Here is a 72,089-nt window from a genome sequence, read left to right as displayed (position 1 = left end):
CAAACTCACTTCCTGTTCTAGAACAACTAGAACTTGTATTTCACACCAATTTGGTCCAACGTCTGTCTTCCTACTTAAATATTTGGATCCATGCTACAAACAACTCCTTTTACCACAATTTTTATAGAATCAAATACTTTTTATTGAGACAGTACATCCAATCTGACAATGCAAAAAGAGAAGGTTTTGATGAAAACAAATGTGGCATACCATCAGCAACAACAATTATACTAAATAAGATTATACATTATCACTCAATCTAACTAAATTCTCAACTTCTTGAACAATGCTTTGAAACACTAAAAATTATTCATTCGAACTATATAATTAAAGGGAAGAAATAGAACTTGTGGAGGAACACCCATTTCAATAAATAAGGTCCTAATATGAATCCCCATCCAAGCCTAAGAAGTCCTCCAATAATCCTAGCTATTATTCCATAGAAACAATAAAAGGCAAGGTGGTGGCATCTTCTATTCATATCTTGTTTAGATGTGAGATAGATGGCTTCATGAAGTGTCAATGAAACAGCAATGGGCACCTTCACATTAAAATAGTTAAGCATCAAAACCTCCAATAAATGCCTTGGTTGATGTACCTCCAGGTAGAACAACGCGAGATTAGTAAATATTAGACTTGAAGAGAATGAAAATTCAAGGATTATGAACTACAAACATCTCTATGAAGTATAAGATCTATCACTGAATATCAAAAGAAAATGAACACTCAGGGATTATTAAAGAGAAAAGTTTAATAAAAGATAGAAACAAAATGTACCAAAAAGATAAGGTTTACTCTGCAGTTTGAATGCTACTTTTAGGGGTATTATAGTTTATGTGTTCATCTTAATATGGTTGGTGCATGTATTGTTATACTTAGGAAAGCTATGCTGCACATAGATGAGATAGGATAACTACCAAAGAAGTTATGCAAGTAAATTTTTCACTTGTACATGCCAACATACACATATCTGAGGCACATGAAGATAGTAACAAGGGGAAGATAGTTACTTCTAGCATGAATGTTTAACCCCTTGTTAACATTTGTTAAGGGAGAGGGTTTCTTCTTTTCATTTTGTCACTTTTTATCAGGTCAATTGGATTAGAGTATATGGATTTTGAATGGAAAGAAGCAAGCATTCCCCTGTAAAAGCAATTTTAGAGGTTCAAAGGATCCATCCCATAAATTTTGTAGCCTTCATGTTTACTAACTAATGTCTTCTTATAAATATCACTAGTAAGTAGTAACAAAGAAATCAAGTCAAGGAAAGCAGAGACAACAGAGGTAGATAGACTGAAATCGACCTTAAAACTTCCTTTAAACTGAAACAAAATCAATAACATATCAAAGCAAGATGGTTGTGTGGCGGAGAACAGTGGTTTCCTAGAAATCAATAGAAAGCATATGAAATCAACAAGAAATCAACCTCTTTACCACCTGAAATCACAGAAATCAACAAGAAAATCTTCAAAAAAAATAAAAAATAAAAATAGAGCGTACAAAAACTTGCAACCTAGGGTTTTGGATCATGAGGCGGTGGAAGAGGAAAGAATAAGAACCTCAGAGTGGCAAACGACGGAGCTGACAGTGAGGCAGACGATGGGGAAGACGGAGGGGTAGACGGTGGGGCAGATGGAGGGGCAGTCGGTGGGGCACACGGCGACGCAGATGGCACAGGTGGGAGACGGTGAAAAAGTATGTTGAGGGTTGGGCAGGTATGATCGACGAGAATTGTTGAGGGAGAAATGAAAAATTAGGGATTTAGGAGCGGGGGGAGTGATTTTATTAGAGGGAGCGAGGAAAAAATTTGCCGCGGTTGGAAAATTTATTGATTTTTTAATGACATTAGTTAAAAATGTCATAATAATATACCTAATTAAAATTTTATTTTATTAATTTTTTTATTTTTATTTAATGTCATGATAGGTATAAATGAATGACACTTTTAAACCAATGTCATTACGAAAGTGTCAGGAAAGCTATTTTTTCTTGTAGTGTAGTGACTCTCTCTTGATCATCCAACTTGTTTCTAAAAACTCATTTTGTTATAACAATTGTACTATCATTAGGTCTTGGAACCAACTCTCATACATCACTTCTTTCAAATTGATTCAATTCTTCTTGCATTGCTAGAATCCAATCCGTATCAAGTAAAGCGTCATCAATTGTTTTTGGTTCAAGTTGTGATATTAGAGCAATTTGACTAGTGTGATCTCTAAAGTATGATTTAGTCCTTATCCCTTGTGCAACATCTCCAACTACTTGATTAATAGGATGATCTTGATGATGCTTTAAGGTCCTCGAAGTTATGGAATCATCATCTTTGGGAGGATCATTGTTTACATTGTTTCTTTTATCATCCGAACCATCTCTTCCTCCCCCTTGATCAATACCCCTTAAATGTAGATTATGTATTCCTTGAGTAACGTCTTGATTTGGTTCACTTATATCCTTATCAATGGGGGATTTCCTAGTGTAAGTACTAGTGGATTCATCAAATTCAACATTGGACGATTCCTCAATCATTTAAGTCATTTTGTTGTATACTCTATATCCTCTACTAGTAGATGAGTATCCAACTAAAATTCCCTCATTCGACTTGGCCTCAAATTTTCCTAAGTCATCTTTAGTATTAAAAATATAAACCTTACAACCAAAGACTTTAAAATAGTGAATTGTAGGGATTTTGCCATTCCATAATTAAAAAGGTATTTTACCTAAAAACTTATGAATCAAGACACGATTTTGGATATAACATGTGGTATTAACCGCTTCGGCCCATAAATAGCTAGGTAATGAATATGCATTAAGCATGGTTCTAGCCGCCTCTTGTAAGACCCTATTTTTCCTCTCCACTACACCATTTTGTTGAGGTGTTCTTGGACAAGAAAATTCATGTTTATAGCCATTTTCCAAACAAAATTTAGAAAAGTTCAAATTTTCAAATTCTCCACCATGATCACTTCGAATTCTATCAACTTTGAGGTTCTTTTCGTTTTCTACCCTCTTGGTAAACCCTATAATTGTTTCTAAAGTTTCCCCCTTATGTTTCAAGAAATAAACCTAAGTATATCTAGAGTAATCATCTACTATCACCAAACAATATTTGTTACCTACCAAAGAAGGTGTTCTATGATAATAAAAAAGATCCAAATGCAATAACTCTAATGGTAATGAAGTGCTAGTTAAAGTTTTACCTTTGTGTGATGACCTTGATTGCTTACCCTCTTGACATGCATTACACAATTTGTCCTTGATGTACTTGATCTTTGGTAGTCCCTTTACTAGCTCCATCTTGGCTACCTTGGCTATGTTTCTCATGTTGATATGTCCAAGTCTTCTATGCCATAACCATCCTTCCTCTTCTTTTGATATCAAATACTTAATAGGAGGATTAGAAGCATATGAAAGATCAATATAATAAAGATTTACTTTTCTAAATCCTTTTAGCACAACATTTTCAAGATTTTTGTGCTTAACTAAACATTTATCGGGATGAAACTCTACATTATATCCGACATCACATAATTGGCTAACACTAAGCAAATTAAACCCCATATTTTTAACCAATAGGACTTTATGAATGGTAATTTTAGATGATACCTCAATTGTACCTTTACCTATAATCTTGAGCTTTCCACTATTCCCAAATGATACCGTTCCCTTCTTTATATAATTTATTGTGGAGAACTTACTCACATCACCGACCATATGTCTTGAGCAACCGCTATCCACAATCCACATACTTGCATCCTTCTTCTCCTCTACCTAAGAAACATAAAACACACAACTCTTTGGTACCCATGCACTTGATTCGGAAATATCATTCAAATATTTCTTAGGCACCCAAGCTTGTTTTACCTTCTCTTTAAAATTTTTCGTAACTTTGTTCCTAAGTGCATCATTTCTAGTACCATTGATTAGAGACATATATGTAATTTCCTTTTCCTTAGGTCTATATCCTATTCCGGCTTTGTTGTAAATGGCTCTTTGATCTCTAATGATCATATCTAGATACTTGGATCCATTTGTGAATTTTTCTAAACATGCTCTTAATTCAATCACGTCATTCTTCAATTTCTCATTTTCTTCCTTGAGCATATTTGACTCACTAGACATGCATGCATCAACTTTAATGGTCCTAAGCTTTCCCTTCAAGGTCTTCACCTTAGATTGTGATTTGACAAAAGCATTTATGAGGTGAGCAATAGTTTTATAAAGAAATTCTACTTTTGGGAGATTCTTTTACCTCATCATCATCACTTGATGATGATTCCTCACTTGATTCCTCTTCATTTGATGAATCCTCTTCACTTGACACTTCCTCTTGACTTGACTCTTCTTTGTCATCTTCAAAAGCCATAAATGGCATATGTCGAGTAACATGGCATAGCTCATCTTCATCCGATGAGTCAATGCTTGGTGTACCCCATGTAGCTTGGGCCACCATGGCTTCCTTCTTCTTTTTCTCCTTCTTCTTCTTCTCCTTTTCTTCTTTCTTCTTTAGTTCCGGGCAATTCGGCTTGATGTGTCCTTTCTTGTTACATCTATAACAAGTGACATTAGTGTTAAAACTTGAACTTTGACTACTTTTACCTTTTGAGGGTTGAAACATTTTCTTCACATCCCTTCTTGTGAATTTCTTTGATCTTCCCATCATCTTTTTGACATAGTGAGTCACTTCACTCGCTGACATTTCATCATCACTATCCGATGATTCTTGCTCGGATTCGGATGATGAGGATTCTATCTTCTTTTATTTCTTCCTTTTCTTTTCCTTCTTTTCTACAATAAGAGTCATACCTTTCTCTTTTGAAACCACATTAGTTTGTTCATGAAGTTCAAATTCACAAAATAATTCATCAAGCTTAACTAAGGAAAGATCTCTAGAAACCTTATACACATCAACCATTGATGCCCATAAGGTAGTTATAGGAAAAGATTGAAGAACATACCTTACTAGGTCTCGATTGTCAATTTTCTCACCTATTACATGAAGACCATTTACTATCTCCTTGAATCTACCGTGCATTTGACTCACGGTCTCATTGGTCTTCATAGTGAAAGTTTGAATATTCCCCAACAAGAGATCTCTCTTGGCCCTCCTTGATTTGCTTGATCCTTCATTTAACTCAATGAGTTTCTCCCAAAGCTCATTGGCGGAATCGAATGGTCCTACTTTGCTTAATTGCTCCTTTGAGAGTCCACATTGTAGGGTTGTTGTGGCCTTTGCATTTGCTTGGGCCTTCTTTGCCATCTCCTTTGTCCACTCCTTGGTTGGAAGAGGTGCTCCCGACCCATCTTTTGGCTTCTCAAATCCATTTACAACACTAAACCAATTTTCAATATCATTTATTAAGTAGTATTCCATCCTACCTTTCCAATATGCAAAGTCATTGCCATTAAAGAAGGGTGGTCTAGCGGTGCTATATCCCTCTTGAAACGCCATCTTGATGCTTCGGTTGACGATGAGTTCTTCTGATGCGTTCCTTGCTCTTATACCAATTGATAGGACCTTTGCGTATGGCTAGAGGGGGGGGGGGGTGAATAGCTTTTCTTCGATTTGTTACCTACAATTTGTTAGCGGAAGCACAAAAATAAATGAAATTGAAGAACAATAAGAGAACAAGGCTAACTCCTCGATTTACTTGGTCTCCACCTCCTTGAGGTGACTAATCCAAGGCACGCACACACCCAATCAAGCTTTACTATGATCTTCTCCTTTTCAATCCAAGAATGAAGGTGGAGAAACCTTTACAAGATGATATCTCCCTTTCACAAGATTAGTAATGAGCTTAGGGAGGAGAGAATAAGAGTAGTAAGGCTTGGAGGTCACTTAGAGAGCTTAAACAGTAATTTCGAATCAGTTAAGTTGTTCTCTCTAAGCTTCCAACTTTATATACAAGATGCTGGAATTCCCGATACCAGTCGACTGCTGAAACATGCAGTCGACTGGTAGTACACAACGACTACTATTTTGTTCAAATATGTGGAGATCCTGTGCATCATCATCCCAACGGTATTATACCAGTCGACTGCTAAAACATGCAGTCGACTGGTGTCTGTGAACTGAGCGAATAAAAATATTCTGTTCACTCCCAGTTGACTCTACCAGTCAACTGGTGTCCGGAGTTTCCCTAGAAGTCTTCCTCCTCAGCCTTTGTCACTCAGATGCACTCAAGCCTGCAACTCTTCTTCGTGTCATCTTTCACGTTGCCTTGAGGTTCACTTCCCTTCACTCCGTTGCTTCTTGTCCGTGGTCCCTCGGATGCACCATCCTTCACCAATCTTCAAGAACCTGAGCCATGAAACTTTCCAAGCTTGTACAATTTACCAAGTCCTGCACAACTTAAGTACATATTAGAACCAATATAAATCCTAACTTAAACTCTTTGACACACATATCAAAAACAAAGATCGTCCCATTGAATCCTAGGTCGATTGTATCAACACGGTTGAATAAGCAGTGACACAAGAAAAGCTGGATGCCAAGGATGCTGCGTTGGCTTTCATGAAAGCCAAACTGAAGGCCTCTCGAATGACTTTGGAGGTTTATCAATGCGTCGAGTCAAGCCGGTTCAAGCTTATGAAGCGGGACTACCTCCGCTCGGACCCTTTCAATGACTAGCTCACCAACCGGGCGCTTCGCCTCTTCAACCTCGCCATTGATGGGACGCTCGATCAGTTGAAGGGCGGCGGCTATATTCCATCCACATTAACCAACAAGATCATTAGTCGGGACAAGCTGACCGAGTCATTACCCGATGATATGCTGGACTACCTCGAGTGAACCCGCCTCTTGCGAAGTTTGCCTCTTTTTGTACTGCCCCTGATATATTGTAAAAATTTTCTAAGTGGTAATGAAAGATCACCCGTTCAGCGTACCTTTATTTATTTGAATATGTTTATTCAAGCATCACCATGCGTCGTTCGGCGTTTCTTTATTTTGTTGGCTGTCACGCTTACTCATGTATGCTTCGCCACTCAGTTCGAGTAGTACTACAAACCACTTACCATTTTACGAAAAATTTCCAAGTGTAGTGTCATGTCCTCCCGGTCGTCGATGTAGCCCGTCGCTGGGATATTCGAGCGATCAATTCAACGCTGCCGCATGACCTCATTTTAGTGAAAACTGTTATTTCTTAGAGAAGCATGTTTCCTGGTCAACCTTATTTTCGGCTTATATATTCGTCGATCATCTTCATTCGTAGTAGGCTCAGCTTTGGAGCAGTTGATCAGCCATTTTTTGTTGTAGTCTCAGGTTTATAGCCGTCACTCGGTTGTTGAAGGTGCAGACTTGGGTTTAAAGTCGTCGTTCGACTGTTGACGAAGATTGGGGTTAAGGTCGCCGCTCGACCGCTGATGAAGACATGAGTTTAAGGTCGCCGCTCGACCGTTTACGAAGATATGATTTTAATGTCATTGCTCGATGATTGGTGAAGACCAGGGTTTAACGTCACCGCTCGACAGTTGGCGAAGACCAGAGTTTAACGTCGTCGCTCGATGGTTGGAGAAGACCAGAGTTTAACTTCGTCGCTCGACGGTTGGCGAAGACCAGGGTTTAACGTCGTCGCTTGACGGTTGGCGAAGACCAGGGTTTAACGTCGCCGCTCGATGATTAGTTTGCGTAGACAAGAGTTTATAGTCGTTGCTTGACTTTTAACTTGACCGATCGACACAAGAGTCTAGAACACTTGGAATTTTTATTCATTCTCTTCCTGCATCCATAAGGCATATACTTACACAAGTACATATGTATTTACTCACGCACCTCTCACTCGACCCTATAGGGTTGGAGATGGTTCGCACTCCAAGACCGCTCGAGCTATCTTCCGTCTTTATCCTGCAAGTAGTAGGCTCTCGAGCGGAGCTGCTGCACAACCTTGTAAGGTCTCACCCACAGGGATTCATGCTTGGTGACGCCGTCGACCAACTTTATCCTTTTCTACACCAGATTGTCGACGCAGAAGGACATCGGGATCATCCTCCGGTTGTAGTTTTGCTTCATTCGTTGCCTGTATGCCATGAGCCGGACGATGACCTTATCCCGAGCTTCATCCACCAAATCAGGCTCCTTCAGTCTCCACTCGGTGTTCCCCTCATCGTAGAGTTGCACTCGGTCGGATTCTACTCCGACTTTCACGAGGACCACTGCTTCGTTGCCGTATACCAAATGGAACAGTGTAACACCGGTCGCCTCTATGGGTGTTGTGCGAAGAGCCCACAAGACACTAGATCGATCATCGACCCAGCTGCCTCCTATGTGGCCGAGCCGAGCTCGTAAGTCTCTCAGGATCTTTCGGTTGGTGACGATCTCCTAGCCATTGCTCTGGGGGTAGGATACTGAGGTGAAGGCTTTTTGAATGACATAGATTTCGCACCACTCCCTGAGCCTTCGCCCGATGAACTGCCTCCTATTGTCTCAGACGCACCAATGTAGATGCTGAACCGGCATAAGATGTTTTGTTAGATAAACTTGATGACAATATGTTCGGTTATCTTTGTTAGCGACTCAACCTCTACCCATTTTGGAAAATAATCCACTACGACAAGTAGGAATCTTCGTTGAGCGGTCACCATTGGAAATGGTCCAATGATGTCCATTTTCTCATTGGTCGAATGGGCAAGACACCGTGGATGCCTTCATCTCTTTGGTCAGTCGGTGCGGGATATTGTGATATTTTTTATAAAACAGACAAGTGGCTACTATCCGGATGACGTCTTCTTGAAGCGTGGGCCAAAAATATCTAGCCAAAAGGATCTTCCAGCCTAGTGATCGGCTGTCCAGATGACTTCCGCAAGAGCCTTGATGTACTTCTTGGAGGATGTACTCTATGCCTTCTAATCCAACACACTTGAGCAGTGGCCTCGAGAAAGATCGCTTATAAAGTTGGCCCCCGATTAGCGTAAATCATCCGACCCTCTTTTTCAATAGACGAGTTGCTTCCTGATTGGACAGGGTGCTGCCTGATCGGAGGAATTCAATCAACAGTGTCCTCCAGTCGCTTGGAAAGGAGATTTCCTCTATCCGATTGATGTGCACCACCAGTGAGACCTACTTGATCGGTTGGCTTATCACTTCTGGGGATAATAAACTAGCTAACTTAGCCAGTTCATCCGCTGCCTGGTTGTCTGCTCAGGGGATCTTTTGTATAATGACTTCTTAAAAATTTACTTTCAGCTTCTTGAAGGCTTCTGCATATAGCTTGAGTCGGGAGCTGCTTATTTCGAACGTCCCTGATAGCTATTGAGTGGCTAACTGAGAGTCTGAGTGTACGAGGATTTTGTAGCTCCGACATGTCGAGCTACCTGTAAGCTGACTATCAAGGCAATATATTCGGCTTCATTATTGGTGGCCCAATAATTCAGATGAACGGACAATTGCATTTTGTCCTCTCGTGGTGAAATCAATAGAATGTCGATCCCGCTACCTTGCCGAGTGGACGAGCCGCCGATGTATATTTTCTTGGTTTCATCTAGTTCAGTATTCTGAACTTCAGTGACAAAGTCAACTAAGGTCTGGGCTTTAATCGTCGTTTGGGCTGATATTGAATGTCGAACTCACTTAGCTCGGTTGTCCACTTGATTAGCCGCCCGGACACCTCTGGGTTAAGAAGGACCCTTCCCAGAGCACTGTTGGTCATCACGACGATCAGATGCACCAAGAATAGAGCTGTCAGACGGGTCAACCCATGACGGGGCGGGTCGGCCCGTGGTAGGCCAACCATTTGGCGGGGCGGGGCAGGGCGGGCCGTCAACTTGGTGGGTTAGGAAATTTCCAACCCAACCCAATACAAGGCGGGTCGCGGGTTTGGCAGGCCAACCCGCGAGCCTATCAAATTTTTTAAAAAAATTTAAAAAATAGTTCATATCTTTAATGTTTTACTTCGAAAATATTTTATCAATCAAATGTATTCATAAACAAGTATTTTAAATATAAATGGACATAAACAAATACTTATGTTGGGTCAAAAGTACTATTTTTATTTTTAAATTATAACAAAAATAGATAATAAACTGACATAAAATTGTGCAACGAAGAGGAATAGTAATTAGGACTCCTGGCTGTGCGTCGAGCAGTTTAGATCAGTGGTACCCTGGCTGTGCGTGCGTAAACGAATCAAATAAGAAGGTCATCTAGTTTGGGTACACACACCAAGCTCTTCATTGTGCATAATGTATGTGTCAGATTTATCTCATAAATGAATCAAATAAGAAGGTCATCTACTTTTAAGATTAATCGACTTTGTGTGCATATATATTTTTGTAACTTTTGTCTATCACACTCAACTTCACAAGTATGAGCTTTTCCTAATTAGTATTCCTCTCAACGAAGAAGATAATGAAATGCTACAATTTAACCCTTGGTACTCTCGTAGTTGTAACATTGACTACTGATATAAACTGCTTACATGTGTTTCTCAACCCGCGGGCCAACCCAAGCCCATCGCGGGCCGACCCGCGCAGGTCGCGGGCCTAGGCGGGTCAGCCCGCGACAGACTTGGGTTGATAAAATTCCAACCCAGCCTGCTTAAATTGTTTGGCGGGGTGGGCCAACCCGACGGGCCTAACCCAAATTGACGGCTCTAACCAAGAAGTACGGGTGGAGTCTTCGAGCGGATAGCACCGATGCGTATGCTAATTTTTCAAGATAGGTGTAACAACATTCTGCATCTTTCAATATATGACTAAAAAAAATACACGGATTGTTGTTTGTGGTCGTTCTACTTTACCAATGCCGAGCCAACCACATACTCGGTGGATGACAGGTAGATCCAGAGCAACTCACCAACGCTTGGCTTGGCCAATACATGCAAGGAGTTAAGATACTCCTTAAGCTCTTTCAGCACCTTGTTGCACTTTGCGACCCATTGGAATTTTGTCACTCAGCGTAGCACCTTGAAGAATGGATGACTTCGATCGAATGACTTGGAAATGAACCTTGATAGTGCGGTGATTTGTCCGGTCAACCGTTGGGCCTCCTTCAAGTTGCGGGGCGGGGTCATATCCTGTTGCGCCTTCATTTTGCTCGGATTCTCTTCGATGCCCCATTCGGTGACGATGTATACGAGGAAGCGGTCACTCTTTGCGCCAAACAGGCATTTGTTCGACTTAAGCTTTATCTCGTATGCTCTTAAAGTTCGGCATGTCTCCTCGATGTCTTCACAAAGGTCAACGGCTCGGAGGTATTTAATTAATATATCATCGACATATACCTCCATATTGCGACCGATCTACCGTTAGAACACCGTGTTCATTAGCCTCTGGTAGGTGATGCCGACGTTCTTCAATCCGAATGGCATGACATTGTAGCAATATGTTCCATCGGTCGTGATGAAGTTGACCTTTTGTTGATCCTCCCAGATGAGCGACACTTGGTGGTATCCTTAGTATGCCTCGAGCATGTAGATCAGCTCGTGCCCGCCGTAGAGTTCATCATTTGATATATCCTGGGCAGCGGATAGAAATCCTTCGGACACACCTTATTCAGATTGCGAAAGTCGTTGCAGACCCGTCACTTGTTGCATGACTTAGAGACCAGCACGACATTGGCGAGCCAGCTTGGGAATTGGATTTCCCTGATGTGGCCGACCTCTAGCAGTTTTTCTATCTCCGCATGGATGATCAAGTTTTGTTCTGCACTGAAGTCCCCCTTCTTATGCTTCACCAACCGAGCGTCTGGTTGAACATGAAACTCATGCTGGGTCATGCTCAGCAAGATGCCCGGGGGCTCGTGTGTTGATCAGGTAAACACATCGTGGTTTTGTCTAGGGCAGACAACCAGCTCTGCCTTCTTCTCGCTTTCCAGGTTGGCGGCGACAAAGGTAGTTACCTCTGACTGACTAGGGTGGATATGAACCTCCTCCTTTTCTTCATAGACTAGCATAGGAGGCTTATCCGTGATAGCGTGCACCTCCAAGCGTGGGTTCTTCTGAGTGGCCCTTGCTTCGAATTTGACCATCTCAATGTAACATCGTCGAGCGGCCAACTGGTCGCTTTTGACTTCACCTACATTGTCGTCCACTAAAAATTTAATCTTCTAATAGAAGGTGGACACCATTGCTCGGAACTCATAGAGTGCTAGTCAGCCTAGTATGACGTTGTAGGTCGACGACGCATCCACCATAATGAAGTTTGTGATCTTTGTCCTCTTTAGCGGCTCCTCCCTGATCGACATGGCTTGGCGGGCTTGGCCGATCAGCAACACTTTGTTGCTTGTGAATCCGTAGAGTGGGGTCGTCATGGGCAGCAACTCACTCCGGTCGATTTGTAATTGATCGAATGCCTTCTTGAATATGATATTCACCGAGCTCCCTGTATCAACAAAGGTTCGGTGAATAACGTAGTTAGTGATTACCGCTCAGATGATCAACGCGTCATCGTGAGAGATCTCCACTCCTTCTAAGTCTTTCGGGTCGAAACTGATCTTGGGTCCTTCGACCTTTTCCTTTCTACAGCTAACAACGTGGATCTCGAGTCGCCGAACATGCAACTTCCTCGTTTGATTGGAATCACTGCTAGTCGACCCACTAGCGATCATTCCTATTTCTCCCCGAGCGGTGTTGCTCCTGTTCTCCTCCTCTCGAGCCAAAGGTCTGTTCTGCTCGGCAGAGGCTCGAGCGGGACTTTGGTTGATCCTCCTCTAAGATTGATGAGGGCGTGGTTTGGCCGTTGTCCTTTCTTCCTCCCTTCTCCCGGCTGATTGACGCTTGTGTCGTTGATCAAGAGATGGTGATTGACAGTGATATCCTCGTGGAGCCGGCCTGCTAGCTATCGGTGTCAGATTATAGCAGTCTCGTGTGTTGTGCATCACTGACTGGTGGAAGATGCAAAATAGTGGCATCCACACCTTGCCTTTTGCAGTCTTTGGGCGGCTGGCTACCACATGTTACATGGCATGCGTCCTGGGCTCGTGGTGTGACATGTGATGGCTGCTCGACGGACGCCACTCCGATGCTGTTGCGAGTTCAGTCGACACCTCCCTTCTTCTGGCCGCTTGGACTTCCTCCACATTTATGTATTCTGTTGCCTTCCTTTAGAAGTGGTCGAAGTCCCTCGGCAGCTTCCGAATGAGTGATCAAAAGAACTCTCCCTCGGTGAGCCTCTGGGTGAAGGCGTTCACCAATACATCTGAGTAGACTACTGGAATGTCCATGATCACCTGGTTTAAGCGTTGTATGTAGGTCCTCAATGCTTCCCTGGGCCCTTGCTTCAAGGAGAATAAGTTGACACTTGTCTTTTGATGGCGGCGGCTACTGGCGAAGTGGTGCAAGAACGCCGCTCGGAAGTCCTTGAAACTATGAATTGTCCCGTGCGGCAGTCTCTTGAACCAACGTTGTGCTGTGTTGGTTGCTACTCGGAAAACCTAGAGGTTCCACTGTACAAAAATTTTGTACAAAGGTCTGAACCTTTTTCTAGCTACCATGTGTTCTTTTAAATTAAATTTTGGATCGCCTACGGAACTTAACACGTTTGATCCAAAACTTAATCTATTCGTTCTTTTAGGTTTTGACTTGGGTCTCCTGCGGAACTTAACACGTTCGACCCAAATCACCTTAAGTTATTAATTCCATTAAATATTAATTTCCATAATTGGTTCCCAGTACTGACGTGGCGAGGCACATGGCCTTCTTGGATATGGGAGCAACCACCACCGACTAGACAAAACTTTTTATGGAAAGCTAATATTTAATTTCCTAAAATAACTTTAGGTTAACCGAAAAGAACAATCAAATCACAAGGGAAAGAAAAACAAAAGAACACTATATCGAAAACAAATTCAAAACTCTAGAATCGTATGCCTCTTGTATTTAGTATTATTTCCAAAAATAATTAGTATGATGCGGAAAGAAAAATACTAGTTATACCTTTTAGAAAAACCTCTTGATCTTCTACCGTATTCCTCTTCTAACCTCGGATGTTGTGTGGGCAACGATCTTCCGAGATGAGAACCACCAAGCACCTTCTTCTTCCTTGCAAGTTTCGGCCATCAAAACTTCTTCTCGGATGAAGAGGTTCGGCCACCACCACTATGCTCCAAGGGATGCTAGAAAAGAGACTTCTTTTCTCTCCTTCTTCTCCTTCTTAGATCCGGCCACCAAAGCTATCTCCACCATGAGAAAGTTTCGGCCACACAAAGGAGAGGAGAGAAAAGAAAGGGCTGGCCACACACAAAGAAGAAAAGAGGGAGAAAAATAATAGAGTTGTTCACACATGAAAGCACCTCTACCCCCTCTTTTATAATCCTTGGTCTTGGCAAATAAGGAAATTTAAATAAAAACTTCCTTAATTCTTTTGCCATGAAAAGGAAAATTTATTTAATTAAAAATAATTTTTCTCTTCTCAATTTACAATGGCCGGCCATTATACAAATCTCCAAGCAAATACAATTTTAAACACAAATTAAAACTTCCTTATTTGCTTCCGGAAATTTATAAAATTTTTCCAATAATTTTTATCCCTTCATGATTGGTTTATAAAAAGGAAATTTAATAAATTAAAATCTTTCTTTTAAACATGTGGATAAAAAGAAAGTTATCTCTATAAATTAAAATCTCTTTTAATCTACAAATAAGGAAAGATATCAAATCTTTTCTTAATCTTTTGTAGAAACTTATAAAAGAGAATATTTAATTTTAAACTCTCTTTTAAATCATGAACATGATGTTGGTGCGGGAAGCATCCGACGATCGAACCTAAGTTTTGATAATGGCAAAGGATTCAAAGTTAAGGTGCGTTGTTATCTGACAGCTTTTGCTGAGTGTTTCAGGAAAGTCCTAACTGTTGTTAGGCAAGGTAAAACCCTAGGGGGTGGTAACCCTAGGTCATAGGGGGTGGTAACCCTAGGAGAAAGTCTCAGTCGATGGCTTCAGGCAAAAGTCCTAGGGGTGGTAACCCTAGGTGGAAAGTCCCGGTGTCGCGAACTAGGTGGGAAGCGGATGTTCAGCAGAAGTCCGGAAGCATCGAAAGTCGAGCAAAGTCCAACGATCCGGAGGATCGACCGGCAACAGTAAATCTCCGAGTGGAGTAGGGAGGCGCTCCCGTAGAGGAACAGAGGGCGTCAAGTCGACCTAGGGTTTCCGGAACAGTAGGCGTCGGGTCGAAAACAGTTCTATTTATTATTATGTACTATGCTAACTTTGTTTTAGGGTATGTGTTTTGGGACTAACACATTTTGCGGGAACAAAGGAGCAAGTTACAACTCGGATGAAAAGTGTCCGAGGCGCCCCATGGAGCTTGGAGGCGCCTCGGGTGAAAAGGCTGGAGTGTGCGCGCTGGGGAGTTCAAGGCGCCTTGGACCGGAGGTTGGAGGCGCCTTGGATAGGATGAAGGTGCCTTGAACCAGATAGAGTTCGACCAGGTCAGTGCTGATCCACGCGGGTGACTCGGCTCGTTCAAGGCGCCTTGATGAACAGTGTAAGGCGCCTTGAACCCTCTTTATAAGAGGTCTCGACCAGCAGCTCTTAACAACAATTCACAAGCTTCCATTCTGCTGTGGTCTGCTCTAGTGCTGCTTCCGAAGTGCTGTTGCAATATTCCGACGACCCGGAGCTCAGATTTCCTTTCTACTACTGTTGTCGGTATAATTTTAATTATAGTTACATTTTGTAATTCATCTGTAATATCCATACGAAATTATAGTTGTTGCCCACGGAAAGCGATCAAGGATCGCGGGCCTTCGAGTAGGAGTCGACCTAGGCTCCGAACGAAGTAAACGACTGTGTTCTTGTGTTTGTTTCTTTTATTCCGCTGCTTTAATTACTCTACGAACGTTTTACAATTCCGATAGTCGAACAAAATAGCCGCGAGCGCTATTCACCCCCCCTCTAGCGCGATCTCGATCCAACAATTGGTATCAGAGCGGGGTCGTTTTGAATTGGTGCAACCACCTTTCAAAACAAATTTTTCGCAGTTTTTTTTTCCGTTTTCGGAGTCGAATTAGAATTTAGCCTTATAGCTATATTCTAATTTTTGTTTCCCTCGACTTTTGCTCAAGTAGGTGCAACACCACTCGAGTTCGTCTTTATTATTCCTTATTCCAGCACTACTAATCCAAGACTTAGTCTTGGAACATATTCTGTCTTTCTTTGTTGTTACATATTATAAATGGCCCAACAAGAGGGTTTCAGCACTGTACGCCCCCCGCTATTCTCCGGAGAGGATTTTGGCTACTGGAAGGGAAGAATGGAAACGTATCTAAAGATACAATTTGAAACATGGATGATCATAAAGACAGGACTGAAACTGCCAGTCGATGACGACGGCAAAACCACACCCTGCGAGAAGTGGGACGCTCCTATAATAAAAAAAGTAGAAGCCGACGCCAAAGCTACCTGCACCCTTCAGTGTGGTCTTACCAAGGAAGAACTCAACAGAGTTGGCCCGTTTTCCTCTGCAAAGGAGCTCTGGGAAAAGCTCATCGAACTCCACGAAGGCACTGATGACACCAAGGTAAGTAAAAGAGATCTTTTACTTAATAAATTATATAATCTAAAAATGCAGGAAGGCGAAACGGCGAGTTCTCTTCACGCAAGAATACAAGACATCCTTAACTCTCTTCACGGAATTGGCCAGAAGATAGAAAATCGGGACGTAATAAGGTATGCCCTAAACTCGTTTCCAAGGAATACATTGTGGGCATCAATGGTAGATGCCTACAAAGTTTCCAAGGATCTATCCTCTTTAAAACTAGATGAACTTTTTAGTGAATTTGAACTTCATGAGCAGACTAATGCACAGCCAACCGAGAAAGGTATTGCGTTGGTTGCAGGTACAAGCCGAACCCGGGAACCAAAACCACGACGGAGATCCGAACCAGCATCGGAAACTGAACCAGACTCTGAGGATGAAGAAGGTGACATTACAACCGAGCTGGTAAACCTCGTGAAGAAGCTCTACAAGACGAAAGGATTCGACAAAAGAGATCTGAAGAAGGCAGTAAAATCAAAGGAAGGCCCACAAAATACAAAGATGAAGTTTGAAGTTACATGCTACGGGTGTAACCAAAAAGGGCACATCAAAACCAACTGCCCTAACTTGAAGGAGGTCAAAAAGCAAAGAAGGAAAAAGGTCCTTAAGGCAACATGGGACGAATCTTCATCGGAGGACGACGACGAGCTCGAACAAACGAGTCTACTTGCATTAATGGCCCGGGACCAAGTCGTCGAATCCGGATGCGAGAGCGAGTCTGAGGCAGAGTCCGAGCAAAGCCACGGATCCGAATCCGTTTCCGAAGGTCCAGACCCCGCTGTAAGTATCTCCCGGTTGAACATTTTAGTTAGCTATTTATTGCGCAAATTAGCTAAGTCAAACCTGAAGGTTAAGTCACTTCTAAAGGAAGTAAGTGTCCTTAAAGAAGTGGCTAACACCAAACCCTTACCTGACCAGAGTCAGACTGAATTTCCAACTCAAGTTCAAAAACTTGAGGAAGAAAATTCAAGTCTAACAAATCGGGTTAAAGATTTAGAAAATACCTTAGAACGGTTTACTTTGGGCTCCAAGAATTTGGACTTGATTCTTGGGACACAAAGAGCCATCTACAACAGAACTGGGCTGGGTTACAAAAGTAAATATAAATCTTATATATCATTAATAAACAAACAAAGTAATAAAACAGTCCAAGCATGAGTCTCCAAGTCTAACTTGGTTAATCAAGTTGGACTTGGACAATACTGGGTTCCAAAGGATCAAATATACTACCTCGATAGACCATATCGAGGCCATGATTCAGGGGGAGCAAAAAGAAAAACAATCCTAAGAATTTAAAATTTAAATTCAAAATTAAAATTAAATTAAATTAAAATTTGAAATTAAAATTAAATTAAATTAAAATTTGAAATTAAATTAAATTTAAAATTTGAAATTAAAATTAAATTAAATTAAAATTTGAAATTAAAATTAAATTTAAAAACTCGAAATTAAAATTAAATTCAAAATTAAATTAAATTAAATTAAATTCAAAATTCGAAAGTAAAACTCAAAATAAAGATGAGGGATCCAGACTCGCTGGCACCCCCAACTAAACTACCCGGCAGGGTAACTGAACCTAATCTACCCGAAATGGGTAAAACAAGAGTAGATTACCCGGCAGGGTAATTAAGGTTAGATTAAAACGGACTAAGGTTAACTTGAACCACAGTACTGGTGAAATTTTTGGATGATAGTACGTTAGGGAAGCTTGGACATCGCATGTCTAGGAAGATATGGCTTCGACCTGGTGCATTTGGCCAAGTGGAACTGACCGAAGCTACCCCTAAATGGATCCTGACTAGTTAGACCAAGGATTGGTATTAAGTTCAATGGGTAGGACTATTTGGAAAACCTCGAAGGCATGGTTACTTTAATGAGCTCCTTGTGACTCACCATAGCCCAGAAGTTTATCCAAAGAATGCTTACTTGTTGAACCCAAAGCTAAACCTGAATCTAACACAAGTTAAACCAAAATCCTGAATTCAACAATAAATCATCTCACATCAATCATAGGATTCCCTGATTGAAAATTTAGATCGGGTGAGATGACTAAGTAATAACATTCATTAGTAAATTATTTTAAAACTTAATTTTAAAACTTAATTTTTAATTTCAAAATTATTTTAAATCTTAATTTTAAAACTCAATTTCAAAATTATTTTAAAACTTAATTTTTAATTTCAAAATTATTTCAAAACTTAAATTTAAAACTCAATTTCAAAATTATTTTAAAACTTAATTTTAAAACTCAAATTCAAAATTATTTTTAAACTCAAAATTATTTCAAAATTCAAAACTCTTGCAAATCTATCTTTAACAAGTTTACTTCAATCCATTAAAACAATTCAACCACTTCCTATGTAGGAATTGGATCAATGGATGTTGGATAGTGGCTGCTCCAGACACATGACTGGAGATAAGTCGAAGTTTACTAAACTCACGTACAAGAACTTAGGATCAGTTGCATTCGGTAACGAAGGTCAACTTAAGGTAATCGGAAGAGGTAATATCGAACTCAACTCCGATTTTATTATTCGAAAAGTCCTTTTAGTTGAAAATTTCAAGTTTAATTTACTAAGTATAAGTCAATTGTGTGATAGCGGATACTTAGTAACTTTTGACAAAACCAGGTGTTTAGTTAAAAATATTGAAAATCCTGAAATCTTACTTAAGGGACCTAGGACAAATAATATGTATTCAATTAATCTACCGACATCCTCAACAAAGTGCTTTCTAACACAAGAAGAGGAAACTGATTTGTGGCACAGAAGATTATGTCACACACACACTAGACTCATTTCAAAAATGAGTCATAATGGTCTAGTTAGAGGTTTACCAAAACTAAAATTCATTGAAAATTCAATCTGTAATGCTTGTCAACAGGGAAAACAAACTAAGTCAACACACAAACCAACAAATCTCGAAAGAACCAGTTCCTTACTTGAGCTCCTTCACCTTGACTTATTTGATTCACATGGAGCTAAGTCACTAAGCAAGAACCAGTATTGCTTAGTAATAATTGATGACTATTCTAGATTTTCATGGGTAAAATTCCTAAAGACCAAAGATGAAACCTATGAAATATTTAGTAACTTTTGTAAATTAATAGAAAATGAAAAAGATACTAAAATTAAAAGAATAAGAAGTGATCACGGAGGGGAATTTGAAAATCATAAATTTACCCAATTTTGTAAAATAAATGGATACCAACATGAATTTTCATGTCCTAGAACCCCTCAACAAAATGGTCTGGTGGAACGTAAAAATAGAACTCTACAAGAAGCCGCTAGAACCATGTTAAATGAATATAATTTGAATCACCAATTTTGGGCAGAAGCAATAAATACTGCAAATCATATTCAAAACCGAATTTTGATCAACAAATTTCACAAGAAAACCCCTTATGAACTATATTATCATAAAATTCCTAACTTAAATTATTTAAAAATATTTGGATGTAAAGTTCACATTTTAAATACTAAAGATTATTTAAGAAAATTCACACCCAAATCTAACAAAGGAATATTTTTAGGATACTCCTCAAATAGTCGAGCCTATAGAGTCTACAATCAGAACACCCTAAAAGTTGAAGAAACAACTAATATAATATTTGATGAAGAAAATAAGCTACCAAATATAAATGAGAATGTTGATATTGATCCAAGAAATATAGAAGATGATGAAACTCAACCAAATCTTAATAAACCAGAGGAACCAGCCCCTGACCCATCTATAAGACCAACTAGGGCCAGTACCTCTCACCCATCTGATCAAATTTTGGGTAATCCAAATCTAGGAGTCAGAACTAGATCCTCCTATAGAATCCACAGTCAGATTGCCCTGATCTCTAAAATCGAACCAAAAACAATAGAAGAAGCACTACCTGGACTGGATCATAGCTATGCAGGAAGAGTTAGCCCAATTTGAGAGAAATCAAGTCTGGGAACTTGTATCTAAACCCTCAAATAAATCAATAATCGATACAAAATGGGTATTTAGAAACAAGCTAGATGATCAAGGCGAAATAATTAGAAATAAGGCTAGGCTTGTAGCTAAAGGATTTAGCCAAGTTGAAGGTTTGGATTATGATGAAACCTATGCCCCAGTAGCTAGACTCGAATCCATTAGAATGTTGTTAGCCTATGCAGCAAACAAAGGATTTAAACTATACCAAATGGATGTCAAATCAGCATTCTTAAATGGATTTATTAAGGAGGAAATATATGTAAGCCAACCCCCAGGATTTGAGGACTTAGGATATCCTAATCATGTGTTTAAGTTAAAAAAGGCCTTGTACGGACTTAAACAAGCCCCTAGGGCATGGTATGAACGATTATCAAATCACTTAATATCCAAAGGTTTCAAACAAGGTCAAATAGATCCAACTCTATTTGTAAAAACTGTAGAAAAAGACATCTTCATAGCTCAAATCTATGTAGATGATATAATTTTTGGATCAAATAACTCTAAATTTTTAAAAGAATTTATTAGATTAATGGAAAATGAATTCGAAATGAGTATGGTTGGTGAACTTAATTTTTTCTTAGGTTTACAAATCAAACAAACTAGAGATGGAATATACATTTATCAAACTAAATATGCAAAGGAATTAATTAAAAAATTCTGCATGGAAAATTCAAAAATAATAAATACTCCAATGACAACCAACAGTAACATAGACTCTGACCCTGAGGGAAAACCAGTAGATCCAAAGTACTATAGGAGTGCCATAGGAAGCCTGCTTTATCTAACTGCAAGCCGACCCGACATATTATTTGCAGTTGGTATGTGCGCAAGATACCAATCTTGTGCAAAAGAGTCACATTTAACCTATGTTAAAAGAATACTTAGGTATATTAAAGGTACTCTAAACATAGGACTCTGGTACCCTAGAACTTGCACCTTTGACCTTCTTGGCTATTCTGACTCGGATTACGCCGGATGCAAGTTAGATAGAAAAAGCACAAGTGGTAGTTGTCAATTTCTAGGACAATGCCTAGTAAGTTGGTCAAGTAGAAAGCAACATTGTGTTGCTTTATCTACCACTGAAGCTGAATATATAGCCTTAGGTGAATGCACATCTCAATTACTTTGGATGATGCACACTCTTAAAGACTATCAACTGAACTATCATAACACAAAAATCTCGATTGATAATATAAGTTCCATAAATTTAACGAAAAATCCAATTCATCACTCAAGGACTAAACATATAGAAGTGAAGCACCATTTTGTAAGGGATCATGTAGCTAAGGGTGATATTACACTCAACTATGTTGAGTCAAAATCCAATCTAGCTGACATCTTCACAAAGCCCTTACCTGAACTTGAGTTCAGCTCACTTAGAAGACAAATAGGAATGTGTTGGATAGAATAGACAATGTTCAGTTATCATTTGCTTTTCAAATTCTAGGAGAAACAGTTTTCAAAACTCCAATTTTGTTAGATTTTTTCAATTTGGATTTAGCTTAGGTATTCCCCCTAGACATCATGTACCCCTAGATTAAAACCAGAGCATCTCACAAACACCTAGGTCTACCTTGCTTGTGTTTGAAAAACTTAGAAAGGCGTGAGATGCATAGGGTACAGCCTAGACTCAGGAATGCTTATATTTGTGCATCAATATGAGTCTGGGCGTTAAACACATCATAAAGAGTAATCAAGTCAAGTCTTCCAGCTCTAGCCAATTCTAACTGGAACAAAAGGACTTAACTTGACTAACCATGTGAAAGCTACTGCCCTCTAGGCAATCAGCTAGTAGCTAAAGGTTAGACAATTGGGAAAAGTATGTTTCAATTTTTGGTCAAGCATGATAGTACTTAAGGTTCTAATCAACTTACGTTACCTGATTATTTTAAAGGCTCTGATACTTAATCAAATTAAACTCAATAATTTAATTTGACTCATGCTTGGATTAGAAAACAAACTACTGCTACTCCCTTTGTCCTAAAACTAAATATTTCCTTAGTATCAAATTTTCTTCAAAATGGGTATTCAAAACTTAATTACAGTTTTTAAGAAAACTTATCTATGTAGTGAATATTCAATTATTTTCAAATCTAGTCAACTTCTTGTAACCGTTTAAAAGTTTTTATTAAGTGACTTCCTATTTTATAACTTCTAAACAAATCCTTTTATTGAAAATTCAAATACTCCTATTTTTTTAAAGACTATTTTAACTAGACTTAGTTATATTGTACTCTAAACTTAGCTATTTGGCAAAACATTTTCTCAAGACAAATCATTTCAAAGCTAAAATTATAGCTAACTATTTTCAAATTTGGCGAAATCCAAAATTCAAAAGGCTAAGTAGTTTTGCTAAGAAGAAAACTTATCTTTTTCCCTCTTTGAATATTTTCCCTGTCTACTCTCAAACTAGTTTATTTTTGATATATGGCAAAGGGGGAGAGTAGGTAATTAAAGTTAAAGGAAAATTCAAAGTATTTAATAAAAGGAGGGCTTTTATTAAGGGGGAGTCTAATATTACAAAATTAAAAGTTTCCAGCTTAACTGTTATTACATTTGAAGTTTATTTAAGCTTGGTTAACTTTATGCAGTTATTACATATCTTATTTTTCTTAACTTTGAATTACGTGTTGCCATAATCAAAAAGGGGGAGATTGTTGGTGCGGGAAGCATCCGACGATCGAACCTAAGTTTTGATAATGGCAAAGGATTCAAAGTTAAGGTGCGTTGTTATCTGACAGCTTTTGCTGAGTGTTTCAGGAAAGTCCTAACTGTTGTTAGGCAAGGTAAAACCCTAGGGGGTGGTAACCCTAGGTCATAGGGGGTGGTAACCCTATGCGGAAAGTCTTGGCAGGTCGATGGCTTCAGGCAAAAGTCCTAGGGGGTGGTAACCCTAGGTGGAAAGTCCTGGTGTCGCGAACCAGGTGAAAGTCTGAACTGGCCGGTGAAGCGGATGTTCAAAGAAAGTCCCAAGCATCAGTGAGCAAAGTCCTGGAGGATCGTCTGGCACAGATAAATCTCCCGAGTGGAGTAGGTGAGGACGCGTTCCCGTAGAGGGAACAGTGGCGTCGGGTCGACCTAGGGTTTCCGGAAAATCGAAAAGGTCAGACAGTTCTATTTATTATTATGTACTATGCTAACTTTGTTTTGCAGGTATGTGTTTTGGGACTAACACATTTTGCGAGAACAAAGGAGCAAGTTACAACTCGGATGAAAAGTGTCGAGGCGCCTCCATGGAGCTTGGAGGCGCCTCAGAGGAAAAGGCAGCAGCAGATGGAGGCGCCTTGGATGGAGTTCAAGGCGCCTTGACCGAGGTTGGAGGCGCCTTGGATAGGATGAAGGTGCCTTGAACCAGATAGAGTTCGACCAGTCGGGCTTGATCCACGCGGGTGACTCGGCTCGTTCAAGGCGCCTTGATGAACAGTGTAAGGCGCCTTGAACCCTCTTTATAAGAGGTCTCGACCAGCAGCTCTTAACAACAATTCACAAGCTTCCATTCTGCTGTGGTCTGCTCTAGTGCTGCTTCCGAAGTGCTGTTGCAATATTCCGACGACCTGGAGCTCAGATTTCCTTTCTACTACTGTTGTCGGTATAATTTTAATTATAGTTACATTTTGTAATTCATCTGTAATATCCATACGAAATTATAGTTGTTGCCCACGGAAAGCGATCAAGGATCGCGGGCCTTCGAGTAGGAGTCGACCTAGGCTCCGAACGAAGTAAACGACTGTGTTCTTGTGTTTGTTTCTTTTATTCCGCTGCTTTAATTACTCTACGAACGTTTTACAATTCCGATAGTCGAACAAAATAGCCGCGAGCGCTATTCACCCCCCCTCTAGCGCGATCTCGATCCAACACATGATTAAAAAGGAAAGTTTTCTTAAAATTTAAAATCCTCCTTTAATCAACAAATAAGGAAAGATTTCAAATTTTAAACTCTCTTTTAAACATGTAGATGATTTACAAATAAGGAAAGTTTTTACCAAAAATTAAAATCATCCTTTTAAAGTACAAATAAGGAAAGAGATTAATCTCTTCTCTTAATCTTTTGTAGAAAGCTATAAAAGGAAATTTTTAATTTTTAAACTTTCTTTTAAAATCATGATATCTACATAAGAAATAATTTTAATAAAAATCCTTTTTAATATTCTAGTGGCCGGCCACCTAAGCTTGGGACCCAAGCTTTGGCCGGCCACCAACTTGGCCGGCCCTAGCTTGGGTTCCAAGCTAGCTTGGCCGGCCCCATTGGATGGGTAAGAAGGTGGGTATGCGGTGGGTATAAATCTCTATATACTAGAGGCTACGATAGGGACCGAGAGGAGGAATTGATTTTGGTCTCCCGATGAAATTAAGCATCCCGTGTTCGCCCCGAACACACAACTTCATTTCATCAATAATAATTCATTCCACTAAAGAACTATTATTGAACTACCACACCAATCCCAAATTATATTTTGGGCTCCTTCTTATTATGAGTGTGTTAGTCTCCCTGTGTTTAAGATAACAAATGTCCACTAATTAAGTAAGTTACTGACAACTCACTTAATTAATATCTAGCTCCAAGAGTAGTACCACTCAACTTCATCGTCATGTTGGACTAAGTCCACCTGCCGGGTTTAACATGACAATCCTTATGAGCTCCTCTTGGGGACATTCTCAACCTAGATCACTAGGACACAGTTTCCTTCTATAATCAACAACACACACTATAAGTGATATCATTTCCTAACTTATCGGGCTTATTGATTTATCGAACTAAATCTCACCCATTGATAAATTAAAGAAATAAATATCAGATATATGTGGTTGTTATTATATTAGGATTAAGAGCACACACTTCCATAATAACTGAGGTTTTTGTTCCTTCATAAAGTCAGTATAAAAGGAATGACCTCAAATGGTCCTACTCATTATACTCTAAGTGTATTAGTGTAATTATATAGTTAAGATAAACTAATACCTAATTACACTACGACTTTCCAATGGTTTGTTCCTTTCCATCTTAGTCGTGAGCTACTATTTATAATTTATAAGGAAACCGATAACATGATCTTCTGTGTGTGACACCACACACCATGTTATCTACAATATAAATTAATTGAGCAACTACATTTATCATAAATGTAGACATTTGACCAATGTGATTTTTATTTCTAGATAAATGTTTATACCAAAAGCTAGGCTTTTATCTGGAGAGGGTGGTGAGAAAGACCTGACACATTATCCCGTCAGTGTACTGATGTAGTGTGGCTGCGTTGTCAAATTTGGCCAAGTGGTCGTCCGGATCAGTAGTTCTGTTGTATTCTCCGATCGCCAATCGGGTGTAGTGTCTCAACCGAGGGTCGCCCAAAATCCCCTGTGAAAATTGTTGATTGATCCGCTTGGGCGAATTGTTGTCCCTGGTGCCTTTCCTTTCCGTGCGTCCCGAACGGGCGCGCCATCTGAGAAAGACCCTTGATCCTTGTCCTCTCGACTCCATTCATCTGATGGAGTCCTGAACAACACTCGATGGAAGGGGATCAGTGCATTGGACCCCTCCCCATATGTGCGGGTCGGCTTCTTGTTCTTTCCTCGAGTTGATATTTGATCTGCTCGGTCTCCGGGTTCAGCCTGACGACCCGTAGTTGATGCTGCTGGCTCCTACACTTGGCGCTCAGCAAACACCTATTGTTGTTGTTGTTACTCCATTATTTTTGCCGCTCGGGCTTTTATCAGCATGTCGAGCTCCTCTTGCGTCAGTGCCACCGTGGTGAATCGTCCAGCGTCCTCCATCTTCTCGTTCGGATGTAGGCTATATTCCCTCAGACGGCGCCAAAATGATCTTGTCCGAAAGCGGGAAGGTGGAAAGCTGGGGATGTAGCGGCTTCACTGACCGGCTGTAGACCTCGCCCCATTTTGTAAAATAAGTAACGTCAGTGCCGAGCCAAGAAAGGGGTCCCTGGCGTTGGCCCTCCGACACTCAAGTCAGTCACCGGAATAGTGGAAGAAAGTGGAGCAACAGTAACCCTAGCGTAAATAGTAAATAATGCGTACCTCCGCCGGTGATGGACCCCTCTTTATTTAGAGCCCTGGTGGGCGACATGCACGCTCCTCGAGGTTTGAGCACATTCTCCAATATGTCCTATGAAAGGACATGTCAGGAAAGTATCTCTGACATCATACCTTAACAGGAGATGTGTATCCCTGACAAGACAATAGAAGTTTCCGCCGTACAAACTACCCGACATGTGGAAGTCGTTAAAGTCCTCATCCACTTGGACTCTCAGTTGGCCACTCAGTAGCTATCCGGGACGTTCGAAATAAGCAATGCCCAACTCAGGCTCTATGAGGAGGCATTTGAGAAGCTGAAGACAAACTTTCAAGAGGTCATTATACAAAAGATCCCTCGATCGGAGAACCCGGCGGTAGATGAATTGACAAAATTAGCTAGTTCGTTATCACCGATCATCATAGGGCAGTCGATCAAACATGTCTCGCTCGTGGTACACATTGACCAAATGGAAGGAATGACCTTCCCGAACGACTGGAGGATGACTTTGACAAAGTTTCTACGGACGGGAGTTACACCTGCCGATCAGGAAGAAGCTCACTTACTGAAGAAGAGGGTCGAATGATTCACTCTGGTGGGGGACCAACTTTTTAAGAGTGTCTTCTCCAGGCCCCTACTCAAGTGTGTCAAATCGGAAGATGTCAAATATATTTTGTGGAAGGTGCACCAAGGTTCCTGCGGAGGCCATCCGGGCGGTCGTGCGTTAGCTCAAAAGATACTCCTGGCCGGATATTTTTGACCGACCCTCCAAGAAGATGTCGCTCGGATGGTGGCCACCTGTTTGTCCTGCTAGAAGTATCACAACCTTCCGCATCGAACGACCGAGGAAATGAAGACGTCCACAGTATCTTGCCCATTCGACCAATGGGGCATGTATATCGTTGGGTTATTCCCCATGGCGACCGGTCAGCGGAAATTTCTACTCATAGCGGTTGGCTACTTCTCGAAGTGGGTGGAAGCCGAGCCGCTTGCAAGAATAACCGAGCATATGGTTATTAAGTTTGTGGCAGAACATCATATGTCGATTCGACATCCCACGCAAACTCATATCAGACAATGAGAGACAATTCACCGGTCAGAGGCTCAGAGAGTGGTGTGAGGGTTATGACATCCAATAGGCCTTCACCTCTGTGGTCTACCCCCAAGGCAACAGACAAGCCGAAGTCGTCAATCGGGAGATTCTCAGAGTTTTACATGCTCGGCTCGACCACGTTAGAGGCAGCTGGGTCGACGAGCTCCCCAATGTGTTGTGGGCCCTTCACACTACCCCGAAGGAGGCGACCGGCATAACCCCCTTCCACTTGGTATACGACGGCGAAGCAGTCGTCCCCGTGGAGGTCGGAGTAGAATCCGATCGGGTGTAGCACTACGATGAAGGAAATGCCGAATGAAGGCTCATGAAGCTCGACTTGGTGGACGAAACGCAGGCGAAAGTAGCTGTTCAGCTAACGACGTACCGACAACGGATGAAGCAGAACTATAATCGAAGGGTGATCCTGAGGTCCTTTCAGGTCGGAGATCTCGTGTCGAAGAAAGTGAAGCTGGTCGGCGACATCACCAAGCTCAGAGGCTCATGGAGCGAGACCTTTCAAGATCGTGCAAAAGCTCCGTTCGGGCGCCTACTACTTGGAAGGGGAGGGGGGAAGGTAGCTCGAGAGGCCGTGAAGCACAAACCATCTCCAACCCTGCAGGGCTAGATGAGAGGTGCACGAGTGAATACATGTATTTTTGTATGTTTCCTGAACGCATGACAAATATGAATAAAAGTGAAGAATGCCACTCTTGAGACTCGTCTTCCCCAACGGTCAAGCGGCGACCTTAAACCCTTGTCTACATCAACGGTCAAGTGGCGACCTTAAACCCTAGTCTTCGCCTAGTCTGCATCAATGGTCGAGCGACGACCTTAAACCCTAGTCTACGTCAATGGACGAGCGACGACCTTAAACCCAAGTCTTCGCCTATTTTCCATCAAGGGTCGAGCGGCGACCTTAAACCCTAGTATACGTCAATGGTCGAGCGACAACCTTAAACCCAAGTCTTCACCTATTCTTCATCAACGTCGAGCGACGACCTTAAACCCTTGTCTACATCAACGGTCGAGCGGCGATCTTAAACCCTAGTCTTCGCCTAGTCTGTATCAACAGTTGAGCGACGACCTTAAACCCTAGTCTACGTCAACGGTCGAGCGACGACCTTAAACTCAAGTCTTCGCCTATTCTTCATCAACGGTTGAGCGACGACTTTAAATCCTAGTCTACGTCAACGGTCGAGCGACGACCTTAAACTCTAGTCTACGTCAACAGTCGAGCGGCGACCATAAACCCTGGTCTATATCAACGGTCGAGTGACGACCTTAAAACCTCGTCTTCTCCAATGATTGAGCGGCGACCTTAAACCCTAGTCTACATTAACGGTCGAGCAGCGACCTTAAACCCTAATCTACATCAAAGGTCGAGCGACGATCTTAAATCCTATTCTATACCAACGGTCGAGCGGTGACCTTAAATCCTAGTTTACACCAACGGTCAAGGGACGACCTTAAACCCTAGTCTACGTCAATGGTCGAGCGGCGACCTTAGGCTCTAGTCTATGTCAACGGTCGAGCGACGACCTTAAACCTTAGTCTACGTCAACGGTCGAGCGGCGACCTTAAATCCAAGTCTTCGCCTATTCTTCATCAAGGGTAGAGCGATGACCTTAAACCTTGGTCTACACCAACAATCGAGCGACGACCTTAAACCCTAGACTACACCAACAGTCAAGCGGTGACCTTAAACCCTAGTCTACACCAACGGTCGAGCGACGACCTTAAATCCTAGTCTATACTAACGGTCGAGCGGCAACCTTAAACCCTAGTCTACGTCAACGGTCGAGGAGCAACCTTAAACTCTAGTCTACACCAACGGTCGAGCGGCGACCTTAAACCCTACTCTACGTCAACGGTCGAGCGACGACCTTAAACCCTAGTCTACGTCACCGGTCAAGCGGCGACCTTAAACCTTTGTCTGCATCAATGGTCGAGCGACGACCTTAAACCTAGTCTTCACCTGGTCTACACCAACGGTCGAGCGACGACCTTAAACCCTATGTTCCCCAACTGTCGAGTGGCGACATTAAACCCTATGTTCCCCAACGGTCGAGCGGCGACCTTAAATCCTTGGCTTGATGAGCGGGCAAGTGTCGGTCTTATAATATGAGAGCGATGAACGACCGACCATGAATACGAGCTACTTAAAAGGCTCAAGTCTTCGAAGTACAGCGACCATTTGGGACTATTCTTCAAAATACGCGTCGCCAATCGGAAGGTCATAGAACCATAATGAGCAACTCTGAAAACAAAACGGATCGATCGGCTGGATAAGAGTAGTCGTTGCCGACCGGAGGAGCCACTATGCCACGAGTACAATGTTTGAAAGATGAGTTAAGGAAACAAATACTAGGAGAATATAGAGCTTAGCCGAACGGGTCAACATTCATTGAAACTTCAAAATTTTACAGAAGAACTCTCAACCTCACTCAAGGTAATCTAAGGCATCGTCGGGCAACAATTCAGTCAGCTTGTCCCAACTGATGACCTTACTCGATAAAGCAGCGAAGATGTAGCCACCCGCCTAGAGTTGGCCAAACGCCCCTTCGATTGCCAGATCGAACAGGCGAAGGGCTCGGTCAACGACCTTATCGTTGAAAGCATCTAAGCGGATGTAGTTCCTCCTCATAGCCTCAAACCGGCTAGACTCGGCATCTTGATAAGTTTTCAAGGCTGCTTGGGTGGCCTCCAACTCATCTTTCATGGTGGCCAGCTCATTATTTTTTTATAGAAAGTTGGCCTTGAAGGGCAGTTTCTTCGGCCAACCGGCTCTGTAGTTCGGCAACCAGGAATTCTTCAGCCTCTTTGAACTACTTAGCGAGAGTCTGAGCCTCTTTATTCTTCAGGTCGAGATCTTCAATGGCCCGAAGTTTTCTTGTATTGGCCGATTCAACCTTGGCATCAAAGGTGGTGACTTGCTTATTGAGCCGAGCTAACAGAGAGGCCTGCTCTGCGCTTTTTCCCCGCTCGTCCTCGAGCAGCGCAGTGTTCTTCGCCAGATCGACCTTCAATTTTGCCACCTCAGCATTTGTATACTCTTGAGAGGCGGAGGATTGGCCGCTCGACGCCTTCAACTTCTTGACTTCCTCCTCCAAAAATGTGAGCTTTTGGCACATGGTCAGACTCTCTACCAAATACTGTGAACCAGGAAAATATAAGTGTCGAGCGGAGATAGATTAAGAAGAATATACCACTTACCCCAGTCGACATCTGGGTACGGCTGTCTGCCAACGTCCCCGGAGGCATCATCGTTGCACGAGCTCGAGCGTCAGCCCATATCTGTGCGAGCGGCCCCTGGATGATTATTTGGTGCTCGGGGGTTTGGGACTCAATGCTGGTCGACTCACACCATTCTTCAGTTGGCAGGTGAAGAATCGCCGTTATATGACGTTGGCCGCTCGGTGCTGATTGGGCAGAGGTCGCTCGTCCAGACGACCGGGATGAGGACGTCGGGCGGATGCCTGATTTCTTGACCTTCGATGGTAGCGACATGAAGGCCGCCGACGGCGCACAGAAAGTCCCTTGCGGAAGACCGGACAATGATGACGTCCGATCAAACGACGTGGGGGTAGCAATCTCTTGAGTGGGAGCGGGGGTCGAAGTTTCAACCTGCTCGATAGACCACACCACCGAGGATGCAGAGTGTGATGAAGGCTCCGCCCGATGCCTCTTGCGCCTAATTAGTAGCTCTCCTGAAGAGGCCGAGCCCAACACCCCCTCAACTTGAATGACCGGATGCTATTTGGATGTAGGTTGTGATCCACCAACCGCTCCACCACTAGACGTCCGGCTGGCCGCCCCCACGCTCGCCAAGGCTGGAGCCGCCTCGCTCTTGTCTTGGGGATCTTCTTGAGAGCCGATCGATTGCAGGCCGCAGCTCTCCAACTCCTCCACAACCGCTGCGTTGATCGCAGCATCTGCAAGCTTAGCCTTGTCGGCCAGACACGCACGTAGCATGACTTCGGTTGCAAAAGAGGAAGAAAAATCAGTTTGAATCAAAGGAAAGAGTGAAGAAGTTGCATGCCTAGGCTGGACGGAAGCCAGGTGTGGATCGGACTCAGGCCGAAAATGTAGAGGACACCCTCCAACAACAACTTGTGGATGTCATACTTCTGACCGGCATTGAAATTTCGTTGAGGTAGTCCGATCGGCTCTTGTACTATTTCAAGGGAGGCTAATTCGCCACTTCGAGTTGCTAGTGGATCGGGAAGTCTGGCCACTCTCCAATGCTTGTTGGAGGTCGACATTTTGTCAAAGAAAACTAAGCCTACTCGGCCTTGGAAAAGAAAAGTCCCTGGCTCAGACAATTTTGGATAATAAAAATAATAGAAGATCCGGGGAGTGAGAGAAATGACATGCAGGCGGAATAGAATAACTACCTCGCACAGCAGTCGAAAGGAGTTCAACACTAATTGGTGAAGGGAGATGCGGAAGTATTTATAAACTGCGAGAAAGAATGGTTGAATAGCGAACCATAGACTGACGGTAAACTGATCCCTAAAGAAGGTAAGACAGCTAGGCGGCGGAGAGTTTGGTCGATCGGAAGAAGAAGGAAGAATAATTTTGTATCCAGAAGGAAACTCAAAGGCGGCGATCATACAATCAGGAAAAAGGGTTGCCAGAGGAGCAGGAAAGGAGGAATGTCACCGGAGCATAGACTGAGTTATCGCCGAAGAAGCTTGAAGACGAAGATGCGAAGGAGGCGGCGATGCGCACGGGCTTATAAGCCTCGGGGCCGACCGACCAAAGCTGTCCGATCTAGGTCGCGGAAACCCAGGCAGAGATCAGACTGTTGAATTTAAAGGGCCAAAGGTCACATCGCCAGCGGATATCCGCCTATCACGTCAGGCGTGCGGTGGCAGTGGGCGTGACACGTGGCGCCTCACCACAAGTTGACATTTAATGAAGACAATTAAAAGGCATGGGGGCGCGCTCAGCCATAATGTGCAGGGATTTGCACGATTTCCTAGAAATATGGGTGACGTAAGCCCAGATCGCGCTCACCCAAGACATCCCAAGAAAAGATTTCACAAGTATAAATGTTCGTTGTACCGATCGGCTTAAGGTAGCAAACCTACGGCCGAACGACAAGCTTCAACAGGCCGACCGGCAAAGAGCGGACACATAGCCCACCGTGGCGCCACGTTAGTCCGATCATAAATCAAGGAGTGCCAAAGCCGATCGGGTAGAAAACTTCATAGACAATTTTGTCCAGTCAGTTGGACTTGCAGCCTCTTTCGACTAGACTTGAGGGGGAGGCATGTGATGCGGTGATAAGGAGGGGCCCCACCCGCGGAGGATAGTTGCCACGGTGGAGGTCAAAGTCAAGGTGGTCAATGTTGAGATAACATCGACCGTTCAAGCGATTAAGTCAACGTCAAGACATCATCGGCAGGTCGAGCGGTCGTGCCCCGACTGGAGGGAGAAGGGTCCGATCCGACCCTGCCGTTGACCCGGCCGATCGGACGCGACACAAACACATTGGAGTTTCGACCGAGCAGACGGGACACAGGAACAGCGAAGTTCCGGCCAAGCGACTAACCCGCTCGGCCTAGCAGCATACTCTCTCTAGTATCCATTAACATTCATTTGGGAGTTAGTGTCGCCGACACTGAGCATGAACAACTAGAAGATCGTACGGCGGAAGCTTCCACTATCACTTCAGAGATATACTCGGCCCGTTGAGGTACTGTGTCAGGGACACTTTATTGATAAGTCTTTTCAGGGAAAACTTTGGGAAACGTGCTCGCCTTGGGAAGCGTGCACGTGCGCTACATGAACTCTATATAAAGGGGGTGTGTTGGTTGCTACTCGGAAAACCAAGAGGTTCCACTGTACAAAAATTTTGTACAAAGGTCTGAACCTTTTCCTAGCTACCATGTGTTCTTTTAAATTAAATTTTGGATCGCCTGCGGAACTTAACACGTTTGATCCAAAACTTAATTTATTCGTTCTTTTAGGTTTTGACTTGGGTCTCCTGCGGAACTTAACACGTTCGACCCAAATCGCCTTAAGTTATTAATTCCATTAAATATTAATTTTCATAATTGGTTCCCAGTACTGACGTGGCGAGACATATGGCCTTCTTGGATATGGGAGCAACCACCACCGACTAGATAAAACCTTTTATAGAAAGCTAATATTTAATTTCCTAAAATAACTTTAGGTTAACCGAAAAGAACAATCAAATCACAAGGATAAAAAAAAATAAAAGAACACAACATCGAAAAACATATTCGAAATACTAGAATCGTAAGCCTCTTGTATTTGGTATTATTTTCAAAAATAACTAGTATGATGCGGAAAGGAAAAATACTAGTTATACATTTTAGAAAGACCTCTTGATCTTCTACCGTATTCCTCTTCTAACCTCGGACGTTGTGTGGGCAACGATCTTCCGAGATGAGAACCACCAAGCACCTTCTTCTTCCTTCTAGGTTTCGGCCACCAAAATTCTCCAAGAGAAGTAGAGGTCCGGCCACCACCACCAAGCTCCAAGGGATGCAAGAAACAAAACTTCCTTTCTCTCTTTCTTCTCCTAGCTAGAGCCGGCCACCATCAAGAGCTCCAAGAGGAATTGCCGCCGGCCACAAGAAGAAGAGAAGAGGAAGAAGCTAGGGCCGGCCACCAAGGAGGAAAAGAGAGGAAGAATAGAATAGAGTTGTTCACAATGAAGGCACCTCTACCCCCTCTTTTATAATCCTTGGTCTTGGCAAATAAGGAAATTTAAATAAAAACTTCCTTAATTCTTTTGCCATAAAAAATTTAATTAATTAAAATTAAATTCCTTTTTTCAATGGCCGGCCACATTAAAATCTCCAAGCAAATAAAATTTTAAACACAAATTAAAACTTCCTTATTTACTTCCGGAAATAAAATTTCCCCTTTTAATCCCTTCATGGTTGGATAGTTATAAAAAGAATTTAAAAAATTAAAATTAAACTCCTTTTAATTCCATGTGATCAGCCTTACCAATTTCTCACATGAATCATATCAACGTTGGCTGGTTGGATAGTTATAAAAAGAATTTAAAAATTAAAATTAAACTCCTTTTAATTCCATGGGATCAGCCTCACCAATTTCTCACGTTGACACATCATCTTTTGGTAAGTTTCTCAAAGATTTTCATGTTGATATCTCAAAGCTTCTCAAGCTTTTCACGTTGACAACTCAAAGCTTCTCACGGTAAAAACAGTTGGCAAGAAAAATGTTGAAGCAATTGAACACCAATAAACGGCATCTCACAGCAAACAAACATGAACTTGCTGATCATGTTAATCACAACAACATGAGCATCCTTGGATAGCAACACCAACAACATGGATTAGAAGATGGGCTTGGATGGATACAAGACTTTATATATAGAGGCTACGATAGGGACCGAGAGGAGGAATTGGTTTTGGTCTCCCGATGAAATTAAGCATCCCGTGTTCGCCCCGAACACACAACTTCATTTCATCAATAATAATTCATTCCACTAAAGAATTATTATTGAACTACCGCACCAATCCCAAATTATATTTTGGGCTCCTTCTTATTATGAGTGTGTTAGTCTCCCTGTGTTTAAGATAACAAATGTCCACTAATTAAGTAAGTTACTGACAACTCACTTAATTAATATCTAGCTCCAAGAGTAGTACCACTCAACTTCATTGTCATGTCGGACTAAGTCCACCTGCAGGGTTTAACATGACAATCCTTATGAGCTCCTCTTGGGGACATTCTCAACCTAGATCACTAGGACACAGTTTCCTTCTATAATCAACAACACACACTATAAGTGATACCATTTCCCAACTTATCGGGCTTATTGATTCATCGAACTAAATCTCACCCATTGATAAATTAAAGAAATAAATATCAAATATATGTGCTTGTTATTATATCAGGATTAAGAGCACACACTTCCATAATAACCGAGGTCTTTGTTTCTTTATAAAATCAGTATAAAAGAAACGACCTCAAATGATCCTACTCAATACACTCTAAGTGTACTAGTGTAATTATCAATCAAGATAAACCGATACCTAATTACACTACGACCTTCAATGGTTTGTTCCTTTCCATTTTGGTCGTGAGCTACTGTTTATAATTTATAAGAGCCGATAACATGATCCTCTGTGTGACACCACACCATGTTATCTACAATATAATTAATTGAACAACTACATTTATCACAAATGTAGACATTTGACCAATGTGATTCTTATTTCTAAATAAATGTTTATACCAAAAGCTAGGCTTTTAGTATATACTCTAACAATCTCCCACTTATACTAAAAGATCTGCTGCCATACATCTGATTCCTATCCCTTCAACATGCCCATCAAAAGCTCTTGCCTTAAGGACCTTAGTGAAAGGATCTATAGGTCATCACCTAATGCAATCTAGGCGACAACTTCTCCTCGTTATACGATTCCTCGTATTGGGTGGTACTTGCTCTATTGTGTTTACTTGCCTTATAGACTTATGGTTTCTTGAAGTTTGCTATCGCACCAACATTATTACAATAAATTGTAATAATTTTTGAACAAACCAGAAATCATATCTAAGTCTATCTTGAGGTTATTGAGTCATTCGACTTTTATGGCTACCTCGAGGCTTGCCATATACTAAGCTTCATGGTGGAGTCCAGAAAAACACCTATGCTTATCACTCTTCCATAGTTATGACTTTACCTCCTAAAGTAAACACAAAACCACGAGGTTGACTTATTATTGTCCCTATCTGATTGGAAGTCAAAATCCATGCAACCCACAAGGATTAAATTAACTGCCTTGTAAGCTAGCATATATTCTCTAGTGCCTCTAAGGTACTTCAATATATGCTTTACTGCAATCCACTGTCCTTGTCCAGAGTTACTTTGATATCTGCTAACTATGCCCTTGGCAAAACAGATTTCTTCATCTCTTGCATAGCATACATTAGGCTTCCGACAGCCGAAGCATAAAGAACTGCCTTTATTTCCTTTATCTCCTTTGATGTCTACAGAGACATATCTTTAGATAAAGTTACTCCATCCTGAAAAGTTAAGAAACCTTTCTTGGAGTTTTGCATGCTTAAAACGAGCAAGGATTTTTCTGATATATGAAGCTTGGGATAAGTAAAATATTCTTTTCTTGTGATCACTTATTACTTTGATCTCAAGAATATATATACATTCTTCCAAGTCCTTTATATCGAATTGTTTGGACAACCATACCCTTACTTCTGACAACATTTTGATATTGTTTCCAACTACCAAAAATGTTATCTACGTATAGTACAAGAAATACCACCACGCTTCCATCACACCTTTTGTATACACAAGACTTATCCAGTTACTAAATCCATAGACTTTGATAAACCGGATGTTCTAAGATCTTGAAGCTTTGCCTCAGTCCATAGACTGATTGAGCTTGCACACAAGATGTTCTTAGCCCTTTGCAATAAACCCTTCTGGTTGCTTTATATGGATGCTTTCTTCAAGACTTCCATTAAGGAATGCTATCTTGACATCCACTTGCCAAATAGATAAAAGAATCCGGATAGACTTAAGCATGGCTACCGGTGAAAAAGTTTCCTTTTTCATCAAGCCTTGCTTTGAAAGTTACTATCTTCCTGTCTATCCCTCTTTTCCTATTATAGACCTTTTAACACCCAACGGCTTTTACACCATTTGGTGATTCTACAAGCTTTCAGATTTTATTAGAATACATATATTCTAATTCTGTTATTCATTACTCTTTGTCAAGATGCTGCATCTTTATCTTGGAGTGTTTCATTATATGACCGGAGATCAGGTTCATGTCTTCCAGGGATCGAGTCCAAAAACTCTCCCAAAACATGAACCTATTTAGGTTGCCTAACAACCCTCCCACTACAACAAGGCACTTTCTGTAATTGTGTATCATTTGTGATACGTGTTGCAGTTTCCTTGTGGTATCTCATCTTGTACAGTTGGTACTAGATTAGACATATCTTTTATTATTTCCTTAAGAACAAATTTTCTTATGCGCACATGGTTTATTACATAGTCCTTTTCTAAAAATCTGTCATTGATGCTAACAATGACCTTCTGATTTTTAAGACTATAAACCTACTTTCATTTCTCTAGGATAACCCACAAACAAGTGAATTCCTGTCCAACTTATCATTGTCTCTCTTCTGCATATGTGCTGGACTACCCGAATCCGAATATGCTTCGAAATAGGCTTACGCCTATTCAGCAATTCTATATGAGTAGATAGTTCTGTCTTTGGAAGGTACTATATTCACTTCCGTTTCCAGAGTATATCCTTAAAATGATTTTGCTAATATTCTAAATAACTCATCAATCTACTTATTTCCATAAGAGTCCTATACCTTCCTTTTTCTACACCATTCTGTTGGGGTGCACCAGGTGCAGTTAGTTGGGATTGAATCCCTACTTTTGATAAGTGACTCCTAAATTCTCCCAAGAGGTACTTGCCACTATGATCTTACCATAGTGACTTTTACTTTAACATTTCTCCCATCGACCTTGTACTCTTTGAACTAATCAAGTACTTAGTCTTGCGGTACATTAAATAAATTTATTTGTATCTTGAATAGTCATCCATAAAATAGGCGAAATATTCAATACTACCTCTTGTCTGGATGATCATAGGATCACACTAATCGAATGAATCAATTCGAATATATCTGACTTATACCCTTAGACTTAAAAGCTTCTTGGTTATTTTCCTTCCAAGTAAGACTCATAGGTTAGAAAGATTTCCACTACTAATGAACCCAAAAGTTCATCAGCTACCAATGAATTCTACTCAAGTTAATATAACATAGCCTTAGATGCCAAAGATATAATTGGTTCATTTCCGAAGGTTACTTTCTCTTAAAGTTAGAAGATGTCTTACTAATTTCCATTTGTTGCATCGTGAGAGTTATTGGATTTATAAATTGTCAACCAACGTACCAGAACAGATAACTTCCCTTTTTTTCTTAATAACAACTTTGTTATTAAAAGGGGCAGAATATCAAGTTCTTTGAATAGTTTAGAAACTGAAAACTAGTTCTTTCTAAACTTGGTGCGTAAAGACAATTACTCAAAAATCCATGTTTTATTCTTATCAAAAGATAAACATCTCCCACTGCAACAACTACCACTTTTACAGTAGTGCCCCGACTGGAGGGAGAAGGGTCCGATCCGACCCTGCCGTTGACCCGGCCGATCGGACGCGACACAAACACATTGGAGTTTCGACCGAGCAGACGGGACACAGGAACAACGAAGTTCCGGCCAAGCGACTAACCCGCTCGGCCTAGCAGCATACTCTCTCTAGTATCCATTAATATTCTTTTGGGAGTTAGTGTCGCCGACACTGAGCATGAACAACTAGAAGATCGTACGGCGGAAGCTTCCACTATCACTTCAGAGATATACTCGGCCCGTTGAGGTACTGTGTCAGGGACACTTTATTGATAAGTCTTTTCAGGGAAAACTTTGGGAAACGTGCTCGCCTTGGGAAGCGTGCACGTGCGCTACAGGAACTCTATATAAAGGGGGTGGTCCAAGCATTGGCAGAGGAGGCAATACATGATGGACACTGTTCTCGCGACTATTCATTCTTATTTGCTCTGCCTTCTACTTCATCGTCGGTGATTGACTTGAGCGTCGGAGGGCCAACGCCGGGGACCTCTTCCTTGGTTCGGCACTGACATCATTTGTGTTGCAGGTCTGAGTGGAGTTTACATGTGGTTAGTGGGAGCGCCACATCCTCAGCTTTCCATCTCATCGACTTTCTAAACCCTTGGCTCGATGATTGGTCGAATGACGATCTTAATGATGAACGGCCGACCACGAACACGAGCTACTCAAAATCCTCAAGTTTTCAAAATATAGTGACCGCTCGGGACTATTCTTCAAAATACTTCCACCAATCGGAAGGTCGCCGAATCTTAATGAGCACTCTAAAAGCAAAACGGGTCGATCGACTAGATAGGCTAGTTGATGCCGATCGGAGGAATCACGGGGCCATGAGTTTGTGCAATGCTTGAAAGACGTTGAAAAAAAACAAAAACTAGAAGAAGATAAAAGATCACCGAATAGACGATCATTCATTAATACTTCAAAAAGATTACAAATATCTTGCAGGGGGATTACACACTCACTCAAGGCTCACTCTAGATAATCCAAGGCATCATCGGGCAGAGATTCGGCCAGCTTGTCCCGACTGATGACCTTACTTGATAAAGAAGCAGAAATGTAGCCGCCTGCCTGGAATTGGCCGAACGTCCCTTCAATCGCAAGATCAAATAGGCGAAGGGCTCGATTGACAACCTTTTCGTTGATAGCATCCAAGCGGATGTAGTTCTTTTTCATAGCCTCAAACCGGCTAGACTCGGCATTTTGATAGGTCTTCAAAGCCGTTCGGGAGGCCTCCAGCTCATCCTTTGTGGTGGCTAGCTCATCATATTTTGCAGAGAGCTGGCCTCGGAGGGCAGTTTCTTCGGCAGACCGGCTTTTCCGTTCGGCGATCAAAAAATCTTTAGCTTCTTTGAGCTTCTTAGCGAGGGTCTGTGCCTCTTTATTCTTCAGGTCCAGGTCTTCGATGACCCAAAGCTTCCTCGCATTAGCTGACACGATATTGGCGTCAAAAGTAGTGACCTGCTTGTTAAGCCGAACTAGCAAAGAGGTCTGCTCTGCGCTCTTTTCCCGCTCGATCTCGAGTAGCGCAGTGCTCTTCACCATATCGGCCTTCAGCTTCGCCACCTCAGTATTTGTCTGCTCCTGAGAGGCGGAGGATTGGCCGCTCGACGTCTTCAACTTCTTGACTTCCTCCTCCAAAAATATGAGCCTCGGGCACATGACCAGGCTTTCTACCCAATACTGTAAACCAGGAAAATATAAGTGTCGAGCGAAGATAGATTAAGAAGAATATAACACTTACCCCAGTCGACATCTGTGTATGGTTGTCCGCCAGCGCCCCCGGAGGGATCATCCCTGCACGGACTCGGGCGTCAGCCTATATCTGTACGAGCGGATCTTGGATGATTATTTGGTGCTCGGGGGCTCGGGATTCAACGCTCGCCGACTCGTGCCATTCTTCAGTCGGCAGATGAAGAATCACTGTTATATGGCGTTGACTGCTCGGAGCTAATTGGCCAGATGTTGCTCGTCCGGACGCCCGAGACGAGGACGCCGGACATATATTGGACTTTTTGACTTTGGATGGCGGTGGCATGAAGGCCACTGATGATGCGCAGAGAGTTCCTTCTGGCAGGCCAGACAATGATGGCGTCTGATCGGACGAGTTAGGGGGAGCGGTCTCTTGGAGGGGAGCGGGGGTTGATGTTTCAACCCGTTCGATGGACCGCACCACCGAGGAGGCGGAACGGGATGAGGGCTCTGCCCGACGCCTCTTACGCCTGATTAGCGGCTCTCTCGAGGAGGCTGAGCACGATGCCCCCTCAACTTGAACGATCGGATGCCATTCGGAGGGAGGGTGTGATCCACCAGCCGCTCCACCACTCAAGACTAGAGCCGCTTCGCTCTCATCTTGGGGGTCTTCTTGAGAGCCGAGAGGATGCAGGCCACGACTCTCTAACTCCTTTACAGTTGCCGCATTGATCGTGGCGTCCGCAAGTTTAGCCTTGCCGATCAGACGCTCATGTAGCATGACTTCGGTTGCAAAAAAGAAGGAAAAATCAGTTAGAATCAAAGGAAGGAGTGAAGAAGTTGTATACCTAGGCTAGACGGAAGCCGGGTGCGGATCGGACTCAGGCCGAAAATTTAGATGACACCCTCCAACAACAACTTGTGAATGTCATACTTCTGACCGGCCAACATCGAAGCTGCGTTGAGGTAGTCCGATCGGCTCTTGTACTATTTCAAGGGAGGCTGATTCGCTACTTCGAGCTGCCAGTGGGTCGGGAAGTCTGGCCGCTTGGGAAGGCGTACAAAAAAGAAGTATTCCCTCCAATGCTTGTTGGAGGTCAATATTTTGTCAAAGAAAACTAAGCTCACTCGGGGTTGGAAAAGAAAAGTCTCCGACTCGGACAATTTCAGGTAATAAAAATAGTGGAAGATCTGGGGAGTGAGAGGAATGTCGTGCAGGCGGAACATAACAACTACCCCGCACAGCATCCGAAAGGAGTTCGACACTAATTGGTGAAGGGAGATGTCAAAGTATTTACAAACGGAGGAAAAAAGGGATGAATAGGAAACCGCAGACTTGCGATAAACTGATCCCTAAAGAAGGTAAGACAGCCAAGTGATGGAGAGTTTGACTGATCGAAAGAAGAAGGAAGAACAATTTTATATCCAGAAGGAAACTCAAAGGCGGCGGCCAAACTCTCAACGTCGCTAGCGTCAAACATGGACTCAGTAGAAGTATACTAAAGCCTAGGATGCCGACAGGCGGCTGCGAGGGACTCACAATTGCAAAAAACACAGGCAGTGAAAGGATGCAAAGGAGAAGGAAGATTACCGGAATTTCGTCGGAACACAAAGAAACACCGAAAACTTGAAGACAGGTGTGATTGGAAGGAAGCATATTGGAAAAAGGGTCGCCGGAGCAGGAAAGGAGAAATGTCGCCGAAGCACAAACTGAGTTATTGCCGGAGAAGCTCGAAGATGAAGATGTAAAAGAGGTGGCGACGCGTACGGGCTTATAAGCCTCGGGGTCGCCTGACCAGAGCTATTCGATCTAGGTTGCTGAAACCCAGGCAGAGATCGGGCCGTTGAATTTGAAGCGCCAAAGGTCACATCGCCAGCGAATATCTGCTTATCACATCAGGTGTGCGGCGGCAATAGGCGTGACATGTGGCGCCTCATCACGAGTCGACATTTAATGAAGGCAATTAAAAGGCATTTGGGGGGGGGGGGGGGCGCTCAGCCATAATGCGTAGGGATTTGCACGATTTCCCAAAAATATGGGTGACGTAAGCCCGGATTGCGCTCGCTCAAGACAACCCAAGAAAAGATTTCACAAGTATAAATGTTCGTTGTGCTGATCGACTTAAGGTAGCAGACCTACGACCGAACGACAAGCTTCAACAGGCCGACTGACAGAGAGCGGACATATAGCCCACCGTGGCACCACGTTAGTCCGATTAAAAATCAAGGAGTGTCAAAGTCGATCGGGTGGAAAGCTTCACATACAATTTTGTCTAGTCAGTTGGACTTGTAGCCTCCTTCGACTAGACTTAAGGGGGAGACATATGATGCGGTGATAATGAGGGGCCCCACCCAGCGGAGGATAGTTGCCACGGTGGAGGTCAAAGTCAAGGCAGTCAATGCTGAGATAACATCGGTCGTTCGGGCAATCAAGTCAACGTTAAGACATCATCGACCAATCGGGCGGTCATGCCTCGACCGGAGAGAGAAGGGTCCGATCCGACCTCGCCGTCAATACGGGGAGGTGTCAAATAACCGACGCTTAATGGAGTATTGAACGCCGAACGGAGGAAGAAACGGTGTGCAGAGGCCAGGCCGAGCAGCTACCCCGCTTAACTAGGCAGCAGGACTCGGTAGGCAGAGTAGAACTTCGACCGAGTGAACGTGACACAAACACAGTGGAATTTTGACCGAGTGGATGCGACACAAACACAGTGGAGTTCCGGCCGAGTGGACGGGACACAGGAACAACAAAGTTCCGGCCGAGCGGCCAACCCGCTCAGCCTAGCAGCATACTCTCTCTGGTATCCATCAACATCCTTTTGGGAGTTAGTGCCGTCGACACCGAGCATGGACAACCAGAAGATCGTACGACAAAAGTTTCTATTGTTACTTCAGAAATATGCTCGACTCGTTGAGATACTGTATCAGGGATACTTTATTGACAAGTCTTTTCAGGGAAAACTCTGGGAAGCATGCTCGTCTTGGGGAGCATGCACACGCGCTACAGAAGCTCTATATAAAGGGAGGATTCAAACATGGGCGGAAGAGGCAATACGCGATAAAGACTGTTCTCGCTACTGTTCATTCTTGTTTGCTCCACCTTCTACTTTATCTCCGGTGACTGACTTGAGCGTCGGAGGGCCAACACCGAGACCCCTTTCCTGGCTCGGCACTGACGTAATTTGTGTTGTAGGTCCGAACGGAGTCTATAGACGATCAATGAAAGTGCCACATTCTTAACTTTTCATCTCATCGACTTTCGGACAGCATCAGCCTCTATACTAATAGTACAACCTTTGGCATAATTTGCAGTGACTTCAAAGTGTTAACTTGATTTAGAACAACACAACTTGAATTACATCAGTCATAAGCAGGAATTCCTGAGCTCCTTCTCACCTTAAGTGAATATAGACGATGAACAATTTTTTTTTTTTAATAAGATTATTATCGTAACATACCAACAGCAAAAAGTTTGCTGTCGACGAGAAAAGTGTTTCAAAATAGTCCAACTCCTGACCCACTCAGTTACATGAAGAAAAAAAAAAATTGGGCTAGCAAACATTTTTTTTTCTTTAAAATATACAGAAGACCTTTCTGGTGCTAGCATAACTTCATAAGTTCTCCTTTTTCAGATAATGAACTTAAGACATATCATGGTGGATAAAATCTAACAACGTACAAAAACTAGAAAACAACTAATAAATGTGCAATTTTGTGGATGCATTCATTAAGCGTCTCATTGGACTGATCATCAATGACAAAGAAAATCATCTCTTTTATAACAGTAATTTATAGTTTGCAGGGAATTTTTTCCCATCAAGATAAAAGACAAATCCAATTAATACAGAAATGGCAACACCATCAATCGAGATTCTAAAAATTTAGCCAACAATGAAACGGATAATTTGAAACGAAAACATCAACGGCACTAAAATCTACTTGGAAATCCGAACAAGATATTGAAGTGGCCTTCACTGAAGGAAAACAACAAGAAACTAAATCAACATAAGGAACAAATGATAAAGATACAAAAAATTAATAACGGAGAAATTAGGGGGAAATGCTTAAAAGACATTTAATCTTCCCACGTTCTGAGGAAACAGTTCGAACGGCGAATGCGCCACAGAAAACTCATCAACGCACGAAGAAAGACCTCGATCGGCAGAAAAGGGCGATCAATCGCCAAAATCGAAAGAATAGAAGCTCGATCTGACCTGAAAATATCGAGATCCGTTGACAAGTAACCGCATGGGGCGTGCAATCGTCGCTCTCCGACTCCGATTCAGTTGGCGCAAGGCAGGAAGCAGCTCGTCCGCCGAAGGATCGAGAGGTTCCCGACCTGCACCAAGCGAACCAGTGGCGGCCGCGACTCCAATCCCAGATCACATCCGTCGCCGGAAAAAGCTGGGGGCGGCGGCGGCGGCAACTTGGCCATCGAGAAAGTGAACGCGACGACAACTAAGCAAACGCAACTCGAGATCTGGACTCGAACGGGTGGTGCAATTTATGCACAAAATGAATGAACAAGATCACGACACGTGGGAACAAAGGAAATCATATCCCGAACCCGTCGCTCCAGATCACTGATAAAATTAACCGTAGATCCTTGCGTCTCTATTAGACTATTACCAAAGAAAGGGAGCCCTTCTAACCGGAAAAAACAAAATAACTTTGTAAAGAAAATAAAACTATTTTATTTTATATAAAATAATTTTAAGATGAAACACAAAAAAATATTTTAAAAATAAAATTAGGAATGAAAATTTGTTCTAATAAATAAAAAAAGTCACATTTTTTATTTTCTACCAATATTTTTATATGAATAATTTAATATTACAAGGAATTATTTTGCAGCCATATGAAACTGAATCATCTATTTTATTCTATAAACTAAGATTTTCTTTTTAAAAAAAAAAAAAACAAAATACCACTAATTTTGACTCAAATCTCGATCTCTTCACATGGGATTATTAATAAACAGAAAGCCTGCCAAATATCTACAACAGCCACGTGAGATAAAATAAATAAAGGTGCCACAGATGGAAACGTCTTCTTAATTGTTTAGACATATAAAATTCAAATCTTAATTTTAATAAATTAATATTTTTTAATAAAGGGTTGATTTAAGAACATTAAATTGATAAATTATTTATTGTAAGTATTTCCTAATTTATTCAGATAATTAATAATTTTTTTTATAAAATTAAATTAATCATCTTAAAATTAATCAATAATATCTAACACTAATTTAAAAACTAAAATAAATGAAGACAATAAATATATGAAACATCAGTAGTAGTAGACAACAAACTCTTTTCTTCTCTCTCCCTCTTTCCTTTCAAACTTGGCAGTGTGTCAAACTTACGAAAGTTATGATCAGCCTGTGAATTGTGAGGCAAAGATACCTTTGAAGACGGTTTGTGATAGGAATAAGGCACAGTGATGAATCCAATGCACATGCCATCATTTCAAAGCAGTGAACTTGGACAAGAATCTAACAAACAAAGTCATTCCACTTGTTCCACAAGGATTGCTTGCAGTTGGAATAATTAATTGACATGCTAAAATGCTATTGCATCTCACATGACTGGAGTAGTGGACAAAAAGGACTTTGACAAAAGTATGCAAGCAAGAGGTGCACCATGTTTTTGAAAAAAAATTTAAAAAATTAAAAAAACAATGAGCAAGGTACCTCTGACCAGCGTGGCAGAAGTGAGTATGAAACTTATACCATTTTGGTTTCTTGTTATTCAAAATTTAGTGCAACATCTTGAAATGCCAGTGTCCTCTTCATCTCGCAACACCAAGCTCTTGAATTTAAATGTAAAAATCTGTGTGAAAGGATCAGTATAGATGAAAAAATTTATACAGTAGTATGTCCAGTAGGCCATAGGTTTTTTTTTTCCTTCCTCGTTTTCATGCATTCATGGTTCCTACAGTAGTTTTAAACTAACCTCATTTTCATGACTCAGCCTAACGGATAGCTTACTTCTACATGTATAAACTTGCCAATAATCTATCTATAAACTAATCTTCTCCAAGATGAGATTATAACTGCATCTAACTACTATTCGTTTGTTTGTAAAGATACAAACTACCAGAATGTGTTTCCAATGGCTAATTTTGTAGCTAAATGCAACAGGAAAAAAAATAAAACATCTTTTACTCTTGAGACACTTCGACTCAAAATGGTTAGTTCAAGTATAATTCATTCTTAAACAGATAAAGATAGTAAATCAACGAATAAATATTATGACATGAACTCTTCTTTTCAGGCTTCAAGGCACAAGTTTGTGAAGTACTCTACAATAGATGAGATTGGAAGAATCTAACTCAAAGCCTCCTCCAGACAAACAAAAGAATGACTCACAGAGTGGTGCAAATGAATTAATTAGTATCTTATTGCACAGAGTGGGGGACAATGAAGTAATTAGAACTTAACACTATTAGTTAAGAATTACAGGGGAGAAGGAATAACCAATTTATTCTCTTCAAAAGTAGCCAAAGAACTTGTTCAGAAACTATTTTGTAGTCATAATGTTCATATCATTGGTCAGTTTTGCAATCTCATGATGGTCTTTCAAAAATAACAAGATTTGTTTAAAACTGATCAAACAGATACTCGAAATAGATTATCACACACTCAAATACGAGAACAAACTATTTTCCAAAAACAAGATAAGCATCATTTAGTGTCAAAATTATGCCATAATTAACCTACACGATACCAATACACTAACGTCTTATTGTATATTATACATGTGCAACAATCTCAACCTGCTAAAATGTTTTGACATAGAAATTGGTATAGCCAAGTTTGCTATGGATCTAGAAGGCTAAAATTTGGTAGTGCAGCAGCTATAAAACACAAACAAATGGAGTGAACATAAGGCCTTGTCGAGTATTAAAGACAACAATTAAACAAATAAAATCATGGGATTTTTTTTAATCACTGCCATCAAAACCTTAAATGCAAATCGATAGCCATATTTCGATACCTAGACAATATTAAACATGCTCGAGTCCCAATATCTGAGTTGGATCTATAAACTGTTCTTTGATTTTATTTCTTTAGCGTCATTCAATCAGAAAATTTTAACTTATACAAAAGCTCACAATTTCTTTTCCCAGTAACAGCAAGAATCTGAGGAGTTACTTCCTTGTAAGGCAATAATATGACTTACACAATGACAAACAAAAGAAACTAATATGCAAGTTCGCATAGGCTTAAATTCCTAATACAATATTTGTTTTAATATCAAGAGAATTCTCAATCTTTTCCTCACTTGCTACAAATGGCTCCTCGGCCTCCAAAATTTTAATTGCTATATATCTAAATTTATTAAAAGAAGGGGGAAAACACAGTTACATTCTCATCAAATCTCTATTTCAAAGCTTATGTAGGGAAATTTTAGAGGCTGTTGGCTTTGACATGATTGGCACTCCTATAGTTCCACTCCTATATGCATACGCTTCTACCTGTGTTCTCCATTTTGAATAATGGCTTTATAAGCTAGCTAATCCACATACACAACATAATAGTCTACCAAGATTCAAGACACTCTAGATACCAGTTCTACCACTAGATTATTGTCCGCATTCAACCCCCTAGCATTGTAATTTCTAACGGAACTAGACCTGTTCACTGAGATTCCTAAAGCACTTTCTTCACTTTGTATTGAGACTGGTCTAACATCTGCCTTACTAACACTAGTTGCTATTTCAAATAATTTGGGGGAAAGAAAATCTTAACAAGCATCAACAACAGAGATGGAATCTAGAATGAGACACACAAAACAAATTCAAAAATCTGGCACAACCAAATTTCAGGCAAAAGCATAGCAAAAAGAGCAAAAATAGAAGATACAAATAACCAAAGTAGGAATAGCATAGGCATTAATAAAGTTCAATATCCAATACTTCGACAACTTATTCACATGTCCTTAACCTCTCAACACCAGATACGGTAAACGTATGGTCACACCATAACTGATTGCTTAAGCGCGTGTAAGAGTACAAGAACAAATGTTTCAAGGAAGACCAACATGTAGATCAACGACGATGACGGAGGTACTACTATAACAAGTAGAAGTATAGGCGAGAATTGCGGTACAAACATAGAGCAAAATTACTTCTTGTGGCTTCCACGGACGCCAGGACGGGGCTTGGAGGCATCAACGGCGACGGTAGCGTGGAGGTTGACAAGCTTGGACTCATCGAAAGGGACCTTCGGGTGGCGGGCGTCGTGGTGGATCTGCATGGACTTTATATCGGGAGCGGTGGTCTTGCAAAGAGGGCATTCCAGCTTGGCGTGGCCGCCCTTTTCCTGTCCGGTGCGATCCGACTGCCCCGCCTTGCCGCCGCCCCGATTGGTCGTCGCGGCGTCGACTTTCGCAGCGATCTCCTTCGCTGTGTGCTTCTTCGGCTTCGCCTTCCCCGTCATGGTTGATTCGATCGCCTTCACGCAGCCTCCTCCTCCGATGTTCGTCGCAAAGCCGTAAGTCGAACCCTAACCCTAATCCTTATCGCGGACCAATCATTTATGCGCTATCCCTGTCGACTGTCGGCTTCGATTATATCGGATTCGGGGAAATCTACCAGGGCCTACCACTGGGTCCACGAGTTAAATTACGAGACATTTGACCGGGGCCGTTTGGAAGTTTTGCATATTCGAAAGAGTTAAATTTCATTATGGATTTTGTTGTAGGGAATTTCTATTCTTTTTAATCAAAATGATAAGTGCATTTGAGAAAAATACTTTAATTTGTTTTTTGTTACTATATAATTTTTTTCCATTTGTAAAGAAGTATTTTTATATTATTACTTATCACTAAACTTTTAAGAAGCCTTTTTTTCTTCTTTTTTTTAAAGTAAAGTTATCATAGTGACTTGGACTGTTGGAGACGCACACTTTCGGCAAAAAAAAATATAAAAAATAAAAAATAAAAAGCAAATATAAAAATCATAAATGTTTAACAGCATTTAGTTCACCCTTTTAAGTTGATTTCATCATTTGTTGTGTGTGTTACTTTACTCAAAAAATTATAAGTTGGACTGTCAAAAAATTAAGTTCACCCTCGGGCCCAGTAGGCCCGTAAAAGTCACTAGGATAAGCGGTATTATTAAACCAGACAAAACAACAAGCGGTGAAACCAAAGATAGATAAAGCACTTAAACTATAAGACAAGTAAGCCTCTCCAGACCATACAAATGCACGGCGAGCCCATGCAAAGGGTTTGGTTAAGATATGTCAAATTCCACCAAGTATACAAATGGCACCTAACCATACATGTCCCCCAATTATATCTTCTAAATCATCTACACTAACAATCCACCCTTCTCCTCCAAAAGGAGATTTCAGTAAAAAACTAAATATGACACTTGGACTAAGGGTCAAGTTCGTAATTTTTCTTACATCTCCCCCAGGGGCCCATTCCCTTTATTGCTCCCCAAATTGCCACTACCATTTGTTCGAGCTGTTTTAATTTTTTTGTTTTGAACCATGCTACTATGAATCCGTCAAATGCTTTACCATTTTACCATGCCTGACGGCTTGGTTGGAGCTATGTTATAAATAATAACAATAATAATAATAATAGCTCTCACCTCAAGGGTATAGATGGTAATGGATCTAGTTAAGCCAAATTTTATATCTCCCATCCTCATATTTATAATTATAAAAGATTACATATTCATTCTCGTACTCATACTCATACTCATACTCATACACATACACATACTCATACTCAGTTAAGGAATGAATATTTTTTTATACAAATATTTTTTCTTCTTTCCATCCAAGCATCATCATTCAACAAAATATATATATATATATATATATATATATATATATATATATATATATATATATATATATATATATATATATATATATCCCCCTTTAGATAGTGCACTAGTAGGCAATGTGCACACTTCTCGAGGTATATACACGTTCTCCAATTTATTATATGAAAGGGCTTGTCAGAAAAATACCTCTAACATCATACCTTAACAGGTCATGCATATCCCTGATAAGACAGTAGAAACTTTCGTCGTACGATCCGCTTGTTGACTATGCCTCATGTCAGCGACACTATCTTCTAAAAGGATATTTAAAGATACGTCAGTGATCCATCTGCTCAGCTGAGCGGGATAGCCCCTCGGCTAAATACACCTCCGCTCGAGCGGCCTTGGCTACTCTTCCACTCGGTGACGAGTCTTGATAGTTTGTTTTCGCTCGATCGAACTAACGCTTTGGTCGCCCCAACGCACCTCTACTCCGTGGCGAACGTCTGATGATCTTGGCTGCACAAGCGCTTCGCTCGAACTAGTCTCTTGCCGATCGACCATTGCTTGCACTGATCGACCAGTGTAGTCGACCTCCGCTCGGCCCACCTTCGGTGAGCCCGTTGATTCGCTGACGTTGACCTCCTTAACTTTGATCTTCACGTTGGCTGCTATCCCCGTCCTTTGACCCGCACTTAGTAGGCCCCCTTTATTACCGTATCACAAGTCTTCCCCTCAAGTATAGTCAAAGAAGATTGCATGTCCGACTGACCAGACAAGTAGTGCCCCGATTGGATTCCGCCGATCGGACACTCTCTGTGCTCTAGCTGCCGATCGACTCATATCTTCTAATGGTTGTTTAACTTTAGTGATCCTGTCCGAACGCTGAATCAATGGACGCTGGGCACGTGATGCTATCTGAATCGATGACGCGGCTCTCTGACCGGCCGTATGGAGCTCCGGTGAACCTGCAAAGAAGTCGGGCCGAGAAGGGGTTCCCGGCGACGACCCTCCGACGCTCAAGTCAGGCAAGAGGAAACTAGAAAGTGGCTTCGAATATATGAGATTGCGTACCTCAAGCGAAGTGTGAGGCTCCTTATATAGAGCTGTGAAGAGGCCCACACACACATACCGAGGCGAATACGTGTCCTCTAACCATACCTCAATATGGGCTTGTCAGAAGAGCTTACCTGACACCCTACTGCTATAGTCCAAGCACATCTCTGATGGGACAGCAGAACCCTCTGTCGTAAGATCCTGCGTATGACCTGGTCGTTGAACATACCCGCTGTCAGAAGACGTTCCCTTGTCCTTTTGTCTCCTCTTACCCCATGCCGAGCGTCCGGCCGGTCGGCAGTCCCCTCACGTCCGGCCGGTCGTATATGCTGGTCCTCTCGGGAGATTCCCGGTCGTGTGCTCTGTGGAGTCTGTTCGCAGTATTGCTACTTTATGCCTTCGGCCGAGCGGGCTACCCGCTCAGCCATACGACCCTGTTCAACCTGAGCGTCGGAACCCCGACTCCTCGCCGGGGTGTCTTTGCTTCCGTTCGGAACATTCGGCGGGTCGCCCCAATCTTTATCCGCTCGGCCAAACCTCTGGTTGACCTTCTACCTTTCAGCCTCCACGTGGCGTTGACTCTCTTAAAAGGGGGGTCCCCCCTCCTTACTGCCGGATCACTTGCCTCCCCTTCAAGTCTAGTCGAAGGAGGCGATTAGTCCGACTGACTGGACCATCAGTTGTGCCGAACGGCGTCCATATGCATCTTTGATTCCGCTTGGACACAAGGGGGCAGCTAAAACGCCAGTTAACGCCAACATTCCTCGGTATCTTTTCGAAGTTTTCGCCAATCTCCATCATTAAGGTCGAGCACGCACTCATTAAATGCGCTCCAGTGGCTGAATGCCACGTGGCGATGCTGTCGTCATTGTACGGCGACGACGTGGTGTTCTGACGGGATCGAGGCGGTTCGAAATAAACGGTGCGATGCGTGCTCCGGTTCTCGCAACCTGAATCTGACGGTGGAGGCCGCTCGGGCTCCACCCTATAAAGGCTTCGCTTTCTTCCTTCGCCGCATTTCTGCTCTCGCGTGCTCCATAGCTTCTCGCTCTTAGCATTCCGGTGACCCTGTTCTTCTGTTCTCCGACGATCTCCGGCATTCTTCCTTCAATCCTCCTTCTCTGTAAGGTTCTCCTTCTTTCTCTCTTTGGTTCTTGTGTTTTCTTTGCATTTTTTTCCCGAGTTTTGGTTCTCGGGGCACTGTTCGTTTGCCATCTTCTTTCTTTTATCCTCTGCCTTTCATCTTTTTTGGTTTCGTCCGCTCGGACAATGGCCCATTCCTCTCAATCCCCAGACCAAACTCTCGGCCCGTGGTATGTTACCATGGAGTCACGCTTCGATCGGCGTGACGCCGATATTCTGATAAATAACTTTGACATCCCTTCCGACCTCGAAATCATCTTACCCACTCCCTCCGCTCGGCCACACAAACTGCCGCGCGGAGCCTTTTGTGTTTTCCGCGACCAGTTCACTACCGGTCTGCGACTTCCAATTCATCCTTTTATCATTGACGTTTGCAATTTTTTCGGCGTTCCGCTCGGAAGCCTAGTTCCCAACACTTTCCGCCTTCTATGCGGCGTTGTCGTCCTATTGAAAATCCATAACATTCCCCTCCGACCGGAGGTTTTCTACTATTTCTACTACCCTAAACAGTCTGAGCCGGGCACATACATGTTCCAGGCTCGACCCGATTTAGTTTTCTTCAATAAACTACCTTCTTCCAATAAGCATTGGAAAGAATTCTACTTTTATATTCGCCTTCCCGAGCGGGCTCCCTTCCGAACCCAATGGCAGGTCGGACATCCTCTCTCCCCGGAACTCAAAAGGTTCAAGACCTGGCCAGACTATCTTCCTCAATAGCTGGGCTTCGTCCCGATCGGAAGGTGTTGCACCCGAGCGGAGAAACTCCATGATGGCTATCCTCCAATCACTCGGAAATGCGAGGCCCTCCATCCGGTCGACGTGCGCCACGAAAGATACTTGTTCAATTGGCTGCTGTATGACAACCGGTGATATTAAACTTGCAAGTTTGGCCAACTCATCTGCAGCCTGGTTCTCCGCTCGGGGTATCTTCTGGATAATAACCTCTCTGAAATTGGCCTTGAGCTTTTCGAAGGCTTCAGCGTAGAGCTTGAGCCGAGCGTTGTTAATCTCAAAAGTGCCCGAGAGTTGCTGAGCGGCTAACTGAGAGTCAGAATGGATTGTCACCCGACCGGCTCCTACATGGCGGGTTGCCTGCAAGCCGGCTATGAGGGCTTCATACTCTGCTTCGTTGTTTGTGGCTCTGTATTCCAGCCGGACGGATAGATGCATCCGTTCTTCTTGCGGAGAGAGCAAAAGCACCCCAATTCCGCTTTCGTGCCGAGTAGACGATCCATCTACAAATATTTTCCACATAGCTTCGGGCTCGGGATTCTGCACTTCGGTAACAAAATCTGCCAAGGACCGGGCCTTTATAGCCAACCGGGGTTGATACTGAATATCAAACTCACTCAACTCCGGTGTCCACTTGATGAGCCGTTCGGACGCTTCTGGGTTCAGCAGCACTCTCCCCAATGGGCTATTCGTCCGGACGATGATTGTATGTGCTAGGAAATAAGGAGGAAGCCTCCGAGCAGCGAGGACTAAAGAAAAAGCCAACTTCTCGAGTCCAGTGTAGCGAGATTCAGCATCTTTTAAAATATGGCTTAGGAAATACACGGGTTCTTCTCCGCTCGCCCTCACTAATGCCGAGCCTACTACATGCTCGGTTGAAGATAAATAGATACAGAGCGGCTCACCTACAGCTGGCTTGGCTAGCACGGGCAAAGAATTCAGATATGTCTTCAGTTCTTCAAACGCCCGATCGCATTCTTCATCCCACTGAAACTTAGTAGCTTTGCGTAAGATTTTGAAAAACGGGAGGCTCCGATCGGCCATCTTCGAGATGAATCTGGACAATGCTGTTATCCGACCGGTCAAGCGCTGTACTTCCCTCAGATTTCTTGGGGGCGGCATATCTTGTAATGCTTTCACCTTGCTGGGATTTGCCTCGATGCCCCGCTCGGTCACTATATAGCCCAAAAATCGCCCGCCTTTTGCGCCGAACAGATACTTCTGAGGATTCAGCTTAACTCCATACTTCCTCAGCGTTCGGAAAGTCTCCTCCATGTCTTTAAAGAGATCGACCGCTCGGACGGACTTGATGAGAATATCATCCACGTACACCTCCAAATTTCATCCAATCTGCTCCTTGAACACTTTGTTCATCAAGCGCTGGTAAGTTGCTCCCGCGTTCTTCAGTCCGAACGGCATCACCTTGTAGCAGTAAGTGTCGTCGGTTGTAACGAAGCTGACCTTCTCTTGATCTTCTCGGGCGAGCGGCACTTGATGGTAGCCCTGATAGGCGTCGAGCATGCATATCAACTTGCAGCCGGCTGTGGAGTCCACCAGTTGATCGATCCGGGGTAAAGGATAAAAATCCTTTGGGCATGCTTTGTTGAGATCCCGGAAATCGATGCACACTCTCCACTTGTTGCCCGGCTTGGAAACTAGTACCACGTTTGCCAGCCAACTTGGGAACTTGACCTCGCGTATGTGGTCGGCCTCCAGGAGCTTCTCGACCTCCGCTCGGATGATGACATTTTGTTCGGCGCTGAAGTCTCTCTTCCTTTGCTTCACCGGCCGAGCGTCCGGTCGGACATGGAGCTCATGCTGCGCTATACTTGGCGAAATTCCAGGCAGCTCATGCGTCGACCAAACGAAGACATCACAGTTTCTCTGGAGACATTTGATCACTTACTCTTTCTGGCTTGTCTCCAGATCGGCTGCAATGAATGTGGTGGCCTCCGATCGGGTCGGGTGAATCTGCACCTCCTCTTTTTCTTCATAAACCAAAGAGGGTGGTTTTTCGGTTATGACATTTACCTCGATCCGTGGCGTCTTCCACGCGGAATTAGCTTCGGCTCGGACCATTTTGACGTAGCATCGCCGAGCCGCCAGCTGGTCTCCTCGTACTTCTCCCACTTTATCCTCCACCGGGAACTTGATTTTCTGGTGGAAGGTGGAGACGGCCGCTCGGAACTCACTGAGCGCCGGTCGCCCCAGGATGACGTTATATGCTGAGGGAGAGTCAACCACGACGAAGTTGGCAGTCCTCGTCCTTCTGAGCGGCTCTTCTCCCAGCGAAATAGCCAGTCGGACCTGTCCGACCGGCAGAACTTCATTGCCCGTAAACCCGTAGAGGGGGGTTGTCATGGGCAACAGCTCGGCTCGATCAATTTACAGTTGGTCGAAGGCCTGTATCGATGAAAATGCGGTGAATAGTATAGTTAGTTATTACCGCTTTGATGAGGAGAACGTCGTCATGTGACACTTCGACTCCCTCCAAGTCCCTGGGCCCGAAGCTGATTTCGGGTCCGCTCGCTCGTTCTTGACTGCAGCCGACCGCGTGGATCTGGAGCTGCCTGACACTTGCCTTCCGTGCTCTGTTGGAGTCATCTCCGGTCGGCCCGCCAGCGATGATGTTGATTTCGCCGCGGGACGTGTTGCTTCTATTTTCTTCCTCCCGGGCGGACGGCCTAGGCCGCTCCTTAGATACCCGGGGATTGTCCTCGTGCCTCTGAGGACGATACCGCTCGGGAGACTGTCTTCGATCGGCTTCACGGTGTCGCTGTCGCCTGTCGGATGATGGCGATCAACGGTGGCCACCCCGGGGCACGGGGTGGGTGATCAGGGGAAGGCTCCGGCAATCTCTTGTGTTATGCGTGTCCGTCCGGTGGAATGAGCAAAACATTGGGGTCCATACCTTCTTTTTTGGTTTGGGCCGCTCGGCGGATACTTCTTGAATGGCGTGGGATCTTGCCTGTTGCTGGGGGCCGGCTGCTTCAGCTCGGGGTCCTCTGGGCGGTTGATGAGCCGGCTTCCGCTCGGCAGTAGGTGCCCGCTCGGTTGGAGCTTCCTTCCTTCGGGTCGCCTGGGCTTCCTCCACATTGATGTATTCATTGGCCCGGTGTAACATATGATCGTAGTCTCGAGGCGGCTTCCGAATGAGCGAACGGAAGAAGTCACCGTCCACGAGGCCTTGCGTGAACGCATTCATCATCGTTTCTGAAGTGGTCGTTGGGATATCTATGGCCACTCAGTTGAAGTGTTGGATGTAAGCTCTGAGTGGCTCCTTGGGCTATTTCTTAATGGCGAATAGGCTGACACTGGTCTTCTGGTAGCGCCGACTGCTTGCAAAGTGGTGGTGGAAGGTCGTGCGGAAGTCCTTGAAACTTGTGATGGATCCGTTCGGTAGCCTCCGAAACCACCGTTGCGCCGATCCCGAGAGAGTGGTAAGGAATACCCGGCACTTTACTCCATCTGTGTATTGATGTAGGGTAGCTGTGTTGTCGAACTTACCCAGATGATCGTCCGGGTCGGTGGTTCCATTGTATTCCCCGATCGTCGGGGGCACATAGTGCTTTGGTAGAGGATCCAGGAGGATGGCCTCTGAAAATTGCCGGTTGATCCTCTTGGGGGAAGTGTCCATTCGGGGAGCCTTGCCTTTCTTGTTATCTCGCACAGGCGTCTCGTCGAATGAAGATCCTCGATCATGGTGAACTGTTGTGACTTCAGGAGGCGTACGTAATAGGGCTCGGTGAAAGGGAACCGTGGCAGGCGGTGCCTCCGCTCGGCCTGCCGATGCGGACGTCGCTTGTTGCTCCATCCGCTTGGCTTGTGCCCTCTGTTTCTGTTGTTCCACGAGCTTAGCTGCCCTTGACTCGATCAGAGCGTCGAGCTCCTTCGTGGAGAACGTCACTGTATGCGGTTGTCCAGCTTCGTCCATTGCTTCCGCCCGGATGCAGGTGCGTTCCCACAGACGGTGTCAAATTGATCTTATCCGAATGCTGAATCAATGGACGCTGGGCACGTGACGCTATCTGAATCGATGACGCGGCTCTCTGACCGGCCGTATGGAGCTCCGGTGAACCTGCAAAGAAGTCGGGCCGGGAAGGGGTTCCCATCGACGACCCTCCGACACTCAAGTCAGGCAAGAGGAAATTAGAAAGTGACTTCGAATATATGAGATCGCGTACCTCAGGCGAAGTGTGAGGCTCCTTATATAGAGCTGTGAAGAGGCCCACGCACACATACCGAGGCAAATACGTGTCCTCTAACCATAGCTCAATATGGGCTTGTCAGAAGAGCTTACCTGACACCCTACTGCTATAGTCCGAGCACATATCTGATGGGACAGCGGAACCCTCTGTCGTAAGATCCTGCGTATGGCCTGGTCGTTGAACATACCCGCTGTCAGAAGATGTTCCCTTGTCCTTTTGTCTCCTCTTACCCCATGTCGAGCGTCTGACCGGTCGGCAGTCCCCTCACGTCCGGCCGGTTGTATATGCTGGTCCGCTCGGGAGATTCCCGGTCGTGTGCTCTGTGGAGACTGTTCGCAGTATTGCTACTTTATGCCTTCGGCCGAGCGGGCTACCCGCTTGGCCATACGACCCTGTTCAACCTGAGCGTCGGAACCCCGACTCCTCGCCGGGGTGTCTTTGCTTCCGTTCGGAACATTCAGCCGGTCGCTCCAATCTTTATCCGCTCGGCCAAACCTCTGGTTGACCTTCTACCTTTCAGCCTCCACGTGGCATTGACTCTCTTAAAAGGGGGGTCCCCCCTCCTTACTGCCGGATCACTTTATTAGCTTGAGCCCAAGTGTCGTTCGGATATACTGAGCATCGAAGTTTTATTGTTGACTCGGAGATCTAATCCGCCGACTGGTCATTCTTTTCTCTATTCTCGAGCTCCTGATCAGATCACATAATCTTGGTCGTTCTATTTCATTTTCTGACATGAGTGTCTACCATTCAGATCATACCTCATAAGCCTGGTGGGGGATCGGCCGCTCGACTATATCATAGTAAGATATTTGTGCCGATCGAGATCGTTGACAACAACACTTAGCGAAGTTTTCCATTTCTCTGTGTTTTCCTTGGACGAGCGTCCTTTCATAGTGGTTGATGCCATCTAAATTTCTGGAAGGCTATGCAAATTTTTGATCATTATGGCCGAGCACGCGGCCATACCTTTTAATTAAGTCCCATTAATGCTCTCTCATAACCGACTACCACGTGTCCTACCTTCTACTGTCACACGTTTGATATGACAAGCGGATATCTGCTAATGATGTGATAGGTGTCTTTTCAAATTCCATGGTCAAATTTCATCCTGGTTTGCGCGACCCTTGATTGAACGACTCTGGGTGATCGACCGTGAGGTATATAAACCTTCATCTGCTCGTTGTCATCTTCACATTGCCTTGCGTTTTCATTTTCGAGCACTCTCTGCGACACTTCTGCTCCTCATCTTCGTCGGTGACCTCTCTCAGTAAGGTTCTTTTTTTTTTCCCTTTTGCCGAATCCGTGCTTTACTTCTTCTCGCTTTCCTAGTTTTCGATGATCGATTCTCCGCAACCTCCTGTGCCCGTCCCTGGGGCTGTGATACACTTCCACCGTGTCCGAATCCAAATTTAATGGGAATGAGATAGACCAGTTGAAATCACATACCATTTCCCATCTGACTATCAAACTATCATTCTCTCTGCCTACGACCGGCCACACGAACCTCCCGCTGGCTTTCTTCCCTTTTTTAAGGACCAGTTTTATGAGGGTATTTGATTTCTTGTTCATCCTTTCTTTTCTGCCGTCTATAAATATTTTCATATATCCTTGCACCAACTAGTTTCCGAACTCCTTTAGGTTGTTGTGTAGGGTAGTAGTATTGTTCTGCCTGCACGACATCCCTTTAACGCCTCAGGTCTTCCATTACTTTTATTATCCTAAGTTATCTGAGCCCAACACCTTTTTATTCCAAGCCTGAGTGGGCTCAGTTTTCTTTAACAAAATGTCGACCTCCAATAATCATTGGAGGAAACACTATTTCTTTATTTGCTTTTCCGTTCGGCCAGACTTCCCGACCGGTTGGCAGATGGAAGTGATATAACCTCCATCACTTGGGAGGTACCGAAGCCGATCGGGCTATCTCCAAGCAGCATCTAGTTTGGCCGACCCAAAATATCACATCCACCGGCTGCAGTCAGAGAGCGTCCTATACATGTTTGGACTAAGTCTGATCTGCATGTAGCTGTCGTCCAGCCTAGGTATGCTCTTTCTTCTCCTCATCTTTGAATCTAACTGATTTTTCTTCTTTTTTTATAGCCTAAATCATGCCGAAGGCACATCTAGCCGACAAGACCAGGCTTGCGGATATAGAAATCAATGTTGCAGGCGTGACCAAGTTGGAGAGTCGCGGCCTACATCCGGTCACTGATAACGCCCCAATTTTGTCGCGAATTGGGCATCAAACAATGAAGTACCAAACCCCTCCTAAGCTAATGTAGCATAGGAATGACTTGGGTCGTTCGCCAACGAAAGTAACGATAGGATAGTAAACTTAGGATCGTGTGTTATTTCTATTTTTTTTTGGGATTTTCAATATGGAAAAGGGGGTTTGGATTTTGATTCTAAACTTAACAAATTAAAAGCAAGACAAGTAGGAAATTACCCTAATGCGGAATGAAATCTAACTAAGTGCGAATAATTAATCCACAACGTATTGTCACACTACGTTATGGGTTAATCATCAACACGATTAATCTAGGGAATGAAATAGCAAAGCATCAAATGAAACCTAATCTAGTAAATGAAAGACAATGCAAGTAAAGAAAATTATGTCTATCCTAACTAACCATTGAAGATTTTCCTACATCGCATTGTCACACTACGATATAAGATTATCTATCAATGGATAGAATTAAACTAAGGAATGGAATAACAAAGCATAGAATTAAACCTAGAGCATTTAAGAAATCTAATCTAACCTAACGGTATTCAAATGAAGACTAGAACTTGATGAAATTGAAAGAGCAAAACAAAGCAAGAATTAACCAAACTAAGATGCATCAAAATAAACCTAACTATTGGTTGAAGCATTTCATCGAACACATTGTAAGCATGTAACTAATTAAGCATAGTAAATACAATTTAAACATGAAAGGTCAAATTAGCTACAAGCATTCAACAATAGAACTTTAACACAAGCAAACTAACAAAATTAATAGAATTAAACTAAGAAAATCTAAACTAATCCAACCACATTCACACTTCTTCTCCCGATTACAAACGACTACCTCCGCCGTCACACGGAGACCCAGCTCGGAACCCCCAAAACCAGTGGACAGAAGCAATCTGCTGGTGGCTGTAATCTTCGACAACGACGGTGGTGAACGGATCTTGCTGGAGAACCCCTCCAACAAGGTGAAGTTGGCGGGAAATGGTGGAATGATATGCTGGAATGAACCGCCGCCTGCTGCTCCTTGCTCTGCCGCCTGAACCCCAAGCAGTGGAGCTGCCAGGAAGAAGCTGGACGGTGGAGATCACACCGGAGAACCCCTCCGGCGAGGTGGATGATCGAGCTCGCTGCCTCTTGACTCGCTGCTTTGCAACCACTACAGCAGAGACTCGAGGAATCAAGGGAAGAAGATGAACTCACCGGAGAAACCTCTCCAGTGAGTTGAGCATGATCGGAGTCGTTGCCGTAGGTTGCTGCCCCCTGCCAAGTTTACTGCTATCACTCGCCGCTGGAAATCTAGAAGAGAAAGTGGGCTGTGGAGGGCCGGCCGGCGGCGAGAAAGAGAGGAAGAGAGGCCGCCGGCCGGAGAGAAGAACGGAGAAGAAGGAGGTGCTGTGGAGAAGTCGATACCCTAGCCGCGCCCTGCAATTCCGAACAGAGAGGGGTCGAATTCGGCACTGTGCATCCGTGAAGAGGTAAGGTTCTTCATGGTTTAATGGGTTTCGGGTTTGGTAAGGAAAGATTTGAGTGAATTCCGGATCCGGATCTAATAAGAATATGAAATTGGGCTTTTATAATCGGGCTTGAAGAATGGGTTTGAAGATTGGGTTTGAAGATCAAATTTGAATTGGAGAGCTCCACTTCTTGAATGAACCCTTAGATGCTTTAAGCTCTAGATCAACGGTCCATATCGCTTTAAATCATGATGAAGGGCTAGATTACTTAGATCTGAATGAAGGGGCAGGATCTCACTGGATTTTTATCAACGCTCCACATTAATTCAGCTTGATCTTCTTCATTTGACCTCCAAATCAAGCCAAATTCGATCCGGTTCGACCCTAATCTATGACTCTTTATATTTCCTACAAAACCATATAAAAACGTGAGATTAAATTCCATAATTGTAGAAAATTTACATTTATGTCCAAAATAAATTCTACTCACAAAATATAATATAAGCACAAAATTAAGCATGTGAGAAGGTAAAAACGCTAAATATAAGAACCAAAATAATACACAAAAATACCCATTATCAGTTACCCACTTTGACAATCCGCTCGATGAGGCGGGAGAGACACATGCACTGGCCAGCGAAGGTGGAGCGAGTCAGACAGCGGCTAGCGGAGTCGCGGCTGCTACAGCTAACCTTCCTCCCGAACGACCATCAATGCTGCCGATCGTGGTGGTCTCAGAGTCTGCTATCTCCGGTGAGCCTCTAATAAGATGCAAGAGGCACCGCGGGGAAGCTTCCTCCCGCTCCGCCACTTCCGCCCTACAAACCCCCGCCCATATCGGTTCTCGCCCATCATCCGAGCAGGGTGAGACATCAACGCCTGCTCTTCCCGAGCAAGGAGCCGCAACGCTCCATACTTCACTATCATCTGGCCGGACGCCTTCGCTGTCCAAGCTGTTGTCGGGGACTATCTATGCGCCACAGATTGCATATATGCCACCACAATCCTCCCCGGCAACACAAATATCCATCATCCGACCGCCCTCGATGCCTAAGTCTATGGGCAAGGCGACTTCGGAGCCCTTTGGTCCGAGCGGCCAGAGGTATATAATGACCATCATCCACTTACCCACTGCTGAATGGTGTTAACCGGGTGACACCAAGCGCTTTTCCCTCGAGCACCAAATTCGGATCCAAGGGCCGTTAGCACAGGTGTGGGCCAATGCTAGGGCCCGCGCGATGGTCATCTCCCCGGGGGAACTCGCGGACAGCTACACCCGGATGGCCATCGGAGTGTGTATATTGCTTCTAGATATACTTGCTTATACCCCTCTCAGCACTTACAATCTTATTGCCACTGCAGTACTGGGTTGAGAGCCTGGTCATGTGCCAAAGGCTAGCGTTTTTGGAGCACGAAGTCCAGTAGCTTCGCGCCCCGAGCAATTTCTCCGAAGCCTCCCATGCTCAACTTGAATAGCTGACCGCCGAGGCGGCTCAGCTAATGGTCGATCTACAGAAAAGCTCTGAGTTGCTATAGGAGGAAAGGAGCAGGAATGTCGAATAGGCTTCCCGACTAGCGAGGCTTAACAAATAGGCCAACTCCTTTGAGTCGAAGATCAATTCGGCCAATGCTAGGAAGTTCCAAGCCATTGAAGACCTGGATATTAAGAATAAAGAGGCTCGGGTCTTGACTTAGAATCTAAAGGAGACTGAGGTTGTTGGTTGCTACTCGAAATATCATACTGGTTCCCTTGTACAAGAATTTTGTACAAGCCCCGAACATTTCCTAACAACTTATTATGTTCTTTAGAAATTAAATTTAGAATCGCAAACAGAACTTAACATTATTGATTCTAAATTCAAATTATCTGTTCTTAGAGGTTTAGACTTGGATCGCAAACGATGCTTAACATTATTAATCCAAATCCACCCATGTTACAAATTTGATTAAATATTTATTTCAGAGATCGATTTCCAGGTTAAACATGGCGAGACACTAGGCCTTCTTGGGTATGGGATCACCCACCACTTCTTAGACAAAGCCTTTCAACGAAATTCAATATTTAATCTCCTTATAGTAACACTAGGTTTAACCACTAAGAACAATTGAATCACAAGATCGAAAAATAAAAGAAACACAAAATTGAAACATAAATTCGATAGCCTAGAATCGTTAGCCTCTTGTGTTTGGTATTTCAAGATCTAAACAAATGAATGAACTAGTTATGATGCGGAAACTAATAATTAGTTATACCTTTTGTAGCTTATAGACCTCACGACCTTTTGTCGTATTCCTCTTCTTATCTCGGACGTCGTGTTTGTGATGATCTACCGATATGAGAATCCACCCAAGCCTCCTTCTTCTCCTTGCAAGTTTTGGACACCACCACCAAGCTCTAAGGGATGCTAGGAAAAAAAGCCTCCTTTCTCTTCTTCTTCCTCAAGCAAGATTCGGCCACCAAAAGCTCCAAGAGATGTGATGCCGCTGGCCTCCAAGGAAAGAGAAGAGGATGAGCAAGAGAATAGGGCCGGCCACCGCCAAGGAAAAGAGAGGAGAGAAATAATAGATGTGTTGTAAGGTGAGGCATCTTTACCCTCTGTTTTATATTTCTTGATCTTGGCAAATAAGGAAAGTTTTAAAACATAATTAAAATTTCCTTATTTTCCTTGCCAATGTCTAAGAAGGAAAATTTAATTAAAAACTTCCTTATAAACCTTTAATGGCCGGCCCCTACTTTGTCCTCCAAATAAGAAAAGTTTTAAACAAAAAATTAAAACTTCCTTAATTGTTTCCGGTAAGAAATTTTAATAAAATTTATCTTTTAAAATTCCCTTCATGGTTGGTTATAAAAGGAAACTTTTATAAATTAAAAATCTCTCTTTTAAAACATGTGAATGGTTACAATTAAGGAAAGTTTTCTCCAAAATTAAAATCTTCCTTTTAACTACAAATAAGAAAAGATATCAAACTTTTCTCTTAATCCATTCTAGAAAGCTATAAAAGGAAAGATTTAAAATTGTAAACTCTCTTTTAAAACCATTGCTTCCACATAAGGAAAAATTTTAAAATTAAAATCCCCTTTTAATTTATTGTGGTTGGCCACCTACATGTGCTCCAAGCTAGGGTCGACCACCACTTGAACCTATCTTGCCTTGGTTTGGTCGGCCTTAGCTTGGGCTCCAAGCTAGGCTTGGCCGACCATCTTAAGGAGGGTAAGAAGTTGAGTTTGAGTGGGTATAAGACTTTATAAATAAGAGGCTATGACAGAGACCGAGAGGAGGAATTGGTTTTGGTCTCCCGATGAACTTGAGCTTCCCGTGTTCGCCCCACACACCCAACTCTAGTTCATCAATAATAACTCATACCACTAAAGAGTTATTATTGAACTACCGCCCCAATCCCATATTACTATATGAGCTCTTTCTTATCATGAGTGTGTTAATCTCCCTGTGTTTAAGATATCGAATGTCCACTAATTAAATGAGTTACTGACAATTCACTTAATTAATATCTAGCTCCAAGAATAGTACCACTCAACCTTATTGTCATGTCGGATTAAGTCCACCTGCAGGGTTTACATGACAATCCTTATGAACTCCTCAAGGGGACATCATCAACCTAGATTACTAGGATACAGTTTCATTCTATAATCAACAACACACCATATAAATAATATCATTTCCCAACTTATCGGGCCTATTGATTTATCGAACTAAATCACACCCTTTGATAAATTAAAGAAATAAATATTAAGTACATGTGTTTGTTATTATATCATGATTAAGAGTACATACTTCCATTATAACAGAGGTCTTGTTCTTTTAAAGAGTCAGTATAAAAAGAAACTACCTCAAATGGTCCTGCTCAATACACTCAGAGTGTACTAGTGTAATTTTATAGTTAAGATAAACTAATACCAAATTACACTATGACTATTCAAATAGTTTGTTCCTATCCATCTTAGTCGTGAGCTACTATTTATAACTTATAAGGAACTAATAACATGATCTTCTGTGTGTGACACCACACATCATGTTATCTATAATATAAATTAATTAAACAACTACATTTAGCATATAAATGTAGACATTTGACCAATGTAATTATTTATTTTAAAGTAAATATTTACAAAAAGCTAGACCTTTAGTATATACTCTAACAATCTCCCACTTATACTAAAAGACTATGCTGCCATAAACACTGCCATACATCTGATTCTCATTCCTTCAACATGCCGATCAAAAGCTTTCGCCAGAAGGCCCTTAGTGAAAGGATCTGCCAGGTTAACTGCTGATGCAATCTTGGCGACAACAACTTCTCCTCGCTTTACTATGTCTCGTATTAGGTGATATTTGCGCTCTATGTGTTTACTTGCCTTATGAGCTCGTGGTTCCTTCGAGTTTGCTACTGCACCGCTATTATCACAATAAATTATGATGATTTTGGACAAATCAGGAATCACATCTAAGTCCATTAGGAAGTTCCTAAGGCATATAGCTTCTTTGGCTGCCTAAGAGGCTGCCACATACTCAGCTTCCATGGTTGAATTTGAAATGCATTTCTACTTAACACTCCTCTATCCCATCTATCCACCTTCCCATCCATTCCTGCTTATCACATACTCAGCTTTTATGGCTACCTCAGAGGCTTGCCATATACTAAGCTTCTATGGTGGAGTCCAGAAAAACACCTATGCTTATCACTCTTCCATAGTTATGACTTTACCTCCTAAAGTAAACACAAAACCCTGAGGTTGACTTATTATTGTCCCTATCCGATTGGAAGTCAAAATCCATGCAACCCACAAGGACCAAATTAACTGCCTTGTAAGCTAGCATATATTCTCTAGTGCCTCTAAGGTACTTCAATATATGCTTTACTGCAATCCACTATCCTTGTCCAGGGTTACTTTGATATCTGCTAACTATGCCCTTGGCAAAACAGATTTCTGATCTCGTGCATAGCATATATTAGGCTTCCGACAGCCGAAGCATAAAGAACTGTCTTTATTTCCTTTATCTCCTTTGATGTCTACAGAGACATATCTTTAGATAAAGTTACTCCATCCTGAAAAGTTAAGAAACCTTTCTTGGAGTTTTGCAAGCTTAAAACGAGCAAGGATTTTTCTGATGTATGAAGCTTGGGATAAAATATTCTTTTCTTTTGATCACTTATTACTTTGATCTCAAGAATATACATTCTCCCAAGTCCTTTATATCGAATTATTTGGACAACCATACCCTTACTTCTGATAACATTTTGATATTGATTCCAACTACCAAAAATGTTATCTACGTATAGTACAAGAAATACCACCACGCTTCCATCACACCTTTTGTATACACAAGACTTATCCGGTTACTAAATCCATAGACTTTGATAAACCGGATGTTCTAAGACCATGAAGCTTTACCTCAGTCCATAGACTGATTGAGTTTGCACACAAGATGCTCTTAGCCTTTTGTAGTGAACCCTTCTGGTTGCTTTATATGGATGCTTTCTTCAAGACTTCCATTAAGGAATGCTGTCTTGACATCCTCTTGCCAAATAGATAAAAGAATCTGGATAGACTTAAGCATGGCTACCAGTGAAAAAGTTTCCTTTTTCATCAAGCCTTGCTTTGAAAGTTACTACCTTCCTGTCTATCCCTCTTTTCCTATTATAGACCTTTTTACACCCAACGACTTTTACACCATTTGGTGATTCTACAAGCTTCCAGATTTTATTAGAATACATATATTCTAATTCTGTTATTCATTACTCTTTGCCAAGATGCTGCATCTTTATCTTGGAGTGCTTCATTATATGACCGGAGATCAGGTTCATGTCCTCCAGGGATCGAGTCCAAAAACTCTCCCAAAACATGAACCTATTTAGGTTGCCTAACAACCCTCCCACTACAATAAGGCACTTTCTGTAATTGTGTATCATTTGTAATACGTGTTGCAGTTTCCTTATGGTATCTCATCTTGTACAGTTGGTACTAGATTAGACATATCTTTTATTATTTCCTTAAGAACAAATTTTCTTATGAGCACATGGTTTATTACATAGTCCTTTTCTAAAAATCGGTCATTGATGCTAACAATGACCTTCTGATTTTTAAGACTATAAACCTACTTTCATTTCTCTAGGATAACCCACAAACAAGTGAATTCCTGTCCAACTTATCATTGTCTCTCTTCTGCATATGTGCTGGACTACCCAAATCCGAATATGCTTCGAAATAGGCTTACGCCTATTCAGCAATTCTATATGAGTAGAGAGTTCTGTCTTTGGAAGGTACTATATTCACTTCCGTTTCCAGAGTATATCCTTAAAATGATTTTGGTAATATTCTAAATAACTCATCAATCTACTTATTTCCATAAGAGTCCTATATCTTCCTTTTTCTACACCATTCTGTTGGGGTGTACCAGGTGTAGTTAGTTGGGATTGAAATCCAACTTCTGATAAGTGACTCCTAAAATCTCTCAAGAGGTACTTGCCACTACGATCTTCCATAGTGACTTTTTACTTTATTCATCCGCATCAACCTTGTACTCTTTGAACTAATCAAAGTACTTAGTCTTGCGGTACATTAAGTAAATTTATTTGTATCTTGAATAGTTGTCTATAAATTAGACAAAATATTCAATACTACCTCTTGTCTGGATAGTCATAGGATCACACAAATTAGAATGAACCGATTTCAACATATCTTTGACTCCATACCCCTTGGACTTAAAAGCTTCTTGGTTATTTTTCTTTCAAGTAAGACTCGCAGGTTGGAAAGATTTCCACTACCAATGAACCCAAAAGTTCATCAGCTACCAATGAATCCTACTCAAGTATAACCTAGCTTTAGATGCCAAAGATATAATTGGTTCATTTCCGAAGGTTGCTTTCTCTTAAAATTAGAAGATGTGTTACTAATTTCCATTTGTTGCATCATGGGAATTATTGGATTATAAATTGTCAACCATCATACCAGAATAGATAACTTTCCTATTTTTCTTGATAACAACTTTGTTATCAAAATAGACACAATATCTATAATAGTTTAGAAACTGAAATCAGGTTCTTTCTAAACTTGATACGTAAAGATAATTACTTAAAATCCATATTTTATTCTTATCAAAGGATAAACATCTCCCACTGCAACAGCTACCACTTTTACAGTAGTGCCCATGTGGACGGTGATTTACCTTTCATTTAGTTGTCGGGTTTCCTGGAACCCTGCAATGAATTACAGACATGATTAATGGCATCTTGTATCTACACTCCAGGTTTTGGTAGATAACACCACTAGACATGTTTCAACTAATGAATTAAATATACCTAAATTGTTCTTAGTTCTAAGAAGACAGTCTACCTTAATGTCCAAGTCCTATTTCCAATCATTACAATTGTGACTACTAAGTCTTTTTCTATAGTATGACTACTAGGAATTGACAAACATCCTAAGAATCACAAAAATATTTGGTCAAGATCAACTCCTTAAAATCTCCATGAATTTTGTGTATACAAAATCGAAGAGGAGATTTTATTCATTAATTTTATTATCTCATCAACTTTACTTTATGACGAATAAAATTAATAGTTGATCTGTCTTTGATCAAATATTTGGTCAAAACTCTTTGAATTTAAAATAACATTGATTCCTCAAACAATATTATTTAAATTCACCAACACCTCAAACACCATGAATTTTGCATGCCACGTTAGTGTGGACGTATACAAATTCATCATTTGTAAGAAGAGGGTTTTACCCATTGACTATCTTGTCAATATAACTTTTTGACAAATAAAATTACCTCAAACACCATGAATCTTGTATGCCACGTTAGTGTGGACGTATACAAATTCAAACATTTGTAAGAGGGGTTTATTAATTTTATTATATTGCCAATCTAGTTTTATGACAAATCAATAGTTAGTTTCCCTTTGGTCACACAAGTGATAGTAGTGACTCCGTTGGGGAGGATACTATTAAATGTGTCTAAGTGTATACCATTACTTGACACTAAATCCATTAATAAGATTATGCCCCTTCCGTTGGGGAAGATCACATGCTCTTAATTAACTTCCTATAGTCATCCAAAAATGGAAGTCTGTTCTAGTGATCCACAAACAAGCTCATCCGTTATGGAGGAAGGCACTCAGAGCCAACGCGCAAGCTTGTTTTCATCACTTACAAACCAGTAATGGAGACCATGGGATTTACTTAAAAAATCCCTCTCCCACTTAGTTATTTATAAATGAGGAATTTTAACTATGCTAGCCTACTAAATATGTAAACCAACATGCACACACAGCACAATATAAAAGCAATAAATAGAAAATCTAATTTTCAACTATTATGACTTTTATCTCTAGTTGTCCTCCGTGTGTTGTCATCCCAAGCTGCTGCCATATTTGGCCACCGCCACCGGGACTAGTCATCCCATCTTGCTCTTAGTTGCGCCTCTGGTCCTTAGAAGGTTCCACGCTTTGCAAGATTCGATCCGCGACATAAATAGAATTTTACATTTTTGATCCTATATTCCATAAAAGGAATGTACATGTATCTAGATCAAAAATAAAATCCTAATAAAACTAAATACAGCTCCTGCTATATTTTATAATACAATCATGCACACACATATAAATGCCCTTGACATGTCCAAGGGTCCAATCACACACATAATAACTAAAAGCCATAATAGTTGGATCCTGCATCCACAAAGTTAGCACATCCTACTATTAACCTGCCTAAATTATGTATAACATGTGCATAATTAAACTAATACCAAATACACAGAGGCAAAACCCTAGCTCTGATACCAATTGTTGGTTGCTACTCGGAAAACCTAGAGGTTCCACTGTACAAAAATTTTGTACAAAGGTCTGAACCTTTTCCTAGCTACCATGTGTTCTTTTAAATTAAATTTTGGATCGCCTGCGGAACTTAATGTTGGTGCAACCTTAGGTCAAGGTTGACCTGGTTGACCCGACTCAAGTTGACTTGACTCGAGTTGTATTTTGATGTTTGACTTGGGAAGATTGTTGATGCAACTTTAGGTCAAGGTTGACCTAGTTGAGTTGCATGTTGATGTTTGACACTCGTGAGGGAGTTCTATTCTTGATATGGGACAAGAATAGATGTTTGGGAGATTATTGGTGTAACCGTAGGTCAAGGTTGACCTGGTTGACCTGAAAAGTCCAAGTATGGAGACTTGGCACTGGAAAGGTCCAAGCAGGGAGCTTGGCATGCGAAAAGTCCAAGTATGGAGACTTGGCACGGGAAAAGTCCAAGTATGGAGACTTGGCACTGGAAAAGTCCAAGTATGGAGACTTGGCACGGAGAAGTCCAAGCAGGGAGCTGGGCCCGAGGGAAAGTCCCGTGAGTGAAGCCGGGCAGTGGGAAAGTCCTAACTGGATGTTAGGCATGTGGAAAGTCACGGTGAGTGAAGCCAGACAGGAGAAGTCCCGTGAGTGAAGCCAGGCGGTGGGAAAGTCCTAACTGGATGTTAGGCGGTTGGAAAGTCCTGGTGAGGAGCAATGGAGAAGTCCCGTGAGTGAAGCAGCAGGTGAAAGTCCCTGGTGAGTGAAGCCAGCAATGGAAGTCCCGTGAGTGAAGCTAGGGTCCTCGTGAGTGAAGCCAGGTGAAAATCCTAGTGAGTGAAGCTAGGTGAAAGTGGAAGTCCTGGTGAGTGAAGCCAGGCATTCGGGAAAGTCCTGGTGAGTGAAGCCAGGCAGTTTGGAAGTCCTGGTGAGTGAAGCCAGGCAGATTGGAAATCCTGGTGAGTGAAGCCAGGTGAAAACCCTAGTGAGTGAAGCTAGGTGAAAGTCCTGGTGAGTGAAGCCAGGCAAGGGAAAATCCAGATGGATCAAGGGTGATCGGACATCTGGTGTTGGGAAGTCCAAGTAGATCAAGGGAGTGATCAGATACTTGGCACGAAGAGGAAAGTCCAAGTGGGTCAAAGGGATTGACCGGACACTTGGTGGAGAGTCTTAGCAGGTCAAGGGAGTGACCAGATGCTAGGAATTAAGTACCAACAGGTCGAGGTTGACCGAATGTTGGTTTGGGAGACTTGGGACTTGGTTTGGGCAAAAACCAAGCTCTGGATCGGTCTGCAGACCGATCCAGTGATACGTTTGTGTATCTGATCGGTCTGGTGACAAACAGAAGGCAAAGCAAGCTTACTGATCGGTCTGGGGACCGATCAGCATGAAGCTTGATCGGTCTCCACGACCGATCAGAGACGCAGCCGGGAGAGGTGGGATCGGTCTGTGGACCGATCCAGCTGTGACCTGATCGGTCCACAGACCGATCAGGAAACGAAAGGCAACTTTCTGTGAATGAAGCTGATCGGTCTGGGGACCGATCAGTAGGTTCCCTGATCGGTCCACAGACCGATCAGGGCACTAGCCGTTGCAACGCAACGGCTAGATTTCTTCTCCGCTGGCTTCTGTCTTCGCAGGTATAAAAGAATCGAGGGCATCTTCTGTGCGACAACTCTTCTTACTCCTTCCTGTTGCTAAGTGCTGCTGTGCTTGAGTTTTGTTGAGCTCGTCCAAAGCTTCGCGTGAGCTTCCCCGACTGGAACAGCTGCTGCTGTTAGCTGCTGCTTCATCCGGACTCCATCGACGAGAAAGCAAGATTGGTAGAGTGCTTGTGTATCCTTATTGTATTTCTTGCTTACTCTTTGTTCTTGTACTCTTTGTTTGCTGTTGCAAACGTTTGTGGCGAGGTTTCTCCACCCACAAGGAGTTTATTGTATTAGCCGGTTCTCCGGGGACTCATCCACCGACGGATTGACTGGACTCGTCCACCTTACGGACACGCCGAGGAGTAGGAGCCCTAATCTCCGAACCTCGTTACATCCTTGCGTTTGAGGTTTGCTTTCTTCTCCTTAGTTTCTTCCTTGTATTTCCGCTGCAACTAACCTAATCGTAGGAAGAAACGTGAAAGTTTGGGGTCGGCTATTCACACCCCCCTCTCTAGCCGTACAAAGGATCCTAACAAGTGGTATCAGAGCGAGGTCGCTCTTCATCGGATTAACACCCGTGGGAGCAAAGCTA

The 72,089-nt window shown here is 42.6% G+C and overlaps 1 protein-coding gene across 1 annotated transcript; it reads right to left on the bottom strand.

Annotated features, from left to right (window-relative positions):
- Positions 1 to 48,301: 48,301 nt before the first annotated feature.
- LOC121973592 (protein METHYLENE BLUE SENSITIVITY 1-like) lies at positions 48,302 to 48,999 on the bottom strand. Its single transcript, XM_042524986.1, has one exon. The coding sequence runs from the start codon at positions 48,872 to 48,874 to the stop codon at positions 48,560 to 48,562; it is 315 nt and encodes a 104-aa protein (XP_042380920.1). The 5' UTR covers positions 48,875 to 48,999; the 3' UTR covers positions 48,302 to 48,559.
- Positions 49,000 to 72,089: the final 23,090 nt, after the last annotated feature.

This window comes from Zingiber officinale, chromosome 4A, assembly GCF_018446385.1.
Source record: "Zingiber officinale cultivar Zhangliang chromosome 4A, Zo_v1.1, whole genome shotgun sequence".
Classification (NCBI taxonomy): Eukaryota; Viridiplantae; Streptophyta; class Magnoliopsida; order Zingiberales; family Zingiberaceae; genus Zingiber; species Zingiber officinale.
The sequence above is the reverse complement of the archived record's forward strand: the minus strand, read 5'-3'. Positions and strand labels throughout refer to the sequence as shown.

What these genes read in the sequence shown, in the direction of transcription:
- LOC121973592 (XM_042524986.1), bottom strand. Translation starts at nt 48,874, where the DNA reads ATGACGGGGAAGGCGAAGCCGAAGAAGCACACAGCGAAGGAGATCGCT.